This window comes from Drosophila subpulchrella, unplaced genomic scaffold (genome assembly GCF_014743375.2).
Source record: "Drosophila subpulchrella strain 33 F10 #4 breed RU33 unplaced genomic scaffold, RU_Dsub_v1.1 Primary Assembly Seq15, whole genome shotgun sequence".
NCBI classification, from domain to species: Eukaryota; Metazoa; Arthropoda; class Insecta; order Diptera; family Drosophilidae; genus Drosophila; species Drosophila subpulchrella.
In genome coordinates this window covers 2,691,996-2,764,084 of record NW_023665489.1, presented here as the reverse complement: position 1 = coordinate 2,764,084, position 72,089 = coordinate 2,691,996, and the positions used below count along the sequence as shown (strand labels likewise).

The following is a 72,089-nucleotide window of genomic DNA, read 5'->3' as shown; positions in this document are numbered from 1 at the left end:
CAGGCAACATAGACGTAGTCCTCATTCAACCCCCCTATACAAGCTATTTTACACCAAGGACAAGGGTAAAACCAGAACCTGCATTCTTACAAAGACACACTTTAATACATTTCTTATTCCACAGTTTAGCGAAGGCGACCTTACCACGGTCAGACTGGAGCTAAACGAACACACCCATCACACCATAGCATCATTCTATCTGGCTCACGACTACGAAGGGCCACTACCAAACACCACTACACAACAACTCGTACGCACTCACTCATCTAAGGAACTCATCCTGGGTGGTTACCCTAACTCACACCACACACAATGGGGAAGTACAAACACCAACGAAAGGGTGATCCCCTACTTAACCAACTAGAAGCGTGGAAGGTGGGGATCGAACACTCATTCTCAGACCACCATTACATAGAATTTACAATAAGTCTAGACTATCCTCCCGCCGAGAACATCACTAATCTAAGATTAACCAACTGGGGATACTACAAAAATCTCCTCAACAGGAACCTACACGCTCCCCCGACACGCATACGCAACCGTCAAGAATTAGATAACCTAGTTAACACTTTTACTGATATCTGCGGTGAGGCCTTAAAAAGGGCTTGCCCAAGTAGAACAGTCAAAACAAAGCACAAACCCCCATGGTGGAACCCAACCCTGGCGAACCTTAAAAGAGAGTGTAGAACTTACTTCAATAAAGCTAAATATAACAATAGCGAATCCTCCTGGAATTTATATCATACAAAACTAAGCCTATACAAAAAGGAATTAAGAATATCAAAACGAAGAGCCTGGGCTTACTTCTGCAGTAGCATAGAATCTACTGCGGAGGCATCCAGACTCAGAAGAATTCTAGCTAAAGCTCCAGCAGCCATTGGCTATCTTAAAACCAATGCTGATGGCTGGACGGAAAACAGTCAGGAAACCCTTGAACTACTGTTAGACACACACTTCCCTAACAATACCCAGGTAGTGGAGGACCTCCACATAGAGGTGAATTTAGACGACCAGAGTATTGACAACATTTCAAACCCTGACCGCATTCAGTGGGCTGTTAACTCTTTTAAGCCCTTCAAATCACCTGGCCCAGATGGGTTCTTCCCGGCCCAGCTACAACGGACATTAGATAGGTCCCTTCCCTGGCTGACAGCCATCTTCCACGGCTGCCTTGCTCTAAACCATATTCCAACAAGGTGGCTGGACGTTAAGGTAATTTTTATACCGAAAGCCGGCAAGCCCTCCCACACCAACCCAAAGGACTTCCGCCCGATCAGTCTCTCTTCCTTCTTGTTGAAGACCCTGGAAAGGCTAATTGACACCCATATCAGACTAACCATCGACCATAGCCTACTCTCTGACGCACAGCATGCGTACCGTAAGGGTAGATCAACCGATACCGCCCTCCACTCTCTAGTGTACATTATAGAACGAGGCTTCCACAATAAGGAATACTCTCTTGCAGCGTTTCTAGACATAGAAGGCGCCTTCAACAACGTCACCCCAACGGCGATTACTGGTGCTCTGACTGAACTGGGCATTGAGCGGCCCATAGTGGGACTCATACACACCATGCTAACCAGCAGGGTAGTGCACTCCACTATGGGATCGGCCCACTCGACCAGGAATGTCAGTAGAGGAACCCCACAAGGGGGCGTACTCTCACCTCTTCTATGGGTTTTAGTGGTCAACAAACTGCTATCACTTCTAGAAGAGGCGGGCACAAAAGTGGTAGCCTACGCGGGTGACGTGGTTATCCTACTGCAGGGCAAATACCCGCAAACCCTTTGTAATCTAATGGAGACAGCCCTATCCACCCTTTCCCGGTGGACGGCTGGCTGTGGACTGGGAGTTAACCCGGAAAAGACCGAACTAGTTCTCTTTACAAGGAAGTACAAGGTACCAATTCTAGTTCCCCCAAAACTACACCAAACGCGCCTAACCTTTAGCAACCAAGCAAAGTACCTAGGTGTCATCCTTGACAAAAAGCTCCTCTGGACTGATAACATCCTAGATCGCACACGCAAAGCGGCCATAGCCCTCTTCGCTTGTAAAAAAGCCATAGGGACGAAGTGGGGTTTCTCCCCTATGATAGTTCACTGGCTTTATACTGCAATAGTCAGGCCCATTCTCCTCTACGGAAACATCGTTTGGTGGCCTTCTCTAGATAAGAACTGCAACCTCCGGATCCTTCACAAGATCCAAAGGAGCGCAGAGCTCTGCATCAGTGGGGCGCTGCGCACTACCGCCACTGAGGCACTAAACACAATTCTCGATCTCCAACCCCTGGACCTACTTGCCAAAAGCTGGGCATCTGCAACAGCGCTGAGGCTCCGTGAAGCAGCGGCATGGACAACGGGCTCCACGGGTCACTCCAATATCCTATCAAAACATTCACCCCTACCACGTTATACAGACTACGTCCCACCCATAGTCAACTTCGAAAGAAGATACAAAATTTATATACCCACCCGTTCAGACTGGGAAAACCTCCCACATCAATTCGTAAACGCCGTCAACATATACACGGACGGCTCCAAGCTTAACTCCCAAACAGGTGGGGGAGTCTTTTCCCCCGAACTAGACATAAAAGTCTCATTCCGCCTACCAGACCACTGTAGAGTTTTCCAAGCGGAAGTGATGGCAATTCAGGAAGCCACTTTCCACCTGAACACGTCTGTACATAAAGACATTGATATCTTCATCTTCTCGGATAGTCAAGCTGCCCTCAGGGCCCTCGACTCCTACACAACGAGCTCAAAAACAATCTCTGAATGCCGCAAATCTCTTAACGAGATGGCCACTCATCTGAGAATCAACCTTATCTGGGTGCCTGGGCACTAGCAAGACAGGGGACAACCGCCGATATCCTTCGTGATAAGGACACGGTAGGGATGCCCATGACTACCTGCAAGCTCCATCTCAGGCAGAGATTGTATACTCTTTCCAACAACCGTTGGAACTCAATCTCAACATGCCACAATTCTAGACTCACATGGCCAAACTACAACACGAAAAGAACAAAAACTCTCCTACAATGTAGCAGGGAGGACATCTCCACTCTCCTAAATGCCCTCACGGGCCACTGTCTTATAGGAACTCATGCGATAAGGCTGGGTCTAAGTAACCACGACTTCTGCCGCAGCTGCAAAGAGATAGACGAAGAGGAGAGCATCGAACACCTCCTATGCTTCTGCCCAGCGCATAACCTGAAGCGCTTTCAAACCCTAGGTAGCTACACACTTCCGAACCTTGCGGCCATTCAGGACGTAAGCATTCAAAAACTACTATGTTTCTTGAGAAGAACAGAATACTTCGCGAAGGCAGAAAACCCATGAGCTAGGGAAACGGATCTTTCAGATATCATGTGGTATCACAAGGGGCCCATTGTGGCCTAAGTGAGGGGACTAATATCTAGTCTCCAACCACTCCTACCTAACCTAACCTAACCTATAATTACTTTAAAATTGGTACTTAGCAAAGTGCGCAGCAACCTGTCATCAGCAAATCGCGGCCGCGCCGTCGGCAGAAGCAGCAACAACTCGCGTCCGCGCAAAAACACAAATTTACGTTAACTTCTTAGCAAAGGAAAAACACAAATTTACGTTAACTTCTTAGCAAAGGAAAATTAACTTAATGATTTTACGTTAAATTGCTTGCAAAAGTTAATTTACGTTAAGATTTTCGCTTTTAAATTGGAAGACACTTGGAAAATTTGCAAAAATCGCATTCGACACACGAGCAATAGTTTCGCTTACGATGGTTAGTCGTAGACTAAAGAGATAGCAGAAGATTTACAGCGCTTTAAAGTTTTTGCCCGCCAATTTTACGTGCACGGATTTTCGGTCCTTTTCCCCGAAATATACTTCTCTTTTGGCGCATAAAAATGCACAAAGAGAGAAAATGCTAGGAGCAAAAAGCCCTCCCTCCCGCGCCCTTTCTATTGTTTTTGCAATTTAAGTCATATGTTAACCTGATCGGAATTTGGTAAATACAACTGGTAGACCAATGAACTGGTGTTCGGGTAGAGCCAAAAGGGGAACAAAATAAAGTTGTTTATTATTCAATAGAGTAAGTTAGCCGCGCACTGTGTTCTCTCTTAGCGTTGGCAGAGCTTTTCATTCTCATTTTCTTGTCCCGCTTTTGTTTCAGCCTGCGCCAAGGAAGAGAGAGCAATACATAAAACAGACTGAAAACATTTTATTAATGTATGTTTGTTAAGCATCAACAAACAACAAAATAACAGCAATAAGTAAATTGGCCAGAGGACAGACGGGAAAAGGACAAATAGTTTAACTTGTCAAATATTCAATAGAATATGTTAGCTGCGCACTATGCTCTCTCTTTTCGTTGGCAGCGCTTAACATTATCATTTTCTTGTCACGCTTTTGTTTCAGCTTGCGCCGAGAAAGAGAGAGCAAAACATACATGGTTTAAAAGAGTTACATATTGTTAGCAGTATATTAGAGAGGTTCATAGAATAAGCTGTATGCCGATGACTATTTAGTATTAATATCATTTACATGCTAACTTCCGCATTTATGTACCAATTCCGATATTCCGATTCAATGTAAAACTAAGTTAAGCTAATATATGACGATAAGGATATTGTAAAGATCGGAGAACGGTCACACTGCGATATAAGAGAGACTAGCGAGCACATGTGTAAATTTAAGCCAATATAGAAAATACGAATAAAAAGTGAAATAGAACGGCGATAACAACTTCAGAAGTGGGATAGACACCTTTTAAACACCCGCCTACGTAAACATTTCTGGTCATCCGAGGACACACAGTTTTTTTTTCCCTTACAATTGCGATCGCGTACGACGCCATTCTGAAATGGACAAGAATCAAATTGTTGAGTGGCTACAAGCCAATGAAATCTTGTTCCCAACAAGTGCAACTTTAAGGCAGTTGCGCAAGCTTGCGTTGGATGCCGGTTGCCAAGAAGCGGCTGATATCCCGGAAAACACATTGGAGGAAGAAGACGCCAAAATTGATATACTAAGTCAAGGAACCGCTAGCGAAGACATACACATACACACATTGGAAGAAGAGGAAGCATTGCTTGACGCCGCCATAAGGGTGGCTGAAAAGAAAAAGATATTGGCCGGATTGATGCAAAACAACAACAAGACGACAGATGACATTAGAATGGTAAAGCAGCTCATGGTCCCGTTTTCTGCCACTGAAAATGAGGAAGCTCTTAAGTGGATTTTGGATTTTGAGAGAATCTGCAGAGATGTTAATGAGTGTAAAAATTTTCAATTGCGCTGCGTACGAATGCTTATGAAACCGGGCACAGATGCGGACTTGTTTGTGCGTGTTGACCGATCGAGTACTTATGACGAATTTAAGAAAAACTTTATAGAAACATTTGGTCATGGCAGTTCAACTGCTGATATTGTATTGCTGTTAAAGGAAACCATTTTTAACCCTGCGAAGAACACCGTTATGGGATACATACTTCTTATGGAGGAAATTGCTATGCGTGCTAACATCGACGAAAAATTGACAGTCCAGTTCATCATTGATGGTTTTCGTGATCGTTCAGCCAATATCGCCCTATTGTACACAGCTACAACAATCGGACAATTGAAAGAGTTGGCTCGGAAGTATGCAAGTCTAAGTAAGAAGTCGCACAATTTTTCCCACCGCGCAGAAAGTTCTGGAAATGAGCGGAACACAATCCGCTGCTATAATTGTTCCGCTTATGGGCATTACGCTTCGTCGTGTACTGCGTCGAAACGCGAGAAGGGGTCCTGTTTCCGTTGTGGATCCCTCCAACATATGCTGAAGGATTGTCAACAGAAGCCTACAATTAATCCGCGGATGGTGGGCGCAGCCAACAACCAGCCGATTCGAGATGACGAAGAGGGGCACAATATGTTTATTCCGATTGTTAACCAGGTAGGAGTATATTTTTACACTGATTGTCAACAGAAGCCTTACGTAACCTTACTTTCTGCCATGTTTGATACGGGAAGCGCCATTAATTTAATTCAGCACGCTGCGATTCCTTATAGTAACTTTAGCGATGTATTGTTTCCGACGGACTACTGTGGAGTTAATGGATTTAAGATTAAAACTTTCGGGAAAATATTTGTTAGACTTGTTTTTCAAAACAGAGAAGAAGAAATTTCATTTTTTGTTGTACCCAACAACTATGTTGCAACTAATGTTCTTTTAGGACGTAAGTTTTTGGAAAAATTTGGAATAAAATTGATTTTTAAGGATAAGATAAAAGAAATTGTAGAATTGCATATATTTAAGAATATTGAAACAAATCGAGACAGTGAATCATTGAATAGATTGAACATTGACAGTGAACCATTGAAGAGTTTAGTGAATATTGAAACATATCGAGACAAAGAATCATTGAATAGATTGAACATTGACAGTGAACCATTGAAGAGACTAGTGAATATTGAAACATTAAATAGATTACAGAATATTGAAACAAATCGAGACAGTGAATCATTGAATAGATTGAACATTGACAGTGAACCATTGAAGAGTTTAGTGAATATTGAAACATATCGAGACAGTGACCCATTGAAAAGCAGTAGAAGATTTGAAGAATTATGTAATGAGAGTAAAATAGATAGTAATGATAGCATACCATACATATATAGTATTGATGTATTTAAGGATGATGAAAGTATTGACATTGACCCGAAGTTAAGTGATAAGGATAGGTGCGAGCTTAATGAAATAATAAGATTAAATTACTTAAGTTTATCCAACATCCCAGCTATCCAACATAGCTATGAAATGAGACTAAGACTTAAGTCGGAAGAGCCTGTACGATCTGTACCAAGAAGACTTTCATATCAGGAAAAGAAAGAAGTAGATTTAAAAATTGATGAGTTATTGAAAAAGGGATTTATAAGAGAAAGCAATTCGCCCTATAGTTCCGCAATTGTACTTGTTAAGAAAAAATCCGGAGAGAAGCGTATGTGTGTAGACTATAGACAACTTAATAAGATAACCATTCGTGATGGATACCCGCTTCCCCTCATAGATGACTGCTTAGAAAGATTAGAAGGAAACAAATATTTCACACTTTTAGATTTGAAAAGTGGATACCACCAAGTGAAAGTAGCAGAAAGTTCAGTGCAGTATACAGCTTTTGTAACACCCTCCGGTCAATATGAATACACAAGAATGCCTTTCGGACTCATGAATGCACCCGCAGTATTCATGAGATTTATTAACTTTATTCTGCAACCTTTGATTCGCGAAGGAAATGTAGTAGTCTATATCGACGATATTGCTATAGGTTCGAAGACATTGAATGAACATTTTACGACGGTAGGAAGAGTTTTACGAATTTTAGCAGAGTACCGATTAGAAATTAAGGTAAGTAAATGCCAGTTCGCTTACGAAAGCATTGAATTTTTAGGGTACACACTCAGTGGAAAAGGAATCAGTCCAAATTATGAGCACACATCAACTATTAAACATCTTCCGATACCAAAAGATCGCCATGGAATGCAAAAATGCTTAGGATTATTTTCTTACTTTAGGAGATTTATTCCGGCATACTCAAAAATAGCGAAACCATTGCAAGAGCTCACAAAAGTAGGCGCTAAGTATGAACTCAGTGAAGATTGCATCAATATTTTTGAATATCTTCGGGAGAAATTAATTTCATTTCCTATACTATCTTTGTACAACCCGAACCGAGAAACTGAATTGCATTGCGACGCAAGTAGCGAGGGATTTGGTGGAATCTTATTGCAAAAACAGGATGATAGCAAGTTCCACCCAATAGCCTACTTTTCACAAAGAGCAACAAAATTAGAGGCAAGATATGAAAGCTTCAAATTGGAAACTTTAGCTGTAGTCTACTCATTACGAAAATTTAGAATATACCTAGAAGGAATTCCATTTAATATAGTGACAGATTGTAATGCAGTAGTATTATGTCTAGGAAAAGGACGCCTTAATTCAAGTATTGCCAGATGGGCTTTAGAGTTGGCCAATTATAATTATACCCTTAAGCATCGTAGTGGAAAATATATGACACATGTTGATACATTGAGTAGATACCCTTCAGCCTTAAATGAGAATTTTGAGTATGAACCTGTAGTGAATATTCAGGAAAGAGACAACAAAGATCAAATAGTTTCAGTAATTGACAGTGACGACATTAATCTTCAGCTTCAGATAACGCAAAATAGGGATAGTATTATAGTAAAATTGAAAGAACAATTAGAACTTGGAATTGTGAAGAACTTTATATTGAATGACGGAATTGTTTATCGATTAGGTGAGAATGATATTGAACTGTTATATGTACCAGCTGAAATGGAATCCCATATAATTAGAAGAGTTCATGAAAATTTATGCCATTTAGGTACAGAGAAATGTTTAAAGGAAATAATGAGACATTATTGGTTTCCGAACATGAAATCTAAAATAGAAGCATTTATTGGAAATTGTTTAAACTGTATCATGTTTACGGTACCCACACATGCAAATAATCGAACACTACATAATATACCCAAGCGACCAATTCCTTTTGATACATTACATATAGATCATTTTGGACCATTGCCCTCAGTCATATCGAAAAAGAAACATTTGTTAGTAATTATTGATGGATTTACCAAATTCGTTAAATTGTTTCCGGTAAATTCAACGAGTACGAAAGAAGTTAACATTTGTTTTTCGAAATATTTTCAATATTACAGTCGACCACGTAGAATCGTAAGTGATAGAGGTACATGTTTTACGTCATTAGAATTTGCAAAATTTTTATTGGAAAATAATATCGAACACGTTAAGGTAGCAACTGCGTCACCTCAGGCGAACGGCCAGGTGGAGAGAGTAAATAGGACTGTAAAAGCGATGCTAGCCAAGATAACTGAACCAATTAAGCACGAGGATTGGAGCAAACTCTTAGTTAAGGCCGAATATGCCATTAATAATTCAATGCATTCAACTACGAAAGAATTACCCTCAGTGTTGTTATTTGGAGTTCAGCAGAGAGGTTGTAATATTGACGCATTAACAGAATACTTAGATGATAGAAATGATATACCACAGTGTGATTTGGTAAATGTCCGCAAAAACTCTTCAGATAAAATTGAACAGTGTCAGAAAAGAAGCAAGGAATATTTTCAGAAGAATCACAAAAATCATGTAGAATTCGCAGAAGGCGATTTTGTTGTAATGCGAAACATTGACACCACAATTGGTACAAATAAAAAATTTGTGCCAAAGTACAAAGGACCATACATCGTTAAAAAAGTTTTGCCAAACGATAGGTATGTTGTAAGTGATATTGAAAATTGTCAAATTAGCCAAATTCCCTATGATGGAATTGTAGAAGCATGTCGGTTGCGGAAATGGGCAGATTGGCGTAATCAGTGTGAAAGTAACTCCTAAAATGTTAGTCTAATACTTATGTCTAATTTATTTATAACTAACCAACTTTGTGCACATATATATCATAACTATTATAATTAGCTTATACGTACAGATACAAAACTAGAAACTCACGATCGAGGACGATCTAATTGTCAGGATGGCCGAGCTGTTAGCAGTATATTAGAGAGGTTCATAGAATAAGCTGTATGCCGATGACTATTTAGTATTAATATCATTTACATGCTAACTTCCGCATTTATGTACCAATTCCGATATTCCGATTCAATGTAAAACTAAGTTAAGCTAATATATGACGATAAGGATATTGTAAAGATCGGAGAACGGTCACACTGCGATATAAGAGAGACTAGCGAGCACATGTGTAAATTTAAGCCAATATAGAAAATACGAATAAAAAGTGAAATAGAACGGCGATAACAATATATTCGCCGCGCAATTCAGCTTGCAACTATTTACACGCAAACATACATATGTAAATATATGTCATTATCTGGCCGTAACGTCATTGCTTTTCCTAACTCCTTGGGATGTTTGTAGGCGTTGGAGTGGGCGTGGCAAAGATTTTATGGGACAGTCTATAGGTATTGGCTAAAACAGTGCATATGCATATCTGATAAAAGACATAATAAAACGATTTACAGAGCTGTAAAGTTTTTCGCGCCAATTTTAAGTGCTCGGAATTTTGGTCCTTTTACTCCAATCTTCCGTCTCATTTGGCCAATGTGAATGCACTGCGGTAAGAGAAAATGCAAAGAGCGAAAAGCCCTCCCTCCCGCGCCCATACCATTATTTTTCAGGCACTTAAATCTTATATTAACCTAATCGGAATTAGTTAGACCAATAAATTGGTGTAAGGGTAGAGAACAGGGGAGTCTAAAACGACGAGCCAAACATAAAATAGACTGAAAACATTAATATTTATGTATGTTTGCTTAATATGAACAATTTTAGATCCTATAATATATTCTTCAACTTAAATGTTTGCGTTAGTTGTTCAATAAAATGTTTGGTCAAATAGATTTCTTAGAAAAAGTTCTGATCGGTGCTTAATTCAGTTTGCGACTTTTTACATACAAACATGCAGAAATAAAATGATGTATACATATGTACATTGTCTGACTGACGTCTTCTTCTTTTAGTCCGCCAATTTAACGTGCACGGATTTCGGTCATTTTCCCCCAAATATACTTCTCTTTTGGCGCATAAAAATGCACTAAGGGAAAAATGCACAGAGCAAATGCCCTCCCTCCAGCGCCCATGCTTTTGCTTTTCAGCAATTTAAATCTAACAATAATCAGAATTAGGTAATTGAAATTGGAAGAACAATGAATTGGTGTTAGGGTAGAGAACAGGAGTAAATTGTTAATTATTCAATAGAATAAGTTAGCCGCGCACTGTACGCTCTTATCGTTGGCAGCGCTTTTCATTCTCTTTATTTTGACCTGCTTCTCTTAGCGTTGGCAGCGCTGTAACTGTCATTGTTTTTTTTGACCAGCATTTGTTACAGCCTGCGCCAAGAAAGAGAGAGAAAAACATAAAATAGAATAAAAACATTTGTATTAATATATGTTCGTTGAACATAAAATTAAAGCGATAAGTAAAGTGGTTAGGGGACAGAGGGAAAAAAGGACAAGTAGTTTATTTTTTTGTTCATTATTTAATTGAATAAGTTAGCCGCGCACTTTCTTCTCTCTCCCTTGCTCTCATTTTTCGGCTCTGCTTTTGTTTCAGCCAGCGCCAAGAATGAGAAAGCAACACATAAAATAGACAAAATCATTTATATTTATGTATGCTTTCTAAACATAAACAATTTTAGGGCACATTCTGTATATTTAAATATAAATGCTTGCACTAGTTATTCAATAAAATATTTGGTTTAATAGCTTTGTTTGAAAGAGTTCTATTCGCCGCGGATATTAAATTGCAAGTTTTTACACCCACACACATGCATAAATACATATGTATGTACGTATGTATGTCATTTTCTGGCTCTAGTGTCAAGGCTTGTCTTAACTACCTTGGTTTGAAGGCATTGGACTGAAAACGGGAAAATCTATAGGTATTTATTAAACTAATACATATGCATTGAAAGAGATAAATAAAGATTTACAGATCTCTAAAGGTTTTTGCCCGTCAATGGGACAAATGAATAAATTGTTCATTATTCAATAGAATAAGTTAGCCGCGCACTTTGCTCTCTCTGAGCGCCGGCAGTGCTTTTTTCTTTGCCGCTAAGTTCGGCCGGCAACTATTTACATACACACACATACACGCGTAAAAACATTTCGCATTGTCTGGCTCTGACGTCATAGCTTTTTTTCTTGGGAGGCTTGTGGGCGTTAGAGTGGGCGTAGCAAAATTTTTGGGTCAATCGATAGGTACTGACAAGACTAATACATTTCAGTTAAAATTTTCTATCTAGCATCACAACTGTAGGAGCCACAGTTTTGGGCGGTTTGTGGGCGTTAGAGTGGGCGTGGCAGTCTACTGAAACAAATTTGCGCTGCGTAAGAAGCTCAGGAATCTGCACGCCAAATCTCAATAGCCTAGCTCTCATAGTTTCCGAGATCTCAGCGTTCATCCGGACAGACGGACAGACGGACATGGCTAGATCGACTCGGCTAGTGATCCTGATCAAGAATATATATACTTTATGGGGTCGGAAACGCTTCCTTCTGCCTGTTACATACTTTCCGACGAATCTAGTATACCCTTTTACTCTACGAGTAACGGGTATACAAATATTGATGGAATTTGTATTAAAACTAGAAAAACAATTCATTTATTTAAGTAATATGCTAAGAAATAAAAAAATAAAAGCAAAAGTTAAGTCCATTGAGATCATCTTAGATTCTAAAGGGATAACTTTGTAAAGCTTTGATAATTTTTGTTAACAAACATAAGTTGCTCAACGATACCGTACTTCAACCGGGTACGGCGATCTGATATTCAAGAACTTATCCATCGCTGAAATTTTAAGCAGCGTCGCGCCTACACCACCAATAATACTTCCTCTAGTTGCAAGTAAATAATTAAACGTTATTATTAACAAAATAGGAAAAATGTAACAAATTACAAGTCTTTAGCGTGCTTTTGTTCTTCTTCTTCTTTGAACTGTGAGGGCCCTAAAAACATCGATGGTCCAAAAAAAACATCGATGTTTTTAGAAATTTGGAAAACATCGATGCATCGATGTTTCTGCACCTCTACTAAGGTTATTGTTCCACCATGGTACATTTTGGGTCTTTCTTATCGGGTGTGTTTGGGGTATTGCCTTGTGAGTGCTGGAGAGGATGATTTTGTGAATTGTTGCAGCTTCCTTGTTTATGTTTGTGCTTGGTTGTCTTTGTGCGGAGCATTCTTCAGTAAGCTTGCAAAATTTTTGCCAGTTTGCTTTGTCGGTTAAAAATGTAGGCTTATGTGGAGTGACTTGGCGGTTCGATGTGTTGGAGGTGAAGAGGGTAATTTTTATGGGAAAGTGGTCGCTGCCAAACAGATTATCTTCTCTTTACCATGTGCTGTCGATTTAGATCAAGTTAGATCAACGTTTGTGAGTGTGTTGTGAAAATTATTTGAATGCGATTAATGAATAATTTTCTGAAATAAATAATTTTGAAAATATGAATATCAGAACTATGTGTTATGTATGATAATATATTTCTCTCTGTTAGCTCAATGATTTTTCCTAATTTAATTATAAGGATAAAATTAACCCAAAAACTAGTTTTTTAAATTTTTTAACATTGATTAGACGGAAAGCGATGGAAATATATTGTGCATTACAGATACCTTAAAAGTCAGGTGGTTGTGAGTTGTAGGTTTTATTAAAATATTTTTTCTAAAGCTTATATGTTTTACATAACAAAACAAAAGTAAGAGAATTAACTAAAAGCCTTCCAGGAGTCCAGAAAAACTAGCATGCACACAAGCCACATTTTTTTACGTTCTTAAGTTAAGCACGAAATGTTCTTAGACTGACCCCATTCGTTCGGAACACAAACCTACATTTTAGGTCAAATTTTATGAACGACGCACTATTTGACAACGTTTAGCTTGATTTTTGAACGTTTCGGAGGGATTTTTTTTCTGGGTGTGCCAAGGAGGCTATGTCTAAAATCACGTTTTACCGTCCGTATCTGCAAAAGAGTTTTATGCTGAGTTTAAAGAAGTGCGTTAAAGTAACAGATAACAAGCAGTACTTCGGCACTGAACCAAAAAACTTACAAAATCCATGGACTCCAAAGTCAACATGCCGCACATATCCAGCTCGGTTACTCTTATTTAAATGTGGAAAAGTAGTAAATTTACCGTTTGGATGGCCGGTTCTGTGGAGAAACCCAATAAAGATACAACTGATTGTTCATTTTGCTTGACGAGTGTTCGGGGTGGAAAAATTGCCAAAATTGTTTACAGCGATGTAAAATCAGTTTCCAAAGTTAAACCTCATTCCATACATTTTCCAAAGGTAACACAAAACCAAAATAAGTATGAAGTACCAGTTGATGAAGATACATGTGAGTCGAGTGATTCTGAAAATTCAGAACCAGAAAATTCCATGATGAAGCAAATGACTAAAAAAGATCTCAATGACTTGTGCCGAGACCTAAACTCATCAAAGGAAGTCAGAAATTCTTGCTTCCAGATAACGGGAACACGGCTTTATACTATTAAAATCAAAGCAAGAATTTTGAAAATTTTTTTTCAAGAAGAAAGGATTTTTGTTATTGCAATAACGTCACCCAATTGTTTTCAGCACTAGGAGATCATCACAATCCGGATGATTGGCGTTTGTTTATTGACGAAAGTAAATATAAAGTCAAAGCTAATTTACTACATAAAGGAAACCAAAAACCTTCTATACCTATTGGTCATTCTACAAATCTTAAGCAAACTTATGAGATTATGAAACTGCCTTTGGAATTAATAGAGTACAAATCCTACAATTGGAAAATATGTTTCGATTTAAACGTTGTTGCAATACTTACTGGTCTCCAAGGTCGTTACACAAAAATCAGCTGCATTTTGTGCCTTTTATATTTTTCCCAGCATGATTGGACACCTCGGAAGCATGCTTGGACACCTCACAAGCCCTTGTCCGTGCAGAAAACATTATTCTTCCCTTGTTGCACATAAAAAACTACCCTCTTGTTTGGAAACTAAAAAAGCAAATTTATATGTAAAAAAACATTAATGACGAATATTGTTTTAAATGGAGCTTAATCGCAGCATTATGTAATCTAAATAAGAATGCAAACAAATGTACAACCTACAAAGTTTATGTAAATGATGAACTCATTCAAGTCAATGGGATCACATTAAATTTCACTGGATTGGAATTTCCACTTAAGCCTGCAGATATATCTAAATTGATGGAAATAAATAAAGATATAAATGTTACACTTTTCGGATTCGCCGATGGAGTTATATTTGGACCTATATTTTACTCCCCAGAAGTGAGGACAAATTCTATAAATATGCTGCTACTGGAGGAAGGATGTAAAGCACATTTTGCTTGGATTAAGAATCTCTAAAAGTAAGTTGTTTTATCATATCATTATTATGTACTTTTTTGTTTTTGTTTTAAAATTTCATTTTTTTTTTGTTTTCATATTACAAAGAAAAAATGTTTGTGTTTATCTTTATTTTAGTTTGGTGTTCTCTCAAGTTTCGAGAGATAAATAAAGAAAAATTTTTCTGCCAAATTTGTTTAAATTATTCGTTGAATGAAGATGCTGCCAACCGACATTCAGAAGTCTGTGGCAAAATAGTCTCACGCTTACCCAACATGAAGGATGCCACTTTATGGTACACGAATATTCAAAAGGAAGTGATGGTACCATTCATAGTTTACGCTGACTTTGAATGCATCCTTATACCGATTGATAAAAAAGAAACGTTAAATTTAAATATTATAAATATACATAAACCTGTTTCATATGCATACTATACAAAGTGTGCACATGATAACAGTTTAGATAAGTTTGTTTTAGACACTAGATTCAACTCAGGAATGAATTTCCTCTTATCTCTAATAGAAAATATAACTTTTATATACGAAAACCATATTTCAAAACCTGTTCCTATAGTAATGTCTGATGCTGAAGAAGATGATTTCAAAAAATCTAATAATTGCCATATATGTAACACTCCTCTTTTATTAGATAGAGTTAGGGATCATTGTCACTTCACAGGGAAATTTAGGGGTGCAGCACATAATGCGTACAATTTAAAATATAAAGTTCCAAAATTTATTCCTGTTTTCTTCCACAATTTCACCAGGTATGATTGCCATCTATTTATAAAAAATTTGGCAATCATATCTGGTGAAATAAAGGTAATTCCATTAAATAAGGAACAATATATCTCAATTTCAAAAATTATAACTATAAGTATGGTGACAACTTTGAAAACCGTTTTCTAGATTCGTTTCGATTTATGCCTTATGCATTAGATACATAAGCTTCAAATCTAGATAGTGAACAAATGTGTATAACAAGATCATTTTTCCCTAATGAAAATCATTTCAACTTAATGCGAAGGAAGGGTGTATTTCCATATGATATTCATAGATTCAGTTGAGAAATTAAAAGAAAGTAAATTATCTCCTAGATAAACTTTCTATAGTTCCATAACCGAAAATGAATGTTGTGAAAATTATACTCACGCGCAAAAGGTATGGAATGAGTTTTCTTGTAAGAATCTTAAAGATTATTTAGAATTATATTCGAAAATAGATGTTTAATTAATGTCTGATGTCTTTGAAAACTTCCGAAGACCTTGTACTAAAATTTATTCACTCGATCCAGCGCATTTTTTCACTACACCAGGATTATCATGGGAAGCTATGTTAAAATGTACTCAAATTGAATTAGATTTATTAACTGATATAGATCAGTATAAATTTATTCAAAGCGGTATTCGTGGTGGCTTAGTACAATGTACATGTAGATATTCTAAAGCAAATAACAAATATGTTGAGAATTTTGATAGTACTCAAAAATCATCATATTTGATTTATTTGGATGCAAATAATTTGTTTGGTTGGGCTATGTCACAATCTTTACCATATGGAGGTTTTGAATGGATTTCAAGGGGAGAACTTGATAGTATAAACATTACAGAGATTGCAGATAATAGTGAATATGGATACATTTTTGAGGTAGATTTAAAATATCCTTTTAAATTGCACAATAAACACAATGATCTTCCATTTTGTTGTAATAATCAGTTACCAACAAAGACAGATAAAATAAACAAATTAATTGCTGATTTAAGGGATAAAGAAAAATATATAATTCATTATAAAAATCTTAAACAGTGTATAGAAAATGGATGAATTCTAACAAAAACAAAAAAAGTATACATTACTTTGATAGTTGCGGAAATTTACAACCCCAAAAGAAATTGTGAAATACTTGGGGAATAACATTAACTATAACTATGAGAGAAAACAAGCCTTTAATAGTACCAACTGTGGACACCTGTTATACCAATTCTTACTCTCTATCCCACCCTAACTTTTTCTTTATGATCAAATAATTTCTCTATGAATCTTGAAACCCGCCCTATTTGAGATCATATCCACCTCGATTTATGAACATAGTTTTTGCGTTTAGAAGGTATTTTTTTTTGTTATATGTCTATACACATCTAGTCTCAACTTTAAGATGGATTATAAAAAATTATTTTATTGTTTTGGAGATACTTTTAAAAAATTTCAAAATGATGTATGCATTGTTAAGAACACAAACCCCACCCTGAAGATGTGCTTCACAATATGAAAACCGGTTTCCCTTAAACCTGTTTAATGACGGGCAGCCCATTTCCTCGATATTAATGAGCTGACGACTCCCAAAAAAGTCTGTATAAATCGGTAGTACGATAATACGGATCATGGCTGACTAGGTAATAAATCATGTCAAAAAAGGGGATGGGGGTGACCCTAATTGGTGGTGGTTCCCAACAGAATATACACAAAAACAAATGAGATCGTTTATTTAGTCAAATACGTTTTTATTTAATCATATTTGAACATTTTTTCTCTTGCGCTTATAGAAAGAGAAAACGGTTAGCTTCTAAGTTTTCAAAAAAATTATTTGCTAGGGAGAAATGTGGAAAGTAGTTCAGTTTAAGAAAGCTATTCGAGTCGAGCGAACCATCTAAAATCGTCGTGCGAACCCTCCGGTAATTCCAAGTTAACGTAAAGTCGTGTTAATTTGCGTTCCATCCGAATTCGATTTGTGTAAACTTATCAAATTGATAAAAATTAAAATACCTTACTAACTGTAAAGTAAAGTTGTGTGAGCTACCCAGATTTGAGTTGTGTGAACTTATCAAATTAATAAAAAAATAAAATGCTTTACTAACTGTAAAGTAAAGTTGTGTGAACTTGTGAACTACCCAGATTTGAGTTGTGAGTTATCAAATTGATAAAAAGTAAAATACTTTACAGTTAAAGTAAAGTATAATAAAGTGAAAAGTACTAATTACATTACAACACAATATTTCCAAAAACAAAAAAAAAAACAAAACAAAAATGAATAAGTATTGTGCAAGTGCAACATTACCCTATCGGTTAACAGTTCGTGGAGTCATTATCTGCGAACGGAGCAACATAAGAGGAATGTTATTGAACCAGTGGATTCAAGGATTAAAAAAATCAGTTCTGGATTCCAAGGAAGGATTATTCACTACCTCTATGAAAATACCAACAAAGATGTCATTTATCCAACACAATTTATGGAGGAAGCAGGAGTAGCTTTTCTACCTCACTTGTACCCATTGTTGGAAAGTTATTCATCGGTGGAAATAAATTTGGTACTTTTTGGAGAGTACGCACTTTTGAAGGAAAATAAGGAACGCATTGAAATAAAGTCATTCCAAAGTAAGATGACAATAATTAGTGCCTACTCCAATATAGAAAATTAATACAAGGAACATATGGAACAAATTTTGGTGAGGATGGAAGAATTCCAAGAAAGGGATAGTGGATGGACTTTACTTCATCTCATTCGTTTGGAGATGAATATTAATCAATATTCACCTTTAAGAGAATCGTCATACAAAAAACTACCCTCTTGTTTGGAAACTAACAAAGCAATTATAAATGTAAAAACATAAATGACGAATATTGTTTTTAATGGAGCTTAATCGCAGCATTAAGTAATCTAAATAAGAATGCAAACAGATGTACAACCTATAAAGTTTATTTAAGTGATGAACTCATTCAAGTCAATGGGATCACTGGATTATGGATTTCACTGGATTGGAATTTCCACTTAAGCCTGCAGATATATCCAAATTGATGGAAATAAATAAAGATATAAATGTTACACTTTTCGGATTCGACGATGGAGTTATATTTGGACCTATATTTTACTCCCCAGAAGTGAGGACAAATTCTATAAATATGGTGTTACGGAGGAAGGATGTAAAGCACATTATACTTGGATTAAGAATATCTCAAAGTAAGTTGTTTTATCATATCATTATTATGTATTGCTTTGTTTTTGTTTTAAGATTTCATAATATTTATTTGTTTTCAAATTAAAAAAAAAAAAATTTTTGTGTTTATCTTTATCTTAGTTTGAATTCCTCTCAAGTTTCGAGAGATAAATAAAAAAAAAATGGTTCTGCCAAATTTGTTTAAATTATTCGTTGAGTGAAGAATTCAGAAGTCTGTGGTAAAATAGTCTCACGCTTACCCAACATGAAGGATGCCACTTTATGGTACACGAATATTCAAAAGGAAGTGATGGTACCATTCACAGTTTACGCTCACTTTGAATGCATCCTTCAACCGATTGATAAAAAAGAAACGTTAAATTTAAATATTATAAATATACATAAACCTGTTTCATATGCATACTATAAAAAGTGTGCACATGATAACAGTTTAGATAAGTTTGTTTTAGAAACTAGATTGAACTCAGGAATGAATTTCCTCTTATCTCTAATAGAAAATATAACTATTATATATGAAAACCATATTTCAAAGCCTGTTCCTATAGTAATGTCTGATGTTGAAGAATGTTGATGTTGATTTCAAAAAATCTAATAATTGCCATATATGTAACACTCTTCTTTTATTAGATAGAGTTAGGGATCATTGTCACTTCACAGGAAAATTAAGGCGTGCAGCACATAATGCGTGCAATTTAAAATATAAAGTTCCAAAATTTATTCCTGTTTTCTTCCACAATTTCACCAGGTATGATTGCCATCTATTTATAAAAGATTTGGCAATCATACCTGGTGAAATAAAAGTAATTCCATTAAATAAGGAACAATATATCTCAATTTCAAAAATTATAACTATAAGTATGGTGACAACTTTGTAATCCGTTTTCTAGATTCGTTTCGATTTATGCCTTATGCATTAGATACATTAGCTTCAAATCTAGATAGTGAACAAATGTATATAAGAAGATCATTTTTCCTAATGAAAATCATTTCAACTTGATACGAAGAAAGGGTGTATTTCCATATGAATATTTAGATTCATTTGAGAAATTAAAAGAAAGTAAATTACCTCCTAGAGAAGCTTTCTATAGTTCCTTAACCGAAAATGAATGTTGTGAAAATTATACTCACGCGCAAAAGGTATGGAATGAGTTTTCTTGTAAGAGTCTTAAAGATTATTTAGAATTATATTTGAAAATATATGTTTTATTAATGTCTGATGTCTTTGAAAACTTCCGAAGACTTTGTACTACAATTTATTTACTCGATCCAGCGCATTTTTTCACTACACCAGGATTATCATGGGAAGCTATGTTAAAATGTACTAAAATTGAATTAGACTTATTAACTGATATAGATCAGTATAAATTTATTCAAATTGGTATTCGTGGTGGCTTATTACAATGTACATGTATATATGCTAAAACAAATAAGAAATATGTTGAGAATTTTGATAGTACTCAAAAATCATCATATTTTATTTATTTGGATGCAAATAATATGTTTGGTTGGGCTATGTCACAATCTTTACCATATGGAGGTTTTGAATGGATTTCAAGGGGAGAACTTGATAGTATAAACATTGCAGAGATTGCAGATGATAGTGAATATGGATACATTTTTGAGGTAGATTTAAAATATCCTTTTAAATTGCACAATAAACATAATGATCTTCAATTTTGTTGTAATAATCAGTTACCAACAAAGTCAGATAAAATAAAAAATTAATTGCTGATTTAACGGATAAAGAAAAATATATAATTCATTATACAAATCTTCAACAGTGTATAGAAAATGGATTAATTCTAACAAAAATAAGAAAAAGTATACATTACTTTGATAGTTTTGGAAATTTACAACTCCCAAAAGAAATTGTGAAATACTTGGGGAATAACATTAACTATAACTATGAGAGAAAACAAGCCTTTTATAGTACCAACTGTGGACACCTGTTATTCCAATCCTTACTCTCTATCCCACCCTAACTTTTTCTTTATGGTCAAGTAATTTTTCTATGATTCTTGAAACCCGCCCTATTTGAGATCATATCCACCTCGATTTATGAACATAGTTTTTGCGTTTAGAAGGTATTTATACCCGTTACTCGTAGAGTAAAAGAATATACTAGATTCGTCGGAAATTATGTAACAGGCAGAAGGAAGCGTTTCCGACCCCATAAAGTATATATATTCTTGATCAGGATCACTAGCCGAGTCGATCTAGCCATGTCCGTCTGTCCGTCTGTCCGGATGAACGCTGAGATCTCGTAAACTATGAGAGCTAGGCTATTGAGATTTGGCGTGCAGATTCCTGAGCTTCTTACGCAGCGCAAGTTTGTTTCAGTAGACTGCCACGCCCACTTTTACGCCCACAAACCGCCCAAAACTGTGGCTCCTACAGTTTTAATGCTAGAACAAAAATTTTAACTGAAATGTATTGTTCTCATCAATACCTATCGATTGACCCAAAAAAAGTTTACCACGCCCACTTTATCGCCCACAAACCGCCCCCAAACTTCAAAAAATCGTAAATATGAACGTGGATATCTCGGAAACTATCAAAGATAGAGAATCGGGATCTCAGATTTAGATTGCGTAGATTTGTACGCAGCGCAATTTTTTTTACGCGAATATGCCACGCCCACTCTAACGCCCACAAACCGCCCAAACCTGTGGCGCCCACAATTTTTATGCAAGATACAAAATTTTAACTGAACTGTATTGGTCTCGTCAATACCTATCGATTGACCCAAAAAAAAAATTTGCCACGCCCACCCTAACGCCCATAACGCTTAAATCTGTCTACCGCCGGTAGGTGGCGCATTTCAGTCTTGCTTTGCTTCTTGCTTATCTCCATTTCCCATTGGTCCCTTTAGCTGAGTAACAAGTATCTGATAGTCGAGGCACTCAACTATAGCATTCTTCCTTGTTTTTTCTTATATGTCTATACACATCTAGTCTCAACTTTAAGATGGATTATAAAAAATAATTTTATTGTTTTGGAGATACTTTTAAAAAATTTCAAAATGATGTATGCATTGTTAAGAGCACAAACCCCGCCCTACAGATGTGTTTCACAATATGAAAACAGGTTTCCCTTAAACCTGTTTAATGACGGGCAGCCCATTTCCTCGATATTAATGAGCTGATGACTCCGAAAAATCGTCTGTAGAAATCAGTAGTAGGATAATACGGGTCCTGGCTGACGAGGTAATAAATCATGTCAAAAATGGGGGTGGGGGTGACCCTAATTAGTCACGCATGGTTGCACACAGGTGTTATAATGACCTAATTATCATAAAAAGGTCACTTAATGAGGTTAGAAAGGGGTATGAGGTTGTAACGAACTGATTTTATGTCTGCTCGCTACGAGATTCGTGCGGCTAGCTCGAAAGATTGTGTGTTCGTCCCACCAAATTTATATGACGTGATTGCCCCGTAGATCAGTGAGAAAACAAAGGGTTCAAATGGTAACAGTGGGACTTATTCTCCTGGTATTAGTACAGCGGGTGTGTGGCTGGGCTGGCTTCGGTATCTCCTTGCTCTGGTTCCGCCGGCTGCTGGTGCTCCTCCTTCTGGATTGTCGACGCGTTGACTCGGCTTCCGCTTGGCTCCTGGGTCTCGGGACGCTCATAGTGGCCGCCTCTGTTTGCTCGCCGACGCGCTGCCTCGGGGTCGCTTGTTGCGCCTTAGACTCGCAGGGAGTTCGGCCTTGTGGGCTTAGGGAAGCGTTACCGTCCTCAGACTAGGGTGAACAAGCCTTGCTCTCCAGGCCGACGCCTTTCGAGGCAATACCTGTCCCTTGCTCTGTCCCGGACGGTCCCGCTAGGTTCTTGCTCAGATCGCGCTTACAGTCAAGGCTGCCGCCAGGAAGCTGCCTAGCAGTTCACTTTGCTTTACGCCTAGCGCTTGACGTCCGCGACGCACCTGCGCTCCCCAATGAGCTCCGCGCGGCGATAACGGGGTAACCTGGCTGCCGGAAATGTCTGCTGGCGTCGCTGCCGATGTCCTCTGCGCTGTCTCCTGGCCAGTAGCTTGTTGTTCTGGCACTCGGGGAGTTGGGCGGTTGCTGTTCGGGAACTTCGCCGGTAATCGCAGGGCTCTCCAGGCGACCGCCCCTTGAAACCGCAAATCGATCTACCGCTCGTCCGTCACGCCAGGTCCTGCTTGGTTGGGCAAGGTACGCTGGGTTTCAGACAACCTTCCTCCCCAAACTGACGGTTCTTCGTCGTAGGACTCTTCCGCTTGTCTCTGACAGACCCGCCGGGTCTTGTATGCTTCCCACGGCGCTGTTTTCGACGACTCGCTTGGTTGTGGCTCCCTCGTAGATTACTTGCTCGACTGACTGTTCACTTGGTACTTTAACTGATCTTGAAGGTTTGACTCCTCGTGATCGACTCATCCAGCTGCCAGCGCTCTGCGGCCTTATATAGGGCCTCCGGGAACCGTTATTTCCCTTTTGCACACGGCCCGCTGGATCTCTCCACTCCGGGTCCAAAGTCCGTGCCTCCTGGTTGACCCACTTGTCCTTCACGTACCGCTTCCAACCGATGCTCTGCCCACAGCTGCCGTCCCGCTGATTCCCGTGATGCTTGTGGCACGCCTGTGTGCCGCTCCACTGCCGAGATGTGGCACTTCTTCTCCCGGTCCAAAGTTCACGGGATAGTCCAAGGTCCGGTGGAGTTCCGTTATCCGCTTTTGCACACGGCACTCTTGCCTTTCCCGTGAAGTCTCCATTCTTTCTCGATCTCCATCCTTGGTCTCCAAACTCTCTCGCTCTCCCTCCTTGGTCTCCAAACTCTCTCGATCTCCATCCTTGGTCTCCAAACTCTCTCGCTCTCCCTCCTTGGTCTCCAAACTCTCTCGATCTCCATTATTGGTCTCCAAACTCTCTTGTTCTCCATCCAAGTCTCCAAACTCTCTTCGCCGCGCCGTTACTACGCGAATTCGCCGCGTATCTGGTAAGCGGCCGGCCATCTGCTGCTGCTTCTATTTGCGGGGAGTTATTCAACTCCTCACATTCCCCCCTTACTTCGGGAAACATTTAAGACTTGTTCCTACTCTCCGGCGTTTCCTTGCTTATCCTAGCCATCGAGTCCTTGCGATTCCCGCTGCGCTCCCTCGTTGCTCCCTCGATGCTCTCAGGACGCTCTTAGCTCCGCTGAGCTTCTACAGCGCTGGTCGTCCTCCTCGTAGCAACTTGAATCTCCCGCGCCGATATTCTCTCTGACTCCACTGGGACATCGATACTCATGGGCTATCGATCCCCAGCTCGCTGCTCATTGCTGCGTTCAACTCCTTTTACTGGTTCCCCCGCCTGGTCACACCATTCGTGCGTGATCGATGTTTATTCGCATATCGATACCGACGGTGCAGCGTTGCCACCTGCTCGTTGCGATATTTCCACCTTTGGCCGATATTACCGTTTTCGTGTACCCATCGATCGCACTATCGTCTAGTGCCAATCGATCGCCTATCGAGGCGCCCCCTTCCCTGGCTCGTGGTGATTTTGCAACTTTTGATCTTCCCGCACAGCTTCTGGCTGATCTGTCTTTTCAATTTTATCTTCTCAGCTCCTTCCAGCCTATGCCGTTCGTTGCCCTCAACCTCAAGTACAATGGCCCCAGCGGCCTTGAATAACGTCTGGCCTTCGTTTGTAGCAGAGCTTTTCTGCCCGTGGTGAGTTGCATTTTTGGTTGAACCGGCATTTACTTTTCTTTCCTTTCAGGGTTTGCCCGTGTTTTTTTTTTCTGTTAACTGTTGGTGCGCTGCGTGTTCCTATCTCTTGTGACCAACTGGATACGGTGTAGATCTAATTCTGCACCGTCCTCCCCCTTTCCTCGGGTAACAACTAGACGAGCTCGTCCGGTGCTCCGAATAGAATCTCCGGATGCTACGGTGTATGTCTGAACTGCGCGCCTTGTTTTGCTTGTCTCCCTCCGCGCATACTCTCTTCTACGTGGCGTAATCGGTTGACTCTGGCTCGCGCCCGACGCTGAAACCCGGTGCCTTGCGGGTGGATCCCTTATCGTTACTCGTGTCTTTGTGTCGTCCTCGTAAGTGTCCTTTCCGCCTGGCGTAATCTCGGATGGCTCTGGCAACTGCCCGACGCTGAATCCTGTTGCCTTGCGATCGGGATCACCATCCATCCTTATCCACGTCCTTGTGATCTATCCTTGTAATTGTCCTTTCTGCGTGGCGTGTGGATGACTCTCGCTTAAGCCTGACGCATAATCCTGTGGCCTCGCAGACTGGATCAATGTGAATTCCGACGCTGAATCCTGTTGCCTTGCGGACGGGATCACCATCCATCCTTATCCACGTCCTTGTGACCTATCCTTGTAATTGTCCTGCGTGGCGTGTGGATGACTCTCGCTTAAGCCTGACGCATAATCCTGTGGCCTCGCAGACTGGATCAATGTGAATTCCTTATCCATGTCCTTGTGACCTATCCTTATGGTTGATATTTCTGCGTGGCGTGTGGATGACTCTCGCTTAGGCCTGACGCATAATCCTGTGGCCTCGCAGTCTGGATCAACGTGAAATCCTTATCCATGTCCTTGTACTATCCTGATTGTCCTTTCCGTGTGGCGTATGGATGACTCTCGCTTCGGCCTGACGCCTAATCCTGTCGCCTCTTACCTGTCGTTAAGCATCTGACGTTTCTGCTGTCTGCTCGTTTTGTTGTTGCTTGAGCTCGCCAACGTGAACTGTCCTTTCTTTCTTCGACTGTGTGTGGCGAATTTTGCAGATCACTGGAGAGACGAAATCTACCACCTGGTAAGGGCCATCGTACCTCGGGGCTAGTTTTGCAGCGAATCCATCAGCCGCTTTGGACAGGTGATGTTCCTTGGCCCACACTATGTCGCCCACCGCTGGTGACCATTGCCTCCTTCTCAGATTGTAGTGTCTGGCTTGGTCCTGGGACGCCTTTTCCATATTTCGCCTCACGATCTCAAATACCTCCCTCAGTTCGTTGGCATTTTCCTCAGGTGTAGGTGGTGTTTCCGTAGCTCGTCCAGTGCCTAGGGTTTCCTTATCATATAGGCTGCTGGGTAGACGTGGTTCCCTTCCGTGGGTAAGAAACGCTGGTGTATGGCCGGTGGATTCCGATGTGCTCGTGTTCACTGCTAGCATAATCTCCGGCCACTTCTCGTCCCAGTTTCTCTGGTCCTGCCCTGCGAACTGCGCAATCTTGGTCTTGACCGTTCTGTTTGCTCGTTCGGTCGGATTCTCTTGTGGTGTGTATGGCGCGGTGAATTGTTGACTGATACCCATCTCAGCCAGGAAATTTTTAAATATGCGGCTTGCAAACTGTACTCCATTGTCCGTTATGACCACCTTCGGGACCCCGTACCTTGCGATTATGCGCTCCCTAAACGCCTTCTTGAGCGACTCTGCTGTCGCACTGCGTAGGGGCACCAGTTCCGTCCATTTCGAAAACCTGTCTATCATGACCAGCAGCATTCGGTTCCCGTGCTTAGATCTTGGTAGGGGTCCAATGAAGTCTGCACATACCGTGGCCCATGGTTCCTCCGGCACTTGGGTCAACATCTTCCCGGCCGCCTGCATCTGATTGGGCTTAAACATTTTCGTACGTGGGCTCGGGCGTCTCTATGCATGCCTGGCCAGTAGTATCGGGCTGCCAACCGTGCAATTGTCTTCCGGCTTCCCGCAGACGGTGCGTCGTGGTTTTTCCTCAACACTGTTTCTCGTAGCGACTTTGGGACGCATTTCTTCCATGACGCGACGTCTTCACTGCCTGCTCGGTGAGGTATGTTTCTGTACAGTGTCTCACCATCCATAACATAGTCCGGGTACTTCTGCGGTTGGGTTCTTATCTTTTCGCCCATGTCCTTGATCCAGCTGCACCCTCCTGAAGTTATTGTTGCCGATGCCTCTTTTAATACTCGTTGCGTCTCTGGTAGTGGTTGTCTTGATAATGCGTCGGCCACCACGTTTAGCTGACCCTTTCTGTACGCTATCTCAAAATCGTACTGTTGTAGCTCCAGGGCCCATCTGGCGATCCTTCCTGAAGGGCTTTCGATGCTGTTGAGCCACTTCAGGGCCATGTGGTCGGTTACTACCTTAAAGTGGTAACCTTCCACATACGGCCTGAGCTTCCGGATCGCCCAGACGATCGCCAAACACTCCTTCTCCGTTGTCGAATAGTTCTTCTCCGCGCCGTTCAGTGTTCGGCTCGAGAAGGAGATTACTCTTTCGCCCTTTTCGGTGTCCTGGGTCAGTATCGCTCCGATGCCGTAGTCGCTGGCGTCTGTTTGCAGTCCGGGCATGCTAGCACTGGATCTGCCACGAGTCTTGCCTTAACTTCCTTAAACGCCATCTGGTGCTCTGGTGTCCACTCCCACTTACTGCCTTTGCGCAGCAGGTCGTTCAGGGGTTTGACGATTCTAGAAAAATCTGGTACAAATCGGCGGTACCACGACGCCACTCCTAGGTATTGCCGGAGCTCTTTGACAGTCGATGGCGGTTCTAGTTCGGCGATGGCGGCTACTTTTTCTGGATCTGTTCCTATTCCCTCGCTAGTCACTCGATGTCCCAAGTCCAGCAGCTCCTTTTTGAAGAATTGGCATTTTTCTGGATTCAGCCTCAGGTTTGCCTCCTTTAGACGCCGGAACACTTCCCTCAGGTTTCTTTTGTGTTCTTCCAGCGTGCGACCGATCACTATTATGTCGTCCTGGTAAGCGAATGCGTGAGGTGACATCTCGGGGCCTATTACTTGGTCCAAGACTCGCTGAAACGTTGCCGACGCCGAGTGAAGTCCGAACGGCATTACCCTCCACTGAAACAGACCTTTGCCTGGTACCGTAAACGCCGTATATTGCCTGCTTCTCTCTTCCAGTGGGATCTGCCAGTATCCATCCTTCAGGCCCAAACAGCTGATGTACCGCGCTTCCCTTAGTTGATCTAGGATGTAGTTTATGCGGGGCATTGGGTAGGCATCCTTCACTGACTTCGCGTTGATCTGCCTGAAGTCGACACACAGTCTCCACTTGCCTGTCTTCTTTTTCACCATCACGATGGGGGAGCTGTATGGGCTCTTTGAATGCTCTATGAACCCCATTTGGAGAAGCTCGTCCACCTTTGCGTTGATTTCCCCTTGAATTTTTGGGTTCTTTGGGTAGTATCTCAGCTTAATTGGCTTGTCGTCCTTCATTTTGATCTGGTGTTCTGCCATATTCGATGTTCCCGTCATTGTGCTGAAGTCTGCCAGCTCTGTTTCAAGGAACGCTGTAGTATCGTTCAACTCGTTTACTTGTTGAACGACTGATACTGATAGCTTCTTCTCGAGCCATCCATTGTGTCGGTTCCTGGCTGGTATTATTATCTCGTGTCCAGCACACCTTATCTCGGTTCCGACTTGTTTCAGGAAGTTCCATCCCAACACTAATGGAACCACTACCCCGGGTAAAATCAACAGGCTCATGGTCACTTGCTTGTTGCCGAATTTGACCTCCACCTCGAGCTGCGCATCAATTCCGCCGCACCTTCCATCTGCAACCTAACTTGCCGTCTCGTCCTGGTAATCTTTCCTAGAACAGCAATATTGTCCGCTAATTCTTCGCTAACGAAGCTTGCCGTTGCTCCGGTGTCGATTGTGGCTTTGCAGCTTTTCCCACCAATCATCACAGCTGCGGACAACTGCTGCTCCTCCTCGATTAGCTTGCCCGTTAGTTTGGAGAGGTGGCATTGTGCGATCCCCGCTCGCCTCTCTGCGGCTGAGATCGCTGGCCATTTCCCGATCGTTGGCAGCAATCGACGCTCCTAACACCCACTTTGCCGCATATCCAGCAAAACAGCAGCCGCTGGTCTCCACATCCTCTAGCCCAGTGTCCGTTCCCACCGCATTTCCGACAGGCCTCCTGCAGGTCTTTGATATGGGTGGCATCTTGTGGCCTCTGTGTGTTGCTTGGCGGCCTCCACAAGGTATTGTTTGGCTGCCTCTGTTGCTGTGGGGGTGGTGCCCAATGGCCTCCGCGTGGTGCGTCTGTTGCCTGCTGTCGTCTGGCTTGGTGTGGTGGTGACCATTGTTCGTTTCCTCGTGTGTCCTGGCTATCTGTCTCCTCGCATCTTCTGCATGTCACCTGTGTTGGTGACGCCGACTTGGTCTTTGAGAACTTGTTCTCCTGTGCGAAAATTTCCCGTTCCTTTTCAAGTTCTTCGTACTCATCGGCTAGGATCATTAGCGTGTCCAGGTCCGACACTTTGTATGCTCTTAAGAAAATCCGTAGGCTTGGGGTGCAGTTCTCTTTAATGACCCTTAACGTCTCTTTCGTAGAATAATCGTCTGCATGTCGATCATGTAGTCCTTGAACGACTCGCTGAAGCCTTGCTTCCTTTGCCGGACCTGGTCCGCCAGCCTGGTGAAGAAATCTCTTGGCAGGAAATATGTGTGGAAGCTTTCATTGAATTCTGCCCAAGTTCTCCATTGCTTGTTGTTGGCGATGAACCATTTCAAAGCCCTTCCTTTTAGCAACTCCGGCATCGCTCGAGGGATCATATCAAGCTCCAAGCCGTACGTGTTGGCGGACCATTCTACCTGCTCCAGGAACTCGAATGGTTTTTCCGCCCCGTCGAACCTGAACGACCATTCGCGGACCTGTTTAGCGACCTTTGCATAGTCCGACTGGCTTGGTCTCGGGGTCAGCGCCGCTGTTTTCTTTTCTTGGCTTGATTCTCTCCTGTGGGCCTCTTTTTGCATGTTGTCAATGCTCAGGCTTGCCACCAGGTTGTCCCCTTCAGCGTTCGTTAACGTAATGCTTGGGCCGGCTCTGTCGTGGTATGTCGCCTCCAGCTCGGCCCAGATGTCGACGAGTTGTGGATCGTTCTCTGTTTCTGAGTAGTATTCCGATAGTGCCTTCCTCATGTCGTCTAGCCTGCCCTCCAGGGCGACTATAAGCCTCTGTGCAACATGAGAGAAGTCCTCCTTCTTGAGGCGGTAAATCCACTTCTTTCCCATTTTTATTGTGCTGTTCTCACTGTTGGGACAATCACGTTGGGCGCCAGATGTAACGAACTGATTTTATGTCTGCTCGCTAAGAGATTCGTGCGGCTAGCTCAGAAGATTGTGTGTTCGTCCCACCAAATTTATATCAGTGAGAAAACAAAGGGTTCAAATGGTAACAGTGGGATTTATTCTCGTGGTATTAGTACAGCGGGTGTGTGGCTGGGCTGGCTTCGGTATCTCCTTGCTCTGGTTGCGCCGGCTGCTGGTGCTCCTCCTTCTGGATTGTCGACGCGATGACTCTGCTTCCGCTTGGCTCCTGGGTCTCGGGACGCTCGTAGTGGCCGCCTCTGTTTGCTCGCCGACGCGCTGCCTCGGGGTCGCTTGTTGCGCCTTAGACTCGCAGAGAGTTCGGCCTTATGGGCTTAGGGAAGCGTTACCGTCCTCAGACTAGTGTGAACAAGCCTTGCTCTCCAGGCCGAAGCCTTTCGAGGCAATACCTGTCCCTTGCTCTGTCCCGGACGGTCCCGCTAGGTTCTTGCTCAGATCGCGCTGACAGCAGGGCTCTCCAGGCGACCGCCTCTTGAAACCGCAAATCGATCTACCGCTCGTCCGTCACGCCAGGTCCTGCTTGGTCGGGCAAGGTACGCTGGGTCTCAGACAACCTTCCTCCCCAAACTGACGGTTCTTCGTCGTAGGACTCTTCCGCTTGTCTCTGACAGACCCGGTGGATTCAAGGATTAAAAAAATCAGTTCTGGATTCCAAGGAAGGTTATTCACTACCTCTATGAAAATACCAACAACGATGTCATTTATCCAACACAATTTATGGAGGAAGCAGGAGTAGCTTTTCTACCTCACTTGTACCCATTGTTGGAAAGTTATTCATCGGTGGAAATAAATTTGGTACTTTTTGGAGAGTACGCACTTTTGAAGGAAGATAAGGAACGCATTGAAATAAAGTCATTCCAAAATAAGATGACAATAATTAGTGCCTACTCCAATATAGAAAATGAATGCAAGGAACATATGGAACAAATTTTGGTAAGGATGGAAGAATTCCAAGAAAGGGATAGTGGATGGACTTTACTTCATCTCATACGTTTGGAGATGAATATTAATCAATATTCACCTTTAAGAGGATCGTCATACAAAAAACTACCCTCTTGTTTGGAAACTAAAAAAGCAATTATAAATGTAAAAAACATAAATGACGAATATTGTTTTAAATGGAGCTTAATCGCAGCATTAAGTAATCTGAATAAGAATGCAAACAGATGTACAACCTATAAAGTTTATTTAAGTGATGAACAAATGGGATCACTGGATTATGGATTTCACTGGATTGGAATTTCCACTTAAGCCTGCAGATATATCTAAATTGATGGAAATAAATAAAGATATAAATGTTACACTTTTCGGATTCGACGATGGAGTTATATTTGGACCTATATTTTACTTCCCAGAAGTGAGGACAAATTCTATAAATATGGTGCTACTGGAGGAAGGATGTAAAGCACATTATACTTGGATTAAAAATCTCTCAAAGTAAGTATTTTTATCATATCATTTTTATGTACTTTTTTGTTTTTGTTTTTGTTTTAAAATTTCATAATATTTATTTGTTTTCATATTATAAGAAAAAAAATTTGTTGTGTTTATCTTTATTTTAGTTTGGATTCCTCTCAAGTTTTGAGATATAAATAAAAAAAAATGGTTCTGCCAAATTTGTTTAAATTATTCGTTGATTGAAGATGCTGCCAACCGACATTCAGAAGTCTGTGGTAAAATAGTCTCACGCTTACCCAACATGAAGGATGCCACTTTATGGTACACGAATATTCAAAAGGAAGTGATGGTACCATTCACAGTTTACGCTGACTTTGAATGCATCCTTCAACCGATTGATAAAAAAGAAACGTTAAATTTAAATATTATAAATATACATAAACCTGTTTCATATGCATACTATATAAAGTGTGCACATGATAACAGTTTAGATAAGTTTGTTTTAGAAACTAGATTCAACTCAGGAATGAATTTCCTCTTATCTCTAATAGAAAATATAACTTTTATATACGAAAACCATATTTCAAAACCTGTTCCTATAGTAATGTCTGATGCTGAAAAAGATGATTTCAAAAAATCTAATAATTGCCATATATGTAACACTCCTCTTTTATAAGATAGAAAAAAAATAGGAAAATTTAGGCGTGCAGCACATAATGCGTGCAATTTAAAATATAAAGTTCCAAAATTTATTCCTGTTTTCTTCCACAATTTCACCAGGTATGATTGCCATCTATTTATAAAAGATTTGGCAATCATACCTGGTGAAATAAAAGTAATTCCATTAAATAAGGAACAATATATCTCAATTTCAAAAATTATAACTATAAGTATGGTGACAACTTTGTAATCCGTTTTCTAGATTCGTTTCGATTTATGCCTTATGCATTAGATACATTAGCTTCAAATCTAGATAGTGAACAAATGTATATAAGAAGATCATTTTTCCTAATGAAAATCATTTCAACTTGATACGAAGAAAGGGTGTATTTCCATATGAATATTTAGATTCATTTGAGAAATTAAAAGAAAGTAAATTACCTCCTAGAGAAGCTTTCTATAGTTCCTTAACCGAAAATGAATGTTGTGAAAATTATACTCACGCGCAAAAGGTATGGAATGAGTTTTCTTGTAAGAGTCTTAAAGATTATTTAGAATTATATTTGAAAATATATGTTTTATTAATGTCTGATGTCTTTGAAAACTTCCGAAGACTTTGTACTACAATTTATTTACTCGATCCAGCGCATTTTTTCACTACACCAGGATTATCATGGGAAGCTATGTTAAAATGTACTAAAATTGAATTAGACTTATTAACTGATATAGATCAGTATAAATTTATTCAAATTGGTATTCGTGGTGGCTTATTACAATGTACATGTATATATGCTAAAACAAATAAGAAATATGTTGAGAATTTTGATAGTACTCAAAAATCATCATATTTTATTTATTTGGATGCAAATAATATGTTTGGTTGGGCTATGTCACAATCTTTACCATATGGAGGTTTTGAATGGATTTCAAGGGGAGAACTTGATAGTATAAACATTGCAGAGATTGCAGATGATAGTGAATATGGATACATTTTTGAGGTAGATTTAAAATATCCTTTTAAATTGCACAATAAACATAATGATCTTCAATTTTGTTGTAATAATCAGTTACCAACAAAGTCAGATAAAATAAAAAATTAATTGCTGATTTAACGGATAAAGAAAAATATATAATTCATTATACAAATCTTCAACAGTGTATAGAAAATGGATTAATTCTAACAAAAATAAGAAAAAGTATACATTACTTTGATAGTTTTGGAAATTTACAACTCCCAAAAGAAATTGTGAAATACTTGGGGAATAACATTAACTATAACTATGAGAGAAAACAAGCCTTTTATAGTACCAACTGTGGACACCTGTTATTCCAATCCTTACTCTCTATCCCACCCTAACTTTTTCTTTATGGTCAAGTAATTTTTCTATGATTCTTGAAACCCGCCCTATTTGAGATCATATCCACCTCGATTTATGAACATAGTTTTTGCGTTTAGAAGGTATTTATACCCGTTACTCGTAGAGTAAAAGAATATACTAGATTCGTCGGAAATTATGTAACAGGCAGAAGGAAGCGTTTCCGACCCCATAAAGTATATATATTCTTGATCAGGATCACTAGCCGAGTCGATCTAGCCATGTCCGTCTGTCCGTCTGTCCGGATGAACGCTGAGATCTCGTAAACTATGAGAGCTAGGCTATTGAGATTTGGCGTGCAGATTCCTGAGCTTCTTACGCAGCGCAAGTTTGTTTCAGTAGACTGCCACGCCCACTTTTACGCCCACAAACCGCCCAAAACTGTGGCTCCTACAGTTTTAATGCTAGAACAAAAATTTTAACTGAAATGTATTGTTCTCATCAATACCTATCGATTGACCCAAAAAAAGTTTACCACGCCCACTTTATCGCCCACAAACCGCCCCCAAACTTCAAAAAATCGTAAATATGAACGTGGATATCTCGGAAACTATCAAAGATAGAGAATCGGGATCTCAGATTTAGATTGCGTAGATTTGTACGCAGCGCAATTTTTTTTACGCGAATATGCCACGCCCACTCTAACGCCCACAAACCGCCCAAACCTGTGGCGCCCACAATTTTTATGCAAGATACAAAATTTTAACTGAACTGTATTGGTCTCGTCAATACCTATCGATTGACCCAAAAAAAAAATTTGCCACGCCCACCCTAACGCCCATAACGCTTAAATCTGTCTACCGCCGGTAGGTGGCGCATTTCAGTCTTGCTTTGCTTCTTGCTTATCTCCATTTCCCATTGGTCCCTTTAGCTGAGTAACAAGTATCTGATAGTCGAGGCACTCAACTATAGCATTCTTCCTTGTTTTTTCTTATATGTCTATACACATCTAGTCTCAACTTTAAGATGGATTATAAAAAATAATTTTATTGTTTTGGAGATACTTTTAAAAAATTTCAAAATGATGTATGCATTGTTAAGAGCACAAACCCCGCCCTACAGATGTGTTTCACAATATGAAAACAGGTTTCCCTTAAACCTGTTTAATGACGGGCAGCCCATTTCCTCGATATTAATGAGCTGATGACTCCGAAAAATCGTCTGTAGAAATCAGTAGTAGGATAATACGGGTCCTGGCTGACGAGGTAATAAATCATGTCAAAAATGGGGGTGGGGGTGACCCTAATTAGTCACGCATGGTTGCACACAGGTGTTATAATGACCTAATTATCATAAAAAGGTCACTTAATGAGGTTAGAAAGGGGTATGAGGTTGTAACGAACTGATTTTATGTCTGCTCGCTACGAGATTCGTGCGGCTAGCTCGAAAGATTGTGTGTTCGTCCCACCAAATTTATATGACGTGATTGCCCCGTAGATCAGTGAGAAAACAAAGGGTTCAAATGGTAACAGTGGGACTTATTCTCCTGGTATTAGTACAGCGGGTGTGTGGCTGGGCTGGCTTCGGTATCTCCTTGCTCTGGTTCCGCCGGCTGCTGGTGCTCCTCCTTCTGGATTGTCGACGCGTTGACTCGGCTTCCGCTTGGCTCCTGGGTCTCGGGACGCTCATAGTGGCCGCCTCTGTTTGCTCGCCGACGCGCTGCCTCGGGGTCGCTTGTTGCGCCTTAGACTCGCAGGGAGTTCGGCCTTGTGGGCTTAGGGAAGCGTTACCGTCCTCAGACTAGGGTGAACAAGCCTTGCTCTCCAGGCCGACGCCTTTCGAGGCAATACCTGTCCCTTGCTCTGTCCCGGACGGTCCCGCTAGGTTCTTGCTCAGATCGCGCTTACAGTCAAGGCTGCCGCCAGGAAGCTGCCTAGCAGTTCACTTTGCTTTACGCCTAGCGCTTGACGTCCGCGACGCACCTGCGCTCCCCAATGAGCTCCGCGCGGCGATAACGGGGTAACCTGGCTGCCGGAAATGTCTGCTGGCGTCGCTGCCGATGTCCTCTGCGCTGTCTCCTGGCCAGTAGCTTGTTGTTCTGGCACTCGGGGAGTTGGGCGGTTGCTGTTCGGGAACTTCGCCGGTAATCGCAGGGCTCTCCAGGCGACCGCCCCTTGAAACCGCAAATCGATCTACCGCTCGTCCGTCACGCCAGGTCCTGCTTGGTTGGGCAAGGTACGCTGGGTTTCAGACAACCTTCCTCCCCAAACTGACGGTTCTTCGTCGTAGGACTCTTCCGCTTGTCTCTGACAGACCCGCCGGGTCTTGTATGCTTCCCACGGCGCTGTTTTCGACGACTCGCTTGGTTGTGGCTCCCTCGTAGATTACTTGCTCGACTGACTGTTCACTTGGTACTTTAACTGATCTTGAAGGTTTGACTCCTCGTGATCGACTCATCCAGCTGCCAGCGCTCTGCGGCCTTATATAGGGCCTCCGGGAACCGTTATTTCCCTTTTGCACACGGCCCGCTGGATCTCTCCACTCCGGGTCCAAAGTCCGTGCCTCCTGGTTGACCCACTTGTCCTTCACGTACCGCTTCCAACCGATGCTCTGCCCACAGCTGCCGTCCCGCTGATTCCCGTGATGCTTGTGGCACGCCTGTGTGCCGCTCCACTGCCGAGATGTGGCACTTCTTCTCCCGGTCCAAAGTTCACGGGATAGTCCAAGGTCCGGTGGAGTTCCGTTATCCGCTTTTGCACACGGCACTCTTGCCTTTCCCGTGAAGTCTCCATTCTTTCTCGATCTCCATCCTTGGTCTCCAAACTCTCTCGCTCTCCCTCCTTGGTCTCCAAACTCTCTCGATCTCCATCCTTGGTCTCCAAACTCTCTCGCTCTCCCTCCTTGGTCTCCAAACTCTCTCGATCTCCATTATTGGTCTCCAAACTCTCTTGTTCTCCATCCAAGTCTCCAAACTCTCTTCGCCGCGCCGTTACTACGCGAATTCGCCGCGTATCTGGTAAGCGGCCGGCCATCTGCTGCTGCTTCTATTTGCGGGGAGTTATTCAACTCCTCACATTCCCCCCTTACTTCGGGAAACATTTAAGACTTGTTCCTACTCTCCGGCGTTTCCTTGCTTATCCTAGCCATCGAGTCCTTGCGATTCCCGCTGCGCTCCCTCGTTGCTCCCTCGATGCTCTCAGGACGCTCTTAGCTCCGCTGAGCTTCTACAGCGCTGGTCGTCCTCCTCGTAGCAACTTGAATCTCCCGCGCCGATATTCTCTCTGACTCCACTGGGACATCGATACTCATGGGCTATCGATCCCCAGCTCGCTGCTCATTGCTGCGTTCAACTCCTTTTACTGGTTCCCCCGCCTGGTCACACCATTCGTGCGTGATCGATGTTTATTCGCATATCGATACCGACGGTGCAGCGTTGCCACCTGCTCGTTGCGATATTTCCACCTTTGGCCGATATTACCGTTTTCGTGTACCCATCGATCGCACTATCGTCTAGTGCCAATCGATCGCCTATCGAGGCGCCCCCTTCCCTGGCTCGTGGTGATTTTGCAACTTTTGATCTTCCCGCACAGCTTCTGGCTGATCTGTCTTTTCAATTTTATCTTCTCAGCTCCTTCCAGCCTATGCCGTTCGTTGCCCTCAACCTCAAGTACAATGGCCCCAGCGGCCTTGAATAACGTCTGGCCTTCGTTTGTAGCAGAGCTTTTCTGCCCGTGGTGAGTTGCATTTTTGGTTGAACCGGCATTTACTTTTCTTTCCTTTCAGGGTTTGCCCGTGTTTTTTTTTTTCTGTTAACTGTTGGTGCGCTGCGTGTTCCTATCTCTTGTGACCAACTGGATACGGTGTAGATCTAATTCTGCACCGTCCTCCCCCTTTCCTCGGGTAACAACTAGACGAGCTCGTCCGGTGCTCCGAATAGAATCTCCGGATGCTACGGTGTATGTCTGAACTGCGCGCCTTGTTTTGCTTGTCTCCCTCCGCGCATACTCTCTTCTACGTGGCGTAATCGGTTGACTCTGGCTCGCGCCCGACGCTGAAACCCGGTGCCTTGCGGGTGGATCCCTTATCGTTACTCGTGTCTTTGTGTCGTCCTCGTAAGTGTCCTTTCCGCCTGGCGTAATCTCGGATGGCTCTGGCAACTGCCCGACGCTGAATCCTGTTGCCTTGCGATCGGGATCACCATCCATCCTTATCCACGTCCTTGTGATCTATCCTTGTAATTGTCCTTTCTGCGTGGCGTGTGGATGACTCTCGCTTAAGCCTGACGCATAATCCTGTGGCCTCGCAGACTGGATCAATGTGAATTCCGACGCTGAATCCTGTTGCCTTGCGGACGGGATCACCATCCATCCTTATCCACGTCCTTGTGACCTATCCTTGTAATTGTCCTGCGTGGCGTGTGGATGACTCTCGCTTAAGCCTGACGCATAATCCTGTGGCCTCGCAGACTGGATCAATGTGAATTCCTTATCCATGTCCTTGTGACCTATCCTTATGGTTGATATTTCTGCGTGGCGTGTGGATGACTCTCGCTTAGGCCTGACGCATAATCCTGTGGCCTCGCAGTCTGGATCAACGTGAAATCCTTATCCATGTCCTTGTACTATCCTGATTGTCCTTTCCGTGTGGCGTATGGATGACTCTCGCTTCGGCCTGACGCCTAATCCTGTCGCCTCGTACCTGTCGTTAAGCATCTGACGTTTCTGCTGTCTGCTCGTTTTGTTGTTGCTTGAGCTCGCCAACGTGAACTGTCCTTTCTTTCTTCGACTGTGTGTGGCGAATTTTGCAGATCACTGGAGAGACGAAATCTACCACCTGGTAAGGGCCATCGTACCTCGGGGCTAGTTTTGCAGCGAATCCATCAGCCGCTTTGGACAGGTGATGTTCCTTGGCCCACACTATGTCGCCCACCGCTGGTGACCATTGCCTCCTTCTCAGATTGTAGTGTCTGGCTTGGTCCTGGGACGCCTTTTCCATATTTCGCCTCACGATCTCAAATACCTCCCTCAGTTCGTTGGCATTTTCCTCAGGTGTAGGTGGTGTTTCCGTAGCTCGTCCAGTGCCTAGGGTTTCCTTATCATATAGGCTGCTGGGTAGACGTGGTTCCCTTCCGTGGGTAAGAAACGCTGGTGTATGGCCGGTGGATTCCGATGTGCTCGTGTTCACTGCTAGCATAATCTCCGGCCACTTCTCGTCCCAGTTTCTCTGGTCCTGCCCTGCGAACTGCGCAATCTTGGTCTTGACCGTTCTGTTTGCTCGTTCGGTCGGATTCTCTTGTGGTGTGTATGGCGCGGTGAATTGTTGACTGATACCCATCTCAGCCAGGAAATTTTTAAATATGCGGCTTGCAAACTGTACTCCATTGTCCGTTATGACCACCTTCGGGACCCCGTACCTTGCGATTATGCGCTCCCTAAACGCCTTCTTGAGCGACTCTGCTGTCGCACTGCGTAGGGGCACCAGTTCCGTCCATTTCGAAAACCTGTCTATCATGACCAGCAGCATTCGGTTCCCGTGCTTAGATCTTGGTAGGGGTCCAATGAAGTCTGCACATACCGTGGCCCATGGTTCCTCCGGCACTTGGGTCAACATCTTCCCGGCCGCCTGCATCTGATTGGGCTTAAACATTTTCGTACGTGGGCTCGGGCGTCTCTATGCATGCCTGGCCAGTAGTATCGGGCTGCCAACCGTGCAATTGTCTTCCGGCTTCCCGCAGACGGTGCGTCGTGGTTTTTCCTCAACACTGTTTCTCGTAGCGACTTTGGGACGCATTTCTTCCATGACGCGACGTCTTCACTGCCTGCTCGGTGAGGTATGTTTCTGTACAGTGTCTCACCATCCATAACATAGTCCGGGTACTTCTGCGGTTGGGTTCTTATCTTTTCGCCCATGTCCTTGATCCAGCTGCACCCTCCTGAAGTTATTGTTGCCGATGCCTCTTTTAATACTCGTAGCGTCTCTGGTAGTGGTTGTCTTGATAATGCGTCGGCCACCACGTTTAGCTGACCCTTTCTGTACGCTATCTCAAAATCGTACTGTTGTAGCTCCAGGGCCCATCTGGCGATCCTTCCTGAAGGGCTTTCGATGCTGTTGAGCCACTTCAGGGCCATGTGGTCGGTTACTACCTTAAAGTGGTAACCTTCCACATACGGCCTGAGCTTCCGGATCGCCCAGACGATCGCCAAACACTCCTTCTCCGTTGTCGAATAGTTCTTCTCCGCGCCGTTCAGTGTTCGGCTCGAGAAGGAGATTACTCTTTCGCCCTTTTCGGTGTCCTGGGTCAGTATCGCTCCGATGCCGTAGTCGCTGGCGTCTGTTTGCAGTCCGGGCATGCTAGCACTGGATCTGCCACGAGTCTTGCCTTAACTTCCTTAAACGCCATCTGGTGCTCTGGTGTCCACTCCCACTTACTGCCTTTGCGCAGCAGGTCGTTCAGGGGTTTGACGATTCTAGAAAAATCTGGTACAAATCGGCGGTACCACGACGCCACTCCTAGGTATTGCCGGAGCTCTTTGACAGTCGATGGCGGTTCTAGTTCGGCGATGGCGGCTACTTTTTCTGGATCTGTTCCTATTCCCTCGCTAGTCACTCGATGTCCCAAGTCCAGCAGCTCCTTTTTGAAGAATTGGCATTTTTCTGGATTCAGCCTCAGGTTTGCCTCCTTTAGACGCCGGAACACTTCCCTCAGGTTTCTTTTGTGTTCTTCCAGCGTGCGACCGATCACTATTATGTCGTCCTGGTAAGCGAATGCGTGAGGTGACATCTCGGGGCCTATTACTTGGTCCAAGACTCGCTGAAACGTTGCCGACGCCGAGTGAAGTCCGAACGGCATTACCCTCCACTGAAACAGACCTTTGCCTGGTACCGTAAACGCCGTATATTGCCTGCTTCTCTCTTCCAGTGGGATCTGCCAGTATCCATCCTTCAGGCCCAAACAGCTGATGTACCGCGCTTCCCTTAGTTGATCTAGGATGTAGTTTATGCGGGGCATTGGGTAGGCATCCTTCACTGACTTCGCGTTGATCTGCCTGAAGTCGACACACAGTCTCCACTTGCCTGTCTTCTTTTTCACCATCACGATGGGGGAGCTGTATGGGCTCTTTGAATGCTCTATGAACCCCATTTGGAGAAGCTCGTCCACCTTTGCGTTGATTTCCCCTTGAATTTTTGGGTTCTTTGGGTAGTATCTCAGCTTAATTGGCTTGTCGTCCTTCATTTTGATCTGGTGTTCTGCCATATTCGATGTTCCCGTCATTGTGCTGAAGTCTGCCAGCTCTGTTTCAAGGAACGCTGTAGTATCGTTCAACTCGTTTACTTGTTGAACGACTGATACTGATAGCTTCTTCTCGAGCCATCCATTGTGTCGGTTCCTGGCTGGTATTATTATCTCGTGTCCAGCACACCTTATCTCGGTTCCGACTTGTTTCAGGAAGTTCCATCCCAACACTAATGGAACCACTACCCCGGGTAAAATCAACAGGCTCATGGTCACTTGCTTGTTGCCGAATTTGACCTCCACCTCGAGCTGCGCATCAATTCCGCCGCACCTTCCATCTGCAACCTAACTTGCCGTCTCGTCCTGGTAATCTTTCCTAGAACAGCAATATTGTCCGCTAATTCTTCGCTAACGAAGCTTGCCGTTGCTCCGGTGTCGATTGTGGCTTTGCAGCTTTTCCCACCAATCATCACAGCTGCGGACAACTGCTGCTCCTCCTCGATTAGCTTGCCCGTTAGTTTGGAGAGGTGGCATTGTGCGATCCCCGCTCGCCTCTCTGCGGCTGAGATCGCTGGCCATTTCCCGATCGTTGGCAGCAATCGACGCTCCTAACACCCACTTTGCCGCATATCCAGCAAAACAGCAGCCGCTGGTCTCCACATCCTCTAGCCCAGTGTCCGTTCCCACCGCATTTCCGACAGGCCTCCTGCAGGTCTTTGATATGGGTGGCATCTTGTGGCCTCTGTGTGTTGCTTGGCGGCCTCCACAAGGTATTGTTTGGCTGCCTCTGTTGCTGTGGGGGTGGTGCCCAATGGCCTCCGCGTGGTGCGTCTGTTGCCTGCTGTCGTCTGGCTTGGTGTGGTGGTGACCATTGTTCGTTTCCTCGTGTGTCCTGGCTATCTGTCTCCTCGCATCTTCTGCATGTCACCTGTGTTGGTGACGCCGACTTGGTCTTTGAGAACTTGTTCTCCTGTGCGAAAATTTCCCGTTCCTTTTCAAGTTCTTCGTACTCATCGGCTAGGATCATTAGCGTGTCCAGGTCCGACACTTTGTATGCTCTTAAGAAAATCCGTAGGCTTGGGGTGCAGTTCTCTTTAATGACCCTTAACGTCTCTTTCGTAGAATAATCGTCTGCATGTCGATCATGTAGTCCTTGAACGACTCGCTGAAGCCTTGCTTCCTTTGCCGGACCTGGTCCGCCAGCCTGGTGAAGAAATCTCTTGGCAGGAAATATGTGTGGAAGCTTTCATTGAATTCTGCCCAAGTTCTCCATTGCTTGTTGTTGGCGATGAACCATTTCAAAGCCCTTCCTTTTAGCAACTCCGGCATCGCTCGAGGGATCATATCAAGCTCCAAGCCGTACGTGTTGGCGGACCATTCTACCTGCTCCAGGAACTCGAATGGTTTTTCCGCCCCGTCGAACCTGAAGGACCATTCGCGGACCTGTTTAGCGACCTTTGCATAGTCCGACTGGCTTGGTCTCGGGGTCAGCGCCGCTGTTTTCTTTTCTTGGCTTGATTCTCTCCTGTGGGCCTCTTTTTGCATGTTGTCAATGCTCAGGCTTGCCACCAGGTTGTCCCCTTCAGCGTTCGTTAACGTAATGCTTGGGCCGGCTCTGTCGTGGTATGTCGCCTCCAGCTCGGCCCAGATGTCGACGAGTTGTGGATCGTTCTCTGTTTCTGAGTAGTATTCCGATAGTGCCTTCCTCATGTCGTCTAGCCTGCCCTCCAGGGCGACTATAAGCCTCTGTGCAACATGAGAGAAGTCCTCCTTCTTGAGGCGGTAAATCCACTTCTTTCCCATTTTTATTGTGCTGTTCTCACTGTTGGGACAATCACGTTGGGCGCCAGATGTAACGAACTGATTTTATGTCTGCTCGCTAAGAGATTCGTGCGGCTAGCTCAGAAGATTGTGTGTTCGTCCCACCAAATTTATATCAGTGAGAAAACAAAGGGTTCAAATGGTAACAGTGGGATTTATTCTCGTGGTATTAGTACAGCGGGTGTGTGGCTGGGCTGGCTTCGGTATCTCCTTGCTCTGGTTGCGCCGGCTGCTGGTGCTCCTCCTTCTGGATTGTCGACGCGATGACTCTGCTTCCGCTTGGCTCCTGGGTCTCGGGACGCTCGTAGTGGCCGCCTCTGTTTGCTCGCCGACGCGCTGCCTCGGGGTCGCTTGTTGCGCCTTAGACTCGCAGAGAGTTCGGCCTTATGGGCTTAGGGAAGCGTTACCGTCCTCAGACTAGTGTGAACAAGCCTTGCTCTCCAGGCCGAAGCCTTTCGAGGCAATACCTGTCCCTTGCTCTGTCCCGGACGGTCCCGCTAGGTTCTTGCTCAGATCGCGCTGACAGCAGGGCTCTCCAGGCGACCGCCTCTTGAAACCGCAAATCGATCTACCGCTCGTCCGTCACGCCAGGTCCTGCTTGGTCGGGCAAGGTACGCTGGGTCTCAGACAACCTTCCTCCCCAAACTGACGGTTCTTCGTCGTAGGACTCTTCCGCTTGTCTCTGACAGACCCGGTGGATTCAAGGATTAAAAAAATCAGTTCTGGATTCCAAGGAAGGTTATTCACTACCTCTATGAAAATACCAACAACGATGTCATTTATCCAACACAATTTATGGAGGAAGCAGGAGTAGCTTTTCTACCTCACTTGTACCCATTGTTGGAAAGTTATTCATCGGTGGAAATAAATTTGGTACTTTTTGGAGAGTACGCACTTTTGAAGGAAGATAAGGAACGCATTGAAATAAAGTCATTCCAAAATAAGATGACAATAATTAGTGCCTACTCCAATATAGAAAATGAATGCAAGGAACATATGGAACAAATTTTGGTAAGGATGGAAGAATTCCAAGAAAGGGATAGTGGATGGACTTTACTTCATCTCATACGTTTGGAGATGAATATTAATCAATATTCACCTTTAAGAGGATCGTCATACAAAAAACTACCCTCTTGTTTGGAAACTAAAAAAGCAATTATAAATGTAAAAAACATAAATGACGAATATTGTTTTAAATGGAGCTTAATCGCAGCATTAAGTAATCTGAATAAGAATGCAAACAGATGTACAACCTATAAAGTTTATTTAAGTGATGAACTCATTCAAGTCAATGGGATCACTGGATTATGGATTTCACTGGATTGGAATTTCCACTTAAGCCTGCAGATATATCTAAATTGATGGAAATAAATAAAGATATAAATGTTACACTTTTCGGATTCGACGATGGAGTTATATTTGGACCTATATTTTACTTCCCAGAAGTGAGGACAAATTCTATAAATATGGTGCTACTGGAGGAAGGATGTAAAGCACATTATACTTGGATTAAAAATCTCTCAAAGTAAGTATTTTTATCATATCATTTTTATGTACTTTTTTGTTTTTGTTTTTGTTTTAAAATTTCATAATATTTATTTGTTTTCATATTATAAGAAAAAAAATTTGTTGTGTTTATCTTTATTTTAGTTTGGATTCCTCTCAAGTTTTGAGATATAAATAAAAAAAAATGGTTCTGCCAAATTTGTTTAAATTATTCGTTGATTGAAGATGCTGCCAACCGACATTCAGAAGTCTGTGGTAAAATAGTCTCACGCTTACCCAACATGAAGGATGCCACTTTATGGTACACGAATATTCAAAAGGAAGTGATGGTACCATTCACAGTTTACGCTGACTTTGAATGCATCCTTCAACCGATTGATAAAAAAGAAACGTTAAATTTAAATATTATAAATATACATAAACCTGTTTCATATGCATACTATATAAAGTGTGCACATGATAACAGTTTAGATAAGTTTGTTTTAGAAACTAGATTCAACTCAGGAATGAATTTCCTCTTATCTCTAATAGAAAATATAACTTTTATATACGAAAACCATATTTCAAAACCTGTTCCTATAGTAATGTCTGATGCTGAAAAAGATGATTTCAAAAAATCTAATAATTGCCATATATGTAACACTCCTCTTTTATAAGATAGAAAAAAAATAGGAAAATTTAGGGGTGCAGCACATAATGCGTGCAATTTAAAATATAAAGTTCCAAAACTTTTTCCTGTTTTCTTCCACAATTTCACCAGGTATGATTGCCATCTATTTATAAAAGATTTGGCAATCATACCTGTTGAAATAAAGGTAATTCCATTAAAAAGGGAACAATATATCTCAATTTCAAAAATTATAACTATAAGTATGGTGACAACTTTGAAATCCGTTTTCTAGATTCGTTTCGACTTATGCCTTATGCATTAGATACATAAGCTTCAAATCTAGATAGTGAACAAATGTGTATAACAAGATCATTTTTCCCTAATGTCAATCATTTCAACTTAATGCGAAGAAAGGGTGTATTTCCATATGATATTCATAGATTCAGTTGAGAAATTAAAAGAAAGTAAATTACCTCCTAGAGAAGCTTTCTATAGTTCCTTAACCGAAAATGAATGTTGTGAAAATTATACTCACGCGCAAAAGGTATGGAATGAGTTTTCTTGTAAGAATCTTAAAGATTATTTAGAATTATGTTTGAAAATAGATGTTTTATTAATGTCTAATGTCTTTGAAAACTTCCAAAGACTTAGTACTAAAATTTATTCACTCGATCCAGCGCATTTTTTCACTACACCAGGATTATCATGGGAAGCTATGTTAAAATGTACTAAAATTGAATTAGATTTATTAACTGATATAGATCAGTATAAATTTATTCAAATTGGTATTCGTGGTGGCTTAGTACAATGTACATGTATATATGCTAAAGCAAATAACAAATATGTTGAGAATTTTTATAGTACTCAAAAATCATCATATTTGATTGTCGTGACCTGCTTTTTGCGCAGTGTAGAGGCCGGCTAGTCAACGAACATCCCAGGGAGGGGAACAACCAACAATGTTGCCTACGCAGCAGACACAACAAAAACAAAACGGAAATTCAAACTCGGACAACGGCAATTTCACGACGGATTTTTCTTGAACATCTGGACTGGACAACACAGCTCTTATCGTGGTCCTGGAGTCCCTCCCAACCATGAGTGTATCCCTCAACATTCTGTTGGACACATCTCCCAATTCTGTGGATCGTGCTACCTCGCCTAACTCATCTCACCCCCCAACACGAATTTCTACTCACACGACTTCATTTCGTTTTCACATTATAATTCACGATTTTTTCTTAAATTTTAACATTTAATAATCCTTCGTACGGTACCGAACTTTTACAGGGAACACATATATATATATATAAATAAATAAATACAATAAACAATATTCCAATAGTTTTGGATTGATGTAAATAAATAGGTTAAATAAACAAATAATTTGAATGGATATAAGTAGGAATAAATTAATTTGCGCGGGTTACATAATCAATAACATCAGTCTCAATTTTTTTGTATTCATTTTCGGCTTGTTGAATTTGTTTGCCGCTTGTAGTTTTCGGGAACCTTTGCTAATTCTGTGTGGCAAATATAAGGGGCGAATAAAAACCTGGGGCCACCCGGGGATGAGTGGCCAATTTTCTTGTCGAAAATTTTGATCTCCTCCTGGTGGCTGGTCTTCGTCTCTCCTTACGTAAGTCTATTTCCCGATCCAGGCTTTTCCCTCACGGAATATTCTATAAATATTTATATTTAAGCTCCACTCACATTAACAAGGATTTTTTATGTCACTCACTGGGTAGGAACTTGACTTCTAATATTATACATTTTTTTCAACAGAACCGTCTGCGAACAATTATTTTTGCCCTTTAATCACCCTTGCTTGTTTCACTTTTTCAAGCCTCTCTTCGCCCAAAATCGACTCAAACTTTTCGAATTTAAACCTTGGTTCATTTGGGAGTTATCCGGTTTAAGGAACCAGTTCCATGACTTGTCCAAGCTGCACGACTCCCTGAACTCACGAGTCGTCGATAGTGTTGTATCGATTTTTCGCCTATCGTTATCAGTCTTAATGTAAACAGCTTTGCTAAATTCATAAATTGTGCATATTTCTTTGTCGTGTAGCACATAACAAGCACACTACGGTTTCGATGCTCGTCTCGGAACTGTAGTGGAGGATGTGCGTGTTCTGCTGGTTGTACTGCCCAACGTAGGCCACCGCCCACAACCCTGAGATAAATGCCTGGTGAGTGTGATTTGCTAGCCGGGCACTATTGTTTCAGATCCTTTGCATGGAAAACTCCCAAAGGATTGCCGCGCAAGTTTTCCAAAGCGTACAAAGAGTTTCCCAACGCTTTTGTGACTCAACATTTAGTGTACTTTCTGCAAAACTTGAAATTCCTATTCTTGCTGAAGTCACTTAGGACAAAGTTTCTCTTGTATATTTCTTGCCCCGGTGACTATCGAATCTCTCGGGCCTTTAAGTTGTAACTCTTCGCTGCTTTCTCGTAGGCATGATGTATCCTTTCCTTTATTTTTTCTCTGGATAGCTGTTGTCGTTCCGACCTGGGCAATTGGGCTATCTCAGCTTCATTCAGGGCATTCAACTTGCGAGCCAGCGAGTAATCTTTCCCGTTCGTGAACATGTGCTATCCGAACATGGCAAAATACGGCGAAGTTCCGGTGCTGCTATGTATGGATGACCTCAGTGACGCTTGTATGTCGGGTAAGTGTTCATCCCATCGCGTGTGGTCGTCTTATATGTTTACTCGGATTGCTGCTAATATGGATTGACTCACTCTCTCCGAAGCATTGGATTGTGGTGCGTATCTCCCTGTGTTCATGTGTGTAATTCCATATTCTTGTAGCATATTCTTGAATTCCTTGGATACAAACTGTCTTCCGTTGTCCGTGTGGATTGTTTCCGGAACTCCGAATTGGGTGAGTATTCCTTCTTGCAGGAATCGGATTACAGCTGTCGATGTGGCCTTCGGCATCGCTTTTAGCCACACAAACTTGGTCAAGTGATCTAATGCGATAAATAGCATGGTATTTCCTCGGCGAGACCGCGGATACTTTCCTAAGAAATCCAGGTACAACTTTTGAATGGGTCGATCTGTCCGTACTTCCTTCCCCATCACTGGTCGCTTTATCTGTGTTGTGTGCTTGTTCTCTTTGCAGTTTTCGCAGGCTGCTACAAAGTCTCGGACTTGAACTACCATTTTGGGCCTGTAATACATCTGCTGAAGTATCGCCAAGGTCTTTGCCATACCCCCATGCATCGCCATGTCGCCGCCGTGGGCTTGCTGGATTAGAGTTGTCGTCAATGCTTCCGGAATCCACAGTTTCCATTCAAATTCCCCACTTTCCTCTCGATTGAAGTGTGTCTTCTTGAATAGAAGTCCTTCTTCCACACGTAAGTCCGGTAATTTATCTCTTCCTTGCTCTTCAACCAACTGCAGTCTTTCCAGGAATTCAGGACTCTCAAATTCAGTTGTTTCAAACTCGAAAAACTCTACTTCAGCGGTTTCTTTCGGCCGAGATAGCATGTCGGCCACGATGTTGTCTTTCCCTTTCCGATGCTCTTTGTTGAAGTCGAATGCCTGTAACGCTAACGACCACCGCGCCAGCCTCCCGTTCAAGTCCTTGAGCGTCATAAGCCATTGCAGGCTTGCATGGTCGGTAACGATCGTGAACGGCATCAACTCCACATAGGGACGGAATCTTTCTACGGCTTTTACTGCTGCAAGAAACTCTTTTTCCGTTACGCTGTAATTGAGTTGTGCTCCTCTCAGCTTCGCCGAAAAGAACGCTATTGGCCGGTCCGATCCTTCTACGTCTTGCTGGTATAATACTGCCCCAATTCCTACATGGCTGGCGTCACACTGTATCCAGAAGTGTCTTCCAAAGTCTGGATGAGCTAATACCGGCGCACAGGTAAGCGCTTTCTTCAGCGTTTCGAATGCCGTAGTTGCTTCCTCCGTCCACATAAATTTTGTTTTATTTTTAAGGCAGTCCGTGAGCGGCGCACTTACACCGGAGAAATTTTGGATGAATCTGCGATACCAGCCTGCGGTTCCTAAGAAGCTGCGTAGTTGTCGCGTATTTTTGGGCACCTCTATCTTCATAATCGCCTCAACTTTCTTCGGATCCGTCCGCAGGGCCCCATCACCGATTATGAATCCCAAATATTGCAAGTATTTAAAACAAAATTTTGACTTGTGTAGCCCGATCGTCAAATTTGCTTTATTCAAACACTCTGCCACTTCTTTCAGCAACCTGCAGTGTTCTTCGAAAGTCTTGGATATCATCAGCAAGTCATCCAAGTATACAAAGACGCGGCTGCGAAGACGCTGTGGGATTACCTTGTCCATTACCCTACACAACTTTTGAGCCGAATTACATAATCCGAATGGCCTCCGTCGAAACTGATAAAGTGGCCTTCCAGGTGTTGTGAAAGCGGTCAAGGGACGACTTTTCTCATCGAGTTCCACTTGCCAGAAAGCATGTTTCAAATCGATACTGCTGATGAAAATCGTCTCATCCACCCGGCTTAAAATCGACTCAATGTTCTGTAGCGGGTAAGCATCCTTCACTGTAAGTGTGTTCAGTTTTCTCGCGTCTAAGCACAGCCTATTCTTTCCAGGTTTCTGTACCAGCGTCGTTCGGTTGTTCCAGGGACTTTCTCTTAACTCGATGACTCCTAACCGTAGCATTTCATCGACTTCTGCGAATAGCAGTTGTTGTTTCGCCGGGGACACGGGGAAGAATCTCTTCTTGACGGGTACAGCTCCTTCCACTAACTGGATCGAGTGTTCTTCTACCTTGGTAAGTCCTAATCCTTGACTTTCGTAGGTCAGAAAACGTCCTTTTTCCTTCTTCCAGTCGCTCCGTCTGTTCTGGGGATAGGATATGTGCCTCCATCGGTTCTCCTTTGGCCATAAATTCGGATTCAACTTGGTGTAAGGATTCTACACCCACCACCTCTGGTGCCAATTCGAATTTTCTCCAGAAATCTATGCCCAGGTACAATTTTTGTTTCAAGGATGGACAAAGGAGTATCGGCAATCGATGTGTTACCCCATTATACGAGATGCTGGGTTGAATCTTCCCCACTACTCGATGCTGTGTACCTCCTGCTTATTTCATTATCGATTGTGATCCCTCTAATTTCAGTCCTAACCTTTCCACTGTTTCTAGGCAACCTTCCCCAAGCAAGCTTACTGATGCCCCGGAATCCAAGAGACCCACGACTTCCAGGTCTTCGATCTTCACCTGTGCGAATGGTCTGTTGTCGCCTTCCACCGCAGCTCTGATGGCCGAACAAATCATCCTTCTTTCTGCCTTCCGCTGCTGACTTCTCCTACGGGCTCTGGCAATTTATGGCGAAATGTTCCGGTCCGGATCATTTTTCCCAAATATTCGGTTCCTGACCTCTTGGTAGTGTGCTTCTCGGACTGCCATAGGTTCACGTTTCGACCATTTAATGGTATGTACTGGTTTATTTATATTTATCAATATCTTACTAATTTTATTTTCCTTACAGCTATCCTTATCATTACGCATGCAATTTGACGAGGCTTTCACTTGTTCGTGGCAAACGGATTGGAGCGTGGTTCCTCGTTCTTGCCCAAGCTCCTCACACCGTTTCCCGTTTGGCATCGAGTACATCTTGGAGTCCTCACACCGGGTAGTCCACACTTGAAACAGAACACCTTTAACACCTCCGATTCACACGCGTTGAATGGGTGTCCCACGGATCCACAATTCCAGCATGTAAGTGGCTGTCGTTCCCTGTTGGTCTCCCAGTGTCTAGCTAATGCCTCCACTTCCTCTTGTTCTCCAGGTACACTCTCTTCTCCGACTGATTCCGGACAAAGCTCATCGATCCTCGGACGATCTTTATACCCTCGGTGAGTCTCGAGGTTGCTCGGATATCGGGTCCATCGAGTCGCCAATATTCTCTCCGCATCGTGGCATTCATGTCGGAGTTGATCCATATTAGTGATGTATATCGGGTATATAATTCTCGAAATCTGATCCCTAATGTTCATTTTTATCACTTTTATCAGGTCAAAGTCGGAAAACGGCATCTCTAGTCGAGATCTAAGCGCTAGCATGGTCTGGATATACACCTCGATGGTTTCTCCCGGCTTCTGCTTCCGTTCTCGCAGCTCATACTCTCGCTCGAAGTTGGATCGGTGACTCTGGAACTGCTGCAGTAGTGCGTACCTCAGGTATGTCCACTCTTGCTTCTCCGTTGACCTCACGTACATCCAGTACCATTCCTTGGCTTGTCCTTCAACTAACACGTGAAATTCTCTTAGGACCTCCTTCCACGGCACCTGATACGACCTTTGGAGATGTTCGAGGCGGAAGATAAACTCTGACACGGGCATGCTTCTGGGACTTCCATCGAAACTGAGCCCCCACTTCCGCAGTTGGCCGACTTTAAATGCAGAATCGCCTACTGCCCCGCTTGACCGACGCTGATCCGGTCCTGGATTGAAGTTGATGTGAGTCCCACCGTTTCCAGGAGGATGTTCTGGAGGCGTCATGTGAGACCCATTCCATCTCCTTGGTTCCTGCTCCGTCGACCAGGCGGTTTGCCGATACCCTTCCGATGCGTGACAATTCATCTCCTGCTTCTCGGACAGCGCCCCAGATGTTGGCGGCGGGAAACCCATGTGGTGACGTACCCCCGGCAGTATGATTGGCGGAGGTTGTTGTAGCATCCTCGGGTCGAATGGTGGCATCTGACTCGGATTTGCCCGCGGCTGCTCTGCAAGGCCTTGAGGTGGCGGCATCAGCGTCTCCGAAGAGGGTATTTGGCCCTGTCCAACTTGTTGTCCTTGGGCCTGCGTAGATGCCTGCCGTGCTGCGTTTTCCCTTGCGAAATCCCTGCGCCACTCCGCCATGCAGTCATTGATGTCCTTCATGAACTGCATCATATCCTGCTGCATCTGCTGTTTGAACATTTCGTACTCCGTCGACATTCCCACCTGGTACGTATGTTGAGCTTGAGCCAGTGCCGCATTAACCCCTGATTTTATCTCAGATGGCAAAGACTTTGGTATGGCCCCGGTTCCGCCTACCGCTTGAAGACCACTATCTTCTCCTGGACTTCCGCTTCCCATTCCTTCAGGATTCTGCTCCCTTAGTGACTCCATGCCTTCGAGTGCCGATATGTTCTCCAATTTCTCCTCTTGATTTGCTTGTGAGCGAGTTACTGGCGGAGTCATACCTGCTGGTCCCCTATTCCGGATGAACTCCAAACTTCTCCTCAATTTTCTTCCGATTTGAATTCTATTCCTATCACTATTTGGCATATCCTAGTTCCTTTCTCATGTATATTTGTTTTTCTTATCTCTTTCTTCAAATTTTTCTAATCTGGGGGGATGAGACGTAGCTATTTACATTACCCACTAACTTTTCTCTCCTTTCCTTCAGTTCCTAATCCATTCGTGTCAATTTTTCACAATTATTTAAACGATTTTAATAATTTAATTTACTCCTTATCTTTCAGACTCTACTTGAAACTTGCTGGGCAACGATGTCACACTTTATTCACAGTCGTGTCCTGCTTTTTGCGCAGTGTAGAGGCCGGCTAGTCAACGAACATCCCAGGGAGGGGAACAACCAACAATGTTGCCTACGCAGCAGACACAACAAAAACAAAACGGAAATTCAAACTCGGACAACGGCAATTTCACGACGGATTTTTCTTGAACATCTGGACTGGACAACAAGCTCTTATCGTGGTCCTGGAGTCCCTCCCAACCATGAGTGTATCCCTCAACATTCTCTTGGACACATCTCCCAATTCTGTTCTGTGGATCGTGCTACCTCGCCTAACTCATCTCACCCCCCAACACGAATTTCTACTCACACGACTTCATTTCGTTTTCACATTATAATTCACGATTTTTTCTTAAATTTTAACATTTAATAATCCTACCTACGGTACCGAACTTTTACAGGGAACACATATATATAATGGACGTTGATGCACTACGAGCAGTACAAACAAGTGGCCCAACGACACCAAGCACGTGCTTGTTACGCGCGGGGCCCTTCTATAAATTTGGGCAAAAATGCGAGTTCGCGAGGAAGATACAAAAAACAAATAGGGACACAAATGAAAATAAAAGAAGCAACTAAGAATGAAGCAAATGAGTTAAAATATTAGTTTTTAATACCGGGATAGAAGTTGATGTGCAAATTAAATGGTAAAGATTGTTATAATTATTACATAGAACGCGAAAGGGCTCGTGCAGACAAAAATTTGATGTACATCGTGGCAAATTTAGGGGATAATAATTTCGTGTTAGTCTAGCAGGGACATTGAAAGTTAGGCGGTTTACAAGTTCTACAGAATCAATATCACCTCTAATAAGATTTTGCATAAAAATAGTACCAAGCATTGTTCTACGATTTACAAGTGTAGGTAAATTAAGCAATAGTAATCTACTCTGATAGGAAGGTAGCCTTACGTTTTGATCCCAGTTCAAACTACGAAGGGCAAAAAGAAGAAATTTTTTTTGTACCGACTCAATACGGTCAATGTGCACTTGATATTGTGGACTCCAAACCGAAGAACAATATTCCAAAATAGGACGGACAAGGGAGGTAAATAATAATTTGGTTGTATAAGGGTCATCAAATTCTTTTGACCAACGCTTTATAAACCCAAGAACACTCATGGCCTTGTTGACAGTGGACATTATGTGGCAGTCAAATTTAAGTTTTGGGTCCAGAAGAACGCCTAAGTCATTAACGGAATATATACGGTCGAGTGACGTATTTTGAAGAGAGTAACTAACAAAAGTAGGAGTACCCCTATAAAAAGTCATAACGTTGCATTTAAGGCAGTTCAAATTTAAAAGGTTATACTCACACCATCCCTGAAAACAATCAATATCTGACTGTAAGTTGGAACCCGAAGCTATATCGTTATATGATAAACAAAGCTTAACATCATCAGCATACATTAGTACACGAGAATGTTTTATGGTAGAGGGAAGATCGTTAATAAACAAAGTAAACAGCAAAGGACCCAAATGACTACCCTGAGGCACTCCAGATGTCACGTAGATCAATTTTGAAACAGCGTTCTTGAATATAACCCTCTGAGTCCTACCATTCAAATAACTTGAAATCCAAGTTAATAGCTTACATGGAAACCCAAGCTGATTTAATTTGAATAATAGAAGAGAGTGGTTGACAGAGTCAAAGGCCTTACTAAAATCTGTATATATAACGTCAGTCTGCATTTTTTTCTTAAATCCATTTATTACAATAGATGACAATTCAAGAAGGTTGGTGGTGGTCGATCTTCGCTTAACAAAACCATGCTGACACGGTGATATTAGCGAGGAACATAAATGTTGCAAATGAGAAGTAATAATACGTTCAAATGCTTTAGGAATTGCCGACAATTTGGAAATACCTCTATAATTCTGGGCATCCGCCTTCGCACCCTTTTTGTGAAGTGGAATGATAAAAGAGTCCTTCCAGATAGTAGGAAAAACTGATGATGAAATAGACAAATTAAAAAGTTTAAGAATCGGTTTACATATGGTCGACGCACAAAACTTAAGCACACACCCGGGGAGTCCATCTGGACCGGGAGAATAAGTTGGCGTTGTTGTTGCTAAGTCTCTTATGAGAGAACTTTCAGTAATTTCAGGGGTAAAAATACAGTTTGCCCTATTTAGGGGATTAGGGTAGTTAGAATTTGACCAAGCAACCGAACTATAAGTAGTTTGGAAAAACTCGGCAAATAAATCAGCAATTTCAGAATCCGTCGATGCCTCCATTGAGTTAAAACGTACAGATGAAGGCAATGCCGACGACTTACGCTTGGCATTAACAAAGTTATAAAACTGCTTCGGATCATTTGAAAATTCGAATTTACATCGACTTAAATACATAGAATAGCAATGACTATTGAGAACATTAAAGTCCGATCGAGCCACCACATATTTCGAAAAATCAGATGGCTTACCCGATTTTTTATACTTTTTATAGGTGTTTGTTTTAAGGTTTTTAAGTCTTTGAAGCGCATTGGTAAACCAAGGAGGCCTGTTTAGCTTTGAAGGAAGCCTATCAGGAACGCATTCATTAAAAAAAGTATTTAACACTATATAGAATAGTTCAGTGGCACTTTCAATATCCATACAATTGTACAAGTCTGTCCAATTATATAGAGAAATCATATCGTTAAGTTTTTTATAGTCACATTTTCGAAAACATCTCATTTTAGTTTGAGGAACTAAAGGAGAGAGGGTATCAACGCATGGGAGGCAGATTGTCAATTCCATTGTTGGATGATATCGGTCTTCAGGTACAACAAGAGCATCAATTCTAGATACCGTGACTTCAGACGGGTCTGAAACAAACACAAGATCTAGTTGTCTATTTAATGAATTCCGTATAAAGCTTACTTTCTGTAACGATAATTCTAAAAGACCATCTACAAAATCATGGACGGATAAGGGTATAGCGACAAGTGAGTCAGTAGGAGAAGACCAAGAGATATCAGGGAGATTAAAGTCACCCAAAACAATCAACAGGTCTCTGTTAGAAAGAAGGGATAGAACAGATTTTATGGCAGACAGATGGTGCTCATAAATTATTAAATCAGAGCCAGGTGGAATATAGGAACATGTTACAAAAATAGATATGGATTGCAAGGAAACTTTCACACTAACAAATTCAATTTCGTTATGGGTATCAAAGTAGATTTTTTCAGATGTGAGGCTAGTGGTAACGGCAATCAGCACACCGCCTCCCCTACGTGAGGAGCGATCGGTCCTATAGGCATTAAAGTTATTTGACAGAACTTCAGAGTCAGATATCTCTGGTTTCAGCCAAGTTTCCGTAAAAGCCAAAATATCTGCAGTAAATGCAGAGGAGTCAGCATAAAGCTTGGGTAGCTTCATATTTAGTCCCCTAACATTTTGATAAGCCAAAAATAAACTTTTTAGTTTTTTGGCGCAGTGGAGGGTCTGTTATTTGTTCTCGGTTTATTGGGAACAAATTCTTTTATTACTAAATCATCATTAAGCCAAAAGCTTTCAGAAAGTAGTACCTTAAACACATCAGGCGGTGCAAATATTTTAAAAGAGGATATACTACGAGCGTATGAAAATCGAAATTGTTCAACTGAAATATTCTCGGATGGGAATTTTTCACGTATAAATTCCAAAACATCCTCAGATGTAGTATCTGGGGTGAATCTAGAAACAAATAATTGCTTCCTATGAGGAACAACTGACAGTTTCTTACGTCCCCCAGCAGCAGATTGAACAACACTAAGCTGAGAGCCAGAATCGGTTCCTACTGTACCTATAGGTACGGTCGGCACCGTAGCCGGCACTGAAGATTTTTTTACCACCAGACTTCGAGAAACAGTGACTCCACCAGAATCAGCTGTATCCCTAGGCGCAGTTGGTTCGCTTACCCCAGTGTCGACAGAAACTGCTGCAGCTACCAAATTCGGATTAGGGGAGGATACCGTGACCGTGTTAACTGCCGCTAAGCTGGCTTTTTTGCGTTTGGGCGACTCAGTTAGTAATTTTTTATTATTAAATTGGGCACAAACGGAATTGAACCCCTCATTGAGCTGTTTAAAAGCACCTGAGAGATTCAAAAGGCTGTCTCGAGTCTGCTTCATAAAGCCGCTCATCTCAACTACCATTTCCTTGCAGGATCCACATGACCACATGAGACCAGAATTCAGATCAATGAAGTCTTTGACTCTGCCAGTAAATCCTGCGCATTTAACGTGCATCATCGATTCGCAGAGCCAGCAGAAAATAAAAGGGTCTTTAGTTGAAGCCGAAAGAGTACAATTTTTCTTACAGCAGACAAGAGCCATTTTAGGAGATGAAATAAAAATAAAATAAAATATGAAAAATACCTTAAGTAAATTTGGCACTGGGATCAAATTCCAAAACCACAAAGGCACAAAACACGAAAAAAAATAAGAGCGCGAGATCGCGTTTAGTTAAAATGTAAGAGAGCACGAGAGAATAAATCTTCTATCGACTGAGCGTTGCTTGTGGGACACTGACAACTTTACGCACGAACAGTTACAATGTAACGCAAGCAAGAGAGAGAGAATAAGAGAAAAGCACTCCAAAAATCTACCAGAAAAATCGGCAGGTTCCAAGAGAGTTCAAATTACAGTTGTAATATAGAGCGGGAGAGAGAGTGGGAATAAAAGAGTTTAGCAAGATTAGTGAGTGTAAAATTACACTAACAAAGCTAGGAGATTAAACAAATCTAATAGAAATGTTAAAATATCTATAACCACATACCCGTTTAATGGGGGATCAAGTCAAAAACACTAACACAACTATTAGGCTAAGCTTTGTTAAAAAAACGAACACAAGAAACTCGCAAAAAATCACCGAAAAAGACAAAAACTCAGAGCACAAAAGTAAACACATCTGTTCACAAGCGACGCTAAATCGAATATGAATATAAATAAATACAATAAACAATATTCCAATAGTTTTGGATTGGTGTAAATAAATAGGTTAAATAAATAAATTATTTGAATGGATATAAGTAGGAATAAATTAATTTGCGCGGGTTACATATTCAATAACATCAGTCTCAATTTTTTTGTATTCATTTTCGGCTTGTTGAATTTGTTTGCCGCTTGTAGTTTTCGGGAACCTTTTGCTAATTCTGTGTGGCAAATATAAGGGGCGAATAAAAACCTGGGGCCACCCGGGGATGAGTGGCCAATTTTCTTGTCGAAAATTTTGATCTCCTCCTGGTGGCTGGTCTTCGTCTCTCCTTACGTAAGTCTATTTCCCGATCCAGGCTTTTCCCTCACGGAATATTCTATAAATATTTATATTTAAGCTCCACTCACATTAACAAGGATTTTTTTTGTCACTCACTGGGTAGGAACTTGACTTCTAATATTATATATTTTTTTCAACAGAACCGTCTGCGAACAATTATTTTTGCCCTTTAATCACCCTTGCTTGTTTCACTTTTTCAAGCCTCTCTTCGCCCAAAAACCACTCAAACTTTTCGAATTTAAACCTTGGTTCATTTGGGAGTTATCCGGTTTAAGGAACCAGTTCCATGACTTGTCCAAGCTGCACGACTCCCTGAACTCACGAGTCGTCGATAGTGTTGTATCGATTTTTCGCCTATCGTTATCAGTCTTAATGTAAACAGCTTTGCTAAATTCACAAATTGTGCATATTTCTTTGTCGTTTAGCACATAACATGATTTATTTGGATGCAGATAATTTGTTTGGTTGGGCTATGTCACAATCTTTACCATATGGAGGTTTTGAATGGATTTCAAGGGGAGAACTTGATAGTATAAACATTACAGAGATTGCAGATGATAGTGAATATGGATACATTTTTGAGGTAGATTTAAAATATCCTTTTAAATTGCACAATAAACACAATGATCTTCCATTTTGTTGTAATAATCAGCTACCAACAAAGTCAGATAAAATAAAAAATTCATTGCTGATTTAAGGGATAAAGAAAAATATATAATTCATTATAAAAATCTTCAATACTGTATAGAAAATGGATTAATTCTAACAAAAAAAAAAAAGTATACATTACTTTGATAGTTTTGAAAATTTGCAATTTAAATACTGGGGAATAACACTTACTATAACTATGAGAGAAAACAAGCCTTTAATAGTACCAACTGTGGACACCTGTCATTCCAATTCTTACTCTCCATCCCACCCTAACTTTTTCTTTATGGTCAAGTAATTTCTCTCATTCTTGAAACCCGCCCTATTTGAGATCATATCCACCTCGATTTATGAACATAGTTTTTGCGTTTAGAAGGTATTTTTTTTCTTATATGTCTATACACATCTAGTCTCAACTATAAGATGGATTATAAAAAATAATTTTATTGTTTTGGAGATACTTTTAAAAAATTTCAAAATGATGTATGCATTGTTAAGAGCACAAACCCCGCCCTACAGATGTGTTTCACAATATGAAAACAGGTTTCCCTTAAACCTTTTTAATGACGGGCAGCCCATTTCCTCGATATTAATGAGCTGATGACTCCGAAAAATCGTCTGTAGAAATCAGTAGTAGGATAATACGGGTCATGGCTCACGAGGTAATAAATCATGTCAAAAAAGGGGGTGGGGATGACCCTAATTAGTCACGCATGGTTGCGCACAGGTGTTATAATGACCTAATTAGCATAAAAAGGTCACTTAATGAGGTTAGAAAGGGGTGTGAGGTGTGAAGATCACCCCAAAGAAATGGTGAAAGTGGGGGTGGGGTGTTTTGTCATGTCTTGTCTTGTCGTAGGAATTTGTGATTGCTTGTGTGTGAGGGGTGTTTTGTCATGCGTAGAAATTTGTGGTTATTTGGAGTGATCTTTCCTAACAGAATATACACAAAAACAAATGAGATCGTTTATTTAGTCAAATACGTTTTTATTTAATCATATTAGAAAATTTCTTGTCACGCGCTTATAGAAAGAGAAAACGGTTAGCTTCTAAGTTTTCAAAAAAATTATGTGTTAAGGAGAAATGTGGAAAGTAGTTCAGCTTAAGAAAGCTATTCGAGTCGAGCGAACCATCTAAAATCGTCGTGCGAACCCTCCGGTAATTCCAAGTTAAAGTAAAGTCGTGTTAATTTGCGTTCCATCCGAATTCGATTTGTGTAAACTTATCAAATTGATAAAAATTAAAATACCTTAATAACTGTAAAGTAAAGTTGTGTGAACTACCCAGATTTGAGTTGTGTGAACTTATCAAATTAATAAAAAAATAAAATACTTTACTAACTGTAAAGTAAAGTTGTGTGAACTTGTGAACTGCCCAGATTTGAGTTGTGAGTTATCAAATTGATAAAAAGTAAAATACTTTACAGTTAAAGTAAAGTATAATAAAGTGAAAAGTACTAATTACATTACAACACAATATTTCCAAAAACAAAAAAAAAACAAAACAAAAATGAATAAGTATTGTGCAAGTGCAACATTACCCTATCGGTTAACATTTCGTGGAGTCATTATCTGCGAACGGAGCAACATAAGAGGAATGTTATTGAACCAGTGGATTCAATGATTAAAAAAATCAGTTCTGGATTCCAAGGAAGGATTATTCACTACCTCTATGAAAATACCAACAAAGATGTCATTTATCCAACACAATTTATGGAGGAAGCAGGAGTAGCTTTTCTACCTCACTTGTACCCATTGTTGGAAAGTTATTCATCGGTGGAAATAAATTTGGTACTTTTTGGAGAGTACGCACTTTTGAAGGAAGATAAGGAACGCATTGAAATAAAGTCATTCCAAAGTAAGATGACAATAATTAGTGCCTACTCCAATATAGAAAATGAATACAAGGAACATATGGAACAAATTTTGGTGAGGATGGAAGAATTCCAAGAAAGGGATAGTGGATGGACTTTACTTCATCTCATTCGTTTGGAGATGAATATTAATCAATATTCACCTTTAAGAGAATCGTCATACAAAAAACTACCCTCTTGTTTGGAAACTAACAAAGCAATTATAAATGTAAAAACATAAATGACGAATATTGTTTTTAATGGAGCTTAATCGCAGCATTAAGTAATCTAAATAAGAATGCAAACAGATGTACAACCTATAAAGTTTATTTAAGTGATGAACTCATTCAAGTCAATGGGATCACTGGATTATGGATTTCACTGGATTGGAATTTCCACTTAAGCCTGCAGATATATCCAAATTGATGGAAATAAATAAAGATATAAATGTTACACTTTTCGGATTCGACGATGGAGTTATATTTGGACCTATATTTTACTCCCCAGAAGTGAGGACAAATTCTATAAATATGGTGTTACGGAGGAAGGATGTAAAGCACATTATACTTGAATTAAAAATCTCTCAAAGTAAGTTGTTTTATCATATCATTTTTATGTACTTTTTTGTTTTTGTTTTTGTTTTAAAATTTCATAATATTTATTTGTTTTCATATAAAAAAAAAAATTGTGTGTTTATCTTTATTTTAGTTTGGATTCCTCTCAAGTTTCGAGAGATAAATAAAAAAAAATGGTTCTGCCAAATTTGTTTAAATTATTCGTTGAGTGAAGATGCTGCCAACCGACATTCAGAAGTCTGTGGTAAAATAGTCTCACGCTTACCCAACATGAAGGATGCCACTTTATGGTACACGAATATTTAAAAGGAAGTGATGGTACCATTCATAGTTTACGCTGACTTTGAATGCATCCTTTAACCGATTGATAAAAAAGAAACGTTAAATTTAAATATTATAAATATACATAAACCTGTTTCATATGCATACTATATAAAGTGTGCACATGATAACAGTTTAGATAAGTTTGTTTTAGAAACTAGATTCAACTCAGGAATGAATTTCCTCTTATCTCTAATAGAAAATATAACTTTTATATACGAAAACCATATTTCAAAACCTGTTCCTATAGTAATGTCTGATGTTGAAGAAGATGATTTTAAAAAATCTAATAATTGCCATATATGTAACACTCCTCTTTTATTAGATAGAGTTAGGGATCATTGTCACTTCACAGGGAAATTTAGGGGTGCAGCACATAATGCGTACAATTTAAAATATAAAGTTCCAAAATTTATTCCTGTTTTCTTCCACAATTTCACCAGGTATGATTGCCATCTATTTATAAAAAATTTGGCAATCATATCTGGTGAAATAAAGGTAATTCCATTAAATAAGGAACAATATATCTCAATTTCAAAAATTATAACTATAAGTATGGTGACAACTTTGAAAACCGTTTTCTAGATTCGTTTCGATTTATGCCTTATGCATTAGATACATAAGCTTCAAATCTAGATAGTGAACAAATGTGTATAACAAGATCATTTTTCCCTAATGAAAATCATTTCAACTTAATGCGAAGGAAGGGTGTATTTCCATATGATATTCATAGATTCAGTTGAGAAATTAAAAGAAAGTAAATTATCTCCTAGATAAACTTTCTATAGTTCCTTAACCGAAAATGAATGTTGTGAAAATTATACTCACGCGCAAAAGGTATGGAATGAGTTTTCTTGTAAGAATCTTAAAGATTATTTAGAATTATATTCGAAAATAGATGTTTAATTAATGTCTGATGTCTTTGAAAACTTCCGAAGACCTTGTACTAAAATTTATTCACTCGATCCAGCGCATTTTTTCACTACACCAGGATTATCATGGGAAGCTATGTTAAAATGTACTAAAATTGAATTAGATTTATTAACTGATATAGATCAGTATAAATTTATTCAAAGCGGTATTCGTGGTGGCTTAGTACAATGTACATGTAGATATTCTAAAGCAAATAACAAATATGTTGAGAATTTTGATAGTACTCAAAAATCATCATATTTGATTTATTTGGATGCAAATAATTTGTTTGGTTGGGCTATGTCACAATCTTTACCATATGGAGGTTTTGAATGGATTTCAAGGGGAGAACTTGATAGTATAAACATTACAGAGATTGCAGATAATAGTGAATATGGATACATTTTTGAGGTAGATTTAAAATATCCTTTTAAATTGCACAATAAACACCAATATCTTCCATTTTGTTGTAATAATCAGTTACCAACAAAGACAGATAAAATAAACAAATTAATTGCTGATTTAAGGGATAAAGAAAAATATATAATTCATTATAAAAATCTTCAACAGTGTATAGAAAATGGATGAATTCTAACAAAAACAAAAAAAGTATACATTACTTTGATAGTTGCGGAAATTTACAACCCCAAAAGAAATTGTGAAATACTTGGGGAATAACATTAACTATAACTATGAGAGAAAACAAGCCTTTAATAGTACCAACTGTGGACACCTGTTATACCAATTCTTACTCTCTATCCCACCCTAACTTTTTCTTTATGATCAAATAATTTCTCTATGAATCTTGAAACCCGCCCTATTTGAGATCATATCCACCTCGATTTATGAACATAGTTTTTGCGTTTAGAAGGTATTTTTTTTTGTTATATGTCTATACACATCTAGTCTCAACTTTAAGATGGATTATAAAAAATTATTTTATTGTTTTGGAGATACTTTTAAAAAATTTCAAAATGATGTATGCATTGTTAAGAACACAAACCCCACCCTGAAGATGTGCTTCACAATATGAAAACCGGTTTCCCTTAAACCTGTTTAATGACGGGCAGCCCATTTCCTCGATATTAATGAGCTGACGACTCCCAAAAAAGTCTGTATAAATCGGTAGTACGATAATACGGATCATGGCTGACTAGGTAATAAATCATGTCAAAAAAGGGGATGGGGGTGACCCTAATTGGTGGTGGTTCCCAACAGAATATACACAAAAACAAATGAGATCGTTTATTTAGTCAAATACGTTTTTATTTAATCATATTTGAACATTTTTTCTCTTGCGCTTATAGAAAGAGAAAACGGTTAGCTTCTAAGTTTTCAAAAAAATTATTTGCTAGGGAGAAATGTGGAAAGTAGTTCAGTTTAAGAAAGCTATTCGAGTCGAGCGAACCATCTAAAATCGTCGTGCGAACCCTCCGGTAATTCCAAGTTAACGTAAAGTCGTGTTAATTTGCGTTCCATCCGAATTCGATTTGTGTAAACTTATCAAATTGATAAAAATTAAAATACCTTACTAACTGTAAAGTAAAGTTGTGTGAGCTACCCAGATTTGAGTTGTGTGAACTTATCAAATTAATAAAAAAATAAAATGCTTTACTAACTGTAAAGTAAAGTTGTGTGAACTTGTGAACTGCCCAGATTTGAGTTGTGAGTTATCAAATTGATAAAAAGTAAAATACTTTACAGTTAAAGTAAAGTATAATAAAGTGAAAAGTACTAATTACATTACAACACAATATTTCCAAAAACAAAAAAAAAAACAAAACAAAAATGAATAAGTATTGTGCAAGTGCAACATTACCCTATCGGTTAACAGTTCGTGGAGTCATTATCTGCGAACGGAGCAACATAAGAGGAATGTTATTGAACCAGTGGATTCAAGGATTAAAAAAATCAGTTCTGGATTCCAAGGAAGGATTATTCACTACCTCTATGAAAATACCAACAAAGATGTCATTTATCCAACACAATTTATGGAGGAAGCAGGAGTAGCTTTTCTACCTCACTTGTACCCATTGTTGGAAAGTTATTCATCGGTGGAAATAAATTTGGTACTTTTTGGAGAGTACGCACTTTTGAAGGAAGATAAGGAACGCATTGAAATAAAGTCATTCCAAAGTAAGATGACAATAATTAGTGCCTACTCCAATATAGAAAATTAATACAAGGAACATATGGAACAAATTTTGGTGAGGATGGAAGAATTCCAAGAAAGGGATAGTGGATGGACTTTACTTCATCTCATTCGTTTGGAGATGAATATTAATCAATATTCACCTTTAAGAGGATCGTCATACATACAAAGACTACCCTATTGTTTGGAAAATAAAAAAACAATTATAAATGTAAAAAACATAAATGACGAATATTGTTTTTAATGGAGCTTAATCGCAGCATTAAGTAATCTAAATAAGAATGCAAACAGATGTACAACCTATAAAGTTTATGTAAATGATGAACTCATTCAAGTCAATGGGATCACATTAAATTTCACTGGATTGGAATTTCCACTTAAGCCTGCAGATATATCTAAATTGATGGAAATAAATAAAGATATAAATGTTACACTTTTCGGATTCGACGATGGAGTTATATTTGGACCTATATTTTACTCCCCAGAAGTGAGGACAAATTCTATAAATATGCTGCTACTGGAGGAAGGATGTAAAGCACATTTTGCTTGGATTAAGAATCTCTAAAAGTAAGTTGTTTTATCATATCATTATTATGTACTTTTTTGTTTTTGTTTTAAAATTTCATTTTTTTTTTGTTTTCATATTACAAAGAAAAAATGTTTGTGTTTATCTTTATTTTAGTTTGGTGTTCTCTCAAGTTTCGAGAGATAAATAAAGAAAAATTTTTCTGCCAAATTTGTTTAAATTATTCGTTGAGTGAAGATGCTGCCAACCGACATTCAGAAGTCTGTGGTAAAATAGTCTCACGCTTACCCAACATGAAGGATGCCACTTTATGGTACACGAATATTCAAAAGGAAGTGATGGTACCATTCATAGTTTACGCTGACTTTGAATGCATCCTTATACCGATTGATAAAAAAGAAACGTTAAATTTAAATATTATAAATATACATAAACCTGTTTCATATGCATACTATACAAAGTGTGCACATGATAACAGTTTAGATAAGTTTGTTTTAGAAACTAGATTCAACTCAGGAATGAATTTCCTCTTATCTCTAATAGAAAATATAACTTTTATATACGAAAACCATATTTCAAAACCTGTTCCTATAGTAATGTCTGATGCTGAAGAAGATGATTTCAAAAAATCTAATAATTGCCATATATGTAACACTCCTCTTTTATTAGATAGAGTTAGGGATCATTGTCACTTCACAGGAAAATTTAGGGGTGCAGCACATAATGCGTGCAATTTAAAATATAAAGGTCCAAAATTTATTCCTGTTTTCATCCATAATTTCACCAGGTATGATTGCCATCTATTTATAAAAGATTTGGCAATCATACCTGTGGAAATAAAGGTAATTCCATTAAATAAGGAACAATATATCTCAATTTCAAAAATTATAACTATAAGTATGGTGACAACTTTGAAATCCGTTTTCTAGATTCTAGATTCTAGATTTTCTAGATACATAAGCTTCAAATCTAGATAGTGAACAAATGTGTATAACAAGATCATTTTTCCCTTATGAAAATCATTTCAACTTAATGCGAAGAAAGGGTGTATTTCCATATGATATTCATAAATTCAGTTAAGAAATTAAAAGAAAGTAAATAACCTCCTAGATAAGCTTTCTATAGTTCCTTAACCGAAAATGAATGTTGTGAAAATTATACTCACGCGCAAAAGGTATGGAATGAGTTTTCTTGTAAGAATCTTAAAGATTTTTTAGAATTATATTTGAAAATAGATGTTTTATTAATGTCTGATGTCTTTGAAAATTTCCGAAGACTTTGTACTAAAATTTATTCACTCGATCCAGCGCATTTTTTCACTACACCAGGATTATCATGGGAAGCTATGTTAAAATGTACTAAAATTGAATTAGATTTATTAACTGATATAGATCAGTATAAATTTATTCAAATTGGTATTCGTGGTGGCTTAGTACAATGTACATATAGACATGCTAAAGCAAATAACAAATATGTTGAGAATTTTGATAGTACTCAAAAATCATCATATTTGATTTATTTGGATGTAAATAATATGTTTGGTTGGGCTATGTCACAATCTTTACCATATGGAGGTTTTGAATGGATTTCAAGGGGAGATCTTGATAGTATAAACATTACAGAGATTGCAGATGATAGTGGATATGGATACATTTTTGAGGTAGACTTAAAATATCCTTTTAAATTGCACAATAAACACAATGATCTTCCATTTTGTTGTAATAATCAGTTACCAACAAAGTCAGATAAAATAATAAAAATTAATTGCTGATTTAAGGGATAAAGAAAAATATATATTTCATTATAAAAATCTTCAACAGTGTATAGAAAATGGATAATTTCTAACAAAAACAAAAAAAAGTATACATTACTTTGATAGTTGGGGAAATTTACAACCCCAAAAGAAATTGTGAAATACTTGGGGAATAACATTAACTATAACTATGAGAGAAAACAAGCCTTTAATAGTACCAACTGTGGACACCTGTTATTCCAATTCTTACTATCCCACCCTAACTTTTTCTTTATGATCAAATAATTTCTCTATGATTCTTGAAACCCGCCCTTTTTGAGATCATATCCACCTCGATTTGTGAACATAGTTTTTGCGTTTAGAAGGTATTTTTTTTGTTATATGTCTATACACATCTAGTCTCAACTTTAAGATGGATTATAAAAAATTATTTTATTGTTTTGGAGATACTTTTAAAAAATTTCAAAATGATGTATGCATTGTTAAGAACACAAACCCCACCCTGAAGATGTGCTTCACAATATGAAAACCGGTTTCCCTTAAACCTGTTTAATGACGGGCAGCCCATTTCCTCGATATAAATGAGCTGACGACTCCCAAAAAAGTCTGTATAAATCAGTAGTAGGATAATACGGATCATGGCTGACTAGGTAATAAATCATGTCAAAAAAGGGGATGGGGGTGACCCTAATTGGTGGTGGTTCCCAACAGAATATACACAAAAACAAATGAGATCGTTTATTTAGTCAAATACGTTTTTATTTAATCATGTTTGAACATTTTTTCTCTTGCGCTTATAGAAAGAGAAAACGGTTAGCTTCTAAGTTTTCAAAAAAATTATTTGCTAGGGAGAAATGTGGAAAGTAGTTCAGTTTAAGAAAGCTATTCGAGTCGAGCGAACCATCTAAAATCGTCGTGCGAACCCTCCGGTAATTCCAAGTTAACGTAAAGTCGTGTTAATTTGCGTTCCATCCGAATTCGATTTGTGTAAACTTATCAAATTGATAAAAATTAAAATACCTTACTAACTGTAAAGTAAAGTTGTGTGAGCTACCCAGATTTGAGTTGTGTGAACTTATCAAATTAATAAAAAAATAAAATGCTTTACTAACTGTAAAGTAAAGTTGTGTGAACTTGTGAACTACCCAGATTTGAGTTGTGAGTTATCAAATTGATAAAAAGTAAAATACTTTACAGTTAAAGTAAAGTATAATAAAGTGAAAAGTACAAATAACATTACAACACAATATTTCCAAAAACAAAAAATAAACAAAACAAAAATGAATAAGTATTGTGCAAGTGCAACATTACCCTATCGGTTAACAGTTCGTGGAGTCATTATCTGCGAACGGAGCAACATTAGAGGAATGTTATTGAACCAGTGGATTCAAGGATTAAAAAAATCAGTTCTGGATTCCAAGGAAGGATTATTCACTACCTCTATGAAAAAACCAACAAAGATGTCATTTATCCAACACAATTTATGGAGGAAGCAGGAGAAGCTTTTCTACCTCACTTGTACCCATTGTTGGAAAGTTATTCATCGGTGGAAATAAATTTGGAACTTCTTGGAGAGTACGCACTTTTGAAGGAAGAAAAGGAACGCATTGAAATAAAGTCATTCCAAAGTAAGATGACAATAATTAGTGCCTACTCCAATATAGAAAATGAATACAAGGAACATAGGGATAGTGGATGGACTTTACTTCATCTCATTCGTTTGGAGATGAATATTAATCAATATTCACCTTTAAGAGGATCGTCATACAAAAGACTACCCTCTTGTTTGGAAAATAAAAAAACAATTATAAATGTAAAAAACATAAATGGAGCTTAATCGCAGCATTAAGTTGTCTAAATAAGAATGCAAACAGATGTACAACCCATAAAGTTTATTTAAGTGATGAACTCATTCAAGTCAATTGGATCACTGGCTTATGGATTTCACTGGATTGGAATTTCCACTTAAGCCTGCAGATATATCTAAATTGATGGAAATAAATAAAGATATAAGTGTTACACTTTTCGGGCTCGACGATGGAGTTATATTTGGACCAATATTTTACTCCCCAGAAGTGAGGACAAATTCTATAAATATGCTGCTACTGGAGGAAGGATGTAAAGCACATTATACTTTGATTAAAAATCTCTCAAAGTACGTTGTTTTATCATATCATTATAATGTTTTTTTTTGTTTTTGTTTTAAAATTTCATAATATTTATTTGTTTTCATATTACAAAGAAAAAATGTTTGAGTTTATCTTTATTTTAGTTTGGTTTCCTCTCAAGTTTCGAGATATAAATAAAAAAAAATGGTTTGGCCAAATTTGTTTAAATTATTCGTTGAGTGAAGATGCTGCCAACCGACATTCAGAAGTCTGTGGTAAAATAGTCTCACGCTTACCCAACATGAAGGATGCCACTTTATTGTACACAAATATTCAAAGGGAAGTGATGGTACCATTCACAGTTTACACTGACTTTGAATGCATCCTTCAACCGATTGATAAAAAAGAAACGTTAAATTTAAATATTATAAATATACATAAACCTATTTCATATGCATACTATATAAAGTGTGCACATGATAACAGTTTAGATAAGTTTGTTTTAGAATCTAGATTCAACTCAGGAATGAATTTCCTCTTATCTCTAATAGAAAATATAACTTTTATATACGAAAACCATATTTCAAAACCTGTTCCTATAGTAATGTCTGATGTTGAAGAAGATAATTTCAAAAAATCTAATAATTGCCATATATGTAACACTCCTCTTTAATTAGATAGAGTTAGGGATCATTGTGACTTCACAGGAAAATTTAGGGGTGCAGAACATAATGCGTGCAATTTAAAATATAAAGTTCCAAACCTTATTCCTGTTTTCTTCCACAATTTCACCAGGTATGATTGCCATCTATTTATAAAAGATGTGGCAATCATACCTGGTGAAATAAAGGTAATTCCATTAAATAAGGAACAATATATCTCAATTTCAAAAATTATAACTATAAGTATGGTGACAACTTTGAAATCCGTTTTCTAGATTCGTTTCGATTTATGCCTTTTGCATTAGATACATTAGCTAGATAGTGAACAAATGTATATAACAAGATCATTTTTCGCTAATGTAAATCATTTCAACTTAATGCGAAGAAACGGTGGATTTCTATATGAATATTTAGATTCAGTTGAGAAATTAAAAGAAAGTAAATTACCTCCTAGAGAAGCTTTCTATAGTTCCTTAACCGAAAATGAATGTTCAATTAAAAATTAAACGCACGCGCAAAAGGTATGGAATGAGTTTTCTTGTAAGAATCTTAAAGATTATTTAGAATTATATTTGAAAACAGATGTTTTATTAATGTCTGATGTCTTTGAAAAACCCTTTCGAAACCCTTGTACTAAAATTTATTCACTCGATCCAGCGCATTTTTTTACTACACCAGGATTATCATGGGAAGCTATGTTAAAATGTACTAAAATTGAATTAGATTTATTAACTGATATAGATCAGTATAAATTTATTCAAAGTGGTATTCGTGGTGGCTTAGTACACTGTGCATGTAGATATGCTAAAGCAAATAACAAATATGTTGAGAATTTTGATAGTACTCAAAAAGCATAATATTTGATTTATTTGGATGCAAATAATTTGTTTGCTTGGGCTATGTCACAATCTTTACCATATGGAGGTTTTGAATGGATTTCAAGGGGAGAACTTGATAGTATAAACATTACAGAGATTGCAGATGATAGTGAAGACAGATACATTTTTGAGGTAGATTTTAAATATCCTTTTAAATTGCACAATAAACACAATGATCTTCCATTTTTTTGTAATAATCAGTTACCAACAAAGTCAGATAAAATAAAAAATTAATTGCTGACATAAGGGATAAAGAAAAATATATAATTCATTATAAAAATCTTCAACAGTGTATAGAAAATGGATTAATTCTAACAAAAATAAGTAAAAGTATACATTACTTTGATAGTTTTGAAAATTTACAACTCCCAAAAGAAATTGTGAAATACTTGGGGAATAACATTAACTGTTTGTGCCTAACCGAAGTAGACACCTGCAGGACGATCGCGTCGCGGCAATGGTAACGATGGTTACTACAATGCCGGACCACAGGCGATGCTGAACTGCGCTGAGGGTGAGCTAACGTGGTTAGCTGCTAGTTGAGATAGTGTATTACGAGCCCTATTCCTAGAGGTAGGAAGTAGAACCGCGGAGTTATGAGGTGTGTTGATAACTGATTTATTCTTCATTTGATACCTGCTTATATTCTACTTAGAACACGGACGCTTAGTGTAATGGTTAGTGAAAGAAGCTATATTCTAAAGTAGGTCAGGGAATTATGATTACGGTAGCAGTTGCGTAGTTGGCTCGGCTGACACCGCAAATGTGCTGACTGCATTGGCGGGTCAGCGTATCGTTGTGACGGTGAGATGGTGAGATGGTGAGTTAGTGAGACATATGATATAATATGCTGATCAGCAATTCTCATCTGCAGTGAGTGCTACTGAGCGCCTGGTACTGTTCCCAATTTGGCTACTGCTTGATTTGTTGGGTGTGGTCATGTTGAGTACCTTTGGGTACGAACATTCTCCCCCCCATTGAGGGGTACCCTCAATTAAAGGCGTGATGTCGGTCAGCCCTTGGCCGAATTGTATAGAAAGCACCTAACAAATCATTGACCACGGGGGATCTTCAACTGCGGCGGTTCCTGTTTGTGATTCAGGTCCTTCACATCTTCTTGATGCTGCTGAACACTCCCCTTTGCGATAAAATTTACATTACCGTGGGGACTGAAATTGTGCCCTCGTAGAATTTGATCATTTGGCACGTCTATGGTATGTGGACGTTCTGCAACAAAACTAAGATCTTTCTTGGTTAAGTTTAGAAATGTTGAACCAAAGTCAGCCTTCTTGTAGGTTTTGAATTGATGAGACGTCGGTTCTATATTCATCGGATTTTTATCTTTCGTTGGCTCATAAGCAGCGTTCGGTCCTGCAAAATCATCTCTGTTTTCTATTAGATTGGGGTTGATTTCCGTATCAGATGAGGTTTCTTTATTGAGATAACCTGTGATTACATAACCAAGCCTTGTGCCTTGTGCCAAAGGTTTATTAGGTCCTAGTTCAAGAAGTTCACCGGTAATTACACGAGAAAATACTTCAACCCCTAAAGTTAGGTCAATGGGTCCTGGTTGCCGAAAGTCAGGATCTGCTAACGGCAGTCCCTCGGGAATATTAAGATCGGTTGTAATCGGTACTGACGGTTGGTCTGTAATGACTGTGGGCATAATAAATACCTCTAATAGTTTTTCAAACCCTGATGTACAGGATGAGAGCTTTAGTGTTGATCTAATTGCTGTTGATATCTTTCCTCCGATTCCAGATATTTCAATCGGTGACCTTTGTTTAAGAGATAGCAGATCTGCCATTCTCCTTGAAATAAGATTCACCTGTGATCCACCATCTATTACAGCGCGACATGTTTGTATTTGACCGTTTGGCCCTTGTAATGAGACCTTGGCGGTCGCGAGCAAAGTATATCCTCCTACGTGGTCGTAGCCTGCAACGGTTACTGCGCCGGCCACTGGATTGCTAGTCGGTCCTTGGTGTAACAGTGAATGATGCCGTTGCTGGCAGACTCGACAAGTGGTCGGTGATCCACAGTTTTCAACCTTATGAGCTGTAGACAAACAATTTGTGCATGCTCCTACTTGAATAATGGCTTGGCGCCGTGCTTTGGGGTCCATTTGCTGGATACGGCTACATGCTCTAAGATTATGTTGTCCTAGGTGACAAATCTTACAGCTTTCTTCGTTGTGAACTGACTGATGGCGGAGTGTTGCTGTAGGTTGAGTGCTTATCGTCTCCAGCATGCAAGCGCGCCGCTCAATAAACGTCAGTACACTCCATAACGTTGGAATTTCCGTTGGTGCATCCGCTGAATTTTCGAGAGCAGCTAGAGACTGCTGGTCTAGTTTTCTTCTGATAAGAAAACACAGGATTGGATCCCAGGATTTTGTGCTGATATCAAGGTTTTTAAGAGTACTCATTGAATTTTTTATAGTGTCATGC

At 40.3% G+C, this 72,089-nt stretch overlaps 1 protein-coding gene and 2 long non-coding RNA genes across 3 annotated transcripts; all 3 read left to right on the top strand.

Annotated features, from left to right (window-relative positions):
- Positions 1 to 4,457: 4,457 nt before the first annotated feature.
- LOC119558924 lies at positions 4,458 to 6,236 on the top strand. The gene is made up of 2 exons (XM_037872125.1): positions 4,458 to 5,913; positions 5,991 to 6,236. Exons 1-2 carry the CDS (start codon positions 4,843 to 4,845, stop codon positions 5,997 to 5,999), a joined length of 1,080 nt encoding a protein of 359 aa, XP_037728053.1. The 5' UTR covers positions 4,458 to 4,842; the 3' UTR covers positions 6,000 to 6,236.
- Positions 6,237 to 47,386: 41,150 nt separating this feature from the next.
- On the top strand, positions 47,387 to 48,038 carry LOC119558940. Its single transcript, XR_005220532.1, has 3 exons — positions 47,387 to 47,523; positions 47,612 to 47,846; positions 47,902 to 48,038. It is a non-coding gene; the product is annotated as an uncharacterized LOC119558940 (long non-coding RNA).
- A 1,662-nt stretch (positions 48,039 to 49,700) lies between these two features.
- Positions 49,701 to 50,397, top strand: LOC119558938. The gene is made up of 3 exons (XR_005220529.1): positions 49,701 to 49,919; positions 49,977 to 50,206; positions 50,277 to 50,397. It is a non-coding gene; the product is annotated as an uncharacterized LOC119558938 (long non-coding RNA).
- Positions 50,398 to 72,089: the final 21,692 nt, after the last annotated feature.

Bases quoted from the DNA above. Each gene is read 5' to 3' on its own strand.
- LOC119558924 (XM_037872125.1), top strand. From the start codon at position 4,843: ATGGACAAGAATCAAATTGTTGAGTGGCTACAAGCCAATGAAATCTTG.